This window comes from Hyaena hyaena, unplaced genomic scaffold (genome assembly GCF_003009895.1).
Source record: "Hyaena hyaena isolate Hyena2069 unplaced genomic scaffold, ASM300989v1 scaffold_338, whole genome shotgun sequence".
Classification (NCBI taxonomy): Eukaryota; Metazoa; Chordata; class Mammalia; order Carnivora; family Hyaenidae; genus Hyaena; species Hyaena hyaena.
This window is the reverse complement of record NW_024080970.1, coordinates 463316-535404: the sequence shown is the minus strand read 5'-3', so window position 1 is coordinate 535404 and position 72089 is coordinate 463316.

Here is a 72089-nt window from a genome sequence, read left to right as displayed (position 1 = left end):
CTGGGATGGTGTCTGTTTCTGACTCTGACTGGGGTATAACTCATAGACCTTTACGGCATTCAAACACAGGCTCTTTTAGTATTAAGGATGTAGGGTGAGAGATGTGGAAAAGCATTGCCCTGGGGTCTAAATACCATTTGTCTCAAGAACAGGTATTTATGGTGACAAGTTGTCCTGTGCCAGTGCTGCCTGTCGTGTTCCAAGTGACAGAGGGGGCCATAGCTCTAATAGGTTTATTGCTGGTGTGTCTGTGGTACACACAGTTTTCTAAATGGTGGGGCTCAAGGCAGTGGCTTTCTCTTGCCAGAGTCAAAGGGTAGTTCTGGCAAAAAAAAATAATCATCATCATCATCATCATCATCATCTTATAAAAACATACATCAGGCCATTATTCCCTGTTGCTTAACACTTTTCCTATAGGTTTCTGTTACATTTAAAATGAAGTCCATATTCCTTATCTTGGCAACAAGGCTCCCCATGTGATAGAGAACCACAAAGACACACTGCAAATTGTTCTAGTTTCACTTTCCCTCATCCCACCATCTTCCAGCCTTTGAAGAAATCAAAGGGAGAAAACCGACAAACTAAGCCTTTCAAGGAAAACTATTTCTGTCCCTTTGATTTTTGTACTGTTGGGCTCAGAACAGTGTCTGGTGAAGAGTAGGTGATCACCTAGCATTAGCATTTTAAACTAAGTGAGCGAGAAGGTTTAATATAGGCAAAACAAAGAAAGGAGTTATCCCTGTTGATGGAATGGTTTGAGCACATTCTTGGTGGCATGAAATTTACGGTTGTTTTTTTTAAGGAATGACTAGCAAGACTGCAGTAATGAGATCTGAAAGAAGCTTATTACATACTAAGGTAGTTAGTGATGACTTCACAGAAAAGACAGGAGAAACTATAATATTTACAGTAATGTTTATGCCTTAGGATTGTACAGTGTTCTGTGGTTTCCAAGTATCTTCACATCTGTAATCTCATTTACACAAGGTCTTTGCTTTTCTAGCTTAATGGAGGCCAGGGATGCATAAAAGCTTAATTAGAGACAGAAGGAAAACACTTTCTTCTCCCAATGATCCATATGTGTCTGTGAAAGAACAAAAAGACTCTCTTATTTTTTTTTTTAAAGAATCATCCTAGAACTTGCAATTTTGTTCATTTCTGACGATGGGAATTGGTTATAGCTGCCAAACCACCAGTCTTCCCAAGTAAGCAGTTGTGTAAGGAGCCAAATGTCTTGTCTGTGAAAAAAATAATGTATCCGCAGTTAGGCATCTGAATGCCACCTCCGGATAAGAAGGAAATGAGCATGTGTTCATTTGATCTCACACTTTAAATGTAATCTCTCACATTGCTCTCCCAAGACTCATTAGCTTGTGTTTAGAGAGCACCTCTGAGCATGAGGGCTCATGCCCATTTCCAATTAAATACATATAAGCACACTTAAATGTGAATTAAAAACAATTACTCAGTCCATATAGATAACTAGAGTTTTCTTTTTTTCTTAGAAGTATGTGTTCACTAATTTTAAACTGGCCAGAAGATTGCTTGAAAAGAACCAGGTGCAGTTTGCAAAATGCCTTTACTACCCTCAGGACAAACTAATAAGCAAAGAAAATGAGGATTTCATTAGTTAGGTGGAGAAGCATCACATGCTGTTATCAGAAAATATTCTTCCATATGCACAGAATGTCCCTTTCATGCATCTACTTTATTTAACAAAATATCTGTCTAACTCAACCTTACCAGTGCTCCCTCTTTTCCTCCCATGAGTAAATTTCCTCTAATCTTCCAGGAGAAAAAGTGGATGACACTGAATTTGTGAATAATGATTTTGTTGCTTATGATGTTATACAAGTTCTTTATTCTTCTGTGACTTCCTTCAGACCTTTCTCCTGTTGTCATGGGGATATTTTATTGTTTTGTTTCTGGAACTATAGTTTTCACTGGAACATTGTTTTTGGAATTCTCTGTGGTCAGGGAATTTACTTAAATCTTAAGGCTAGAAAGAAGTACAATGGCCATGTTTAGAAATTAAGTTAAAGTATTATTCATCTCTGCATTGTCCATAATCTTAGAAATGGAACAAAAATTTTCCCTTTCCATAAAGTACAGTATTTTCTGCCCTCATCATACACATGATGCTTTATTATTTATTATCTGTATCTGGGTACCCCTTTACATATGTACACACAGACAAAACTGTAAGACACCAGGGTTGATATGTCTTCATACTCTGTTCTTTTTTACATAGTTTGTATGAAAATATTATTAAACTAATAAGTATAATCATGTGTGACTACTATTGGTTTTGCATGGAATTCTAAGCTCTGAGAAGCTAGAGGATACACTAGTCTTACCACACCATGGTTTTCCCACGCATACCCCAGTGTTTGTCATATGTAAAGCTATTAGCTAGAAGTCTTGAAAAAGTATTGTATTCTGGGCACTAATCTAAGTATTTTGCCTCTATTTGCTCATTTAATATTTAGGATATCCCTTTGAGCCATTCTACAAATAAGAAAATAAACTGAAGGCAAGATAAAGTAAGTAATTTGTTCAAGATTTAGTAGTTATTAAGTGGCAGGTTCAGAAGACATAATGTGTTATTCATAAATAATTTAATGGTCAAATAAATTGTGAAAAATTACATGAGAAGCTGAAGCTACTTCCATAATTTTGAAATAAAGACATATATTTATACAATATATACATATATATTAAATTAATAAATATAAAAAATAAACCCTGAACACTGGAGACTTTCAAATAATGAATTAGGATGGCAATTTACGTTTTGTACAATGCTGATATTTTCTATTCAGTCTGCACGGAAGGATTTCACTTTCACCTCATCATCAAAATAGATCAATGTAAACAATGTATCTATGAATAAAAAATGAATTATTTTGTTCTCTGTATAAGGAGGAGTATCACAGAGACAGTTGGTATTAACTTGTGACCCATGATTGTGATTTGTAATTTGTAAGCTTTTCCTGGAAAGAGAAGGTGGCTGATTGCCACGTCTAAGAATTTTCTGGCCCCCGAACATTAGGAAGATTTGGCAAACCTGTTTCTTTTGGCTCTTTGGGCACACTAAGTTATGCTTAAATTTTAAGGCTCGAAAACAAAGCAAAACTAAAATTCAGATTCCATTATAAGAAGTGCAGGACAAAAGGAAGAAATGATGAGCTTGCACTGGAGCTGTAAAATATTATATAGAAGCTCTATTTTCTGTACCATGTAATTATACACCACCCCCTCTCTAAAGCAGAACAAATAACTGTTTTTCTTTGTAGAATTCTTGGCATCCTCACATCTATTCTGACAACAGAGGTATATACATTAGAGTTCAGTGATTTTGAGCATTTTGCCCAATGCCATTATCTCTTTAAGTCAAGTTTGGGTAACAAATGTCTTTCTCAACCTTATTTCACAATTTTTGCATACTTTTCCTATTTGCTATTGAAAAATTTCATTGATCAATTCTTCCATTATTACATTAGGGAATTTTTATTATTTACTTAAAAAAGTATTTTTTGATGTTTATTTATTTTTTGAGAGAGAAATAGGGCAGAAGCAGGGGAGGGGCAGGGAGAGAGGGAGACACAGAATCCGAAACAGGCTTCAGGCTCCAAGTTGTCGGCACAGAGCCCCATGCAGGGCTGGAGCCCATGAACCATGAGATCATGACCTAAGCCAAAGGTGGACAATTAAATGACTGAGCCACCTAGGCACCCCCATTTAAGAATTTTTCAATGTTGCATTTCTTTTCCTAGAGAGCACTTTAATTTCTTCCATCTTAGATAATGCAAAAATAATAACTAGGGAAAATATCAAAATAATATTTACTTAAATGATTTCATGGGTACTGTGTTGGAATAAACACTATAAATACACTGCTTTGGAGCTGCTGCCATGTGCCTAGGTGGTCACATGAGATGTTGGTAGAGATGTATGTTTGGAAGTGTTCTGTGTAGGAGGCTGGGGAGGGGAGGGGAGGCAAGATGTGGGTTTTGTTTCACTTTGCCCCCAGACTTCAAGTCTTTAGCAGTCCCTCTGCTAAACAGCAAGAACGAGCCCGCAAACCAGTACGTCAACAGAAAAAGCATCAGCTTAAAAACAAGCATGAGCTCCTGGAATGCTTTTCACTGCTTCTTACCTTCTGCTGTCATGGGAGGGAACCCACTCCACTCAGGCTGTAATAATCGGAACTTTTCTTGGAGAAGCAGATGGTGTTGATGGGCCCATTCACAAGGGTTAGGTACTCTTTCAAATTAAAACCACAGTCCTTTCTATCTGTTACACAGGTTTTAACTGTGTCTTCTCCATTATATTGATGACATGAAAGGCTACAGCAGTCAACGGTTTGTTCTTACGGAACATTAACGTGTTCTAGGTGTGAAATTCTGTGCCTTGTACAAAGGGGAGTTAACTACGAACAACGACACTTTTTACCCACTCTATTCAAGGGCTAAGCTTTTCCATAAAAACGATATTTTTTTCAGCTAACTGACATTTATTCAATAAATACAATTTTAAATCTGCTCTATTTTAAATAAAATCTTTCTAACTTGCTAGAGTGTCCCTAAAATTCTTAAATAAGATATAAAAATGTGTTTTTGATTTGGGGTTTAAGTCATGAACAGATTTTGTTTTTCTGGTTTGAACGTTAGGCCCTTCGGGCTCACATTCTTAATGTCTCTAGACTGGTACACTGGTTTAGCTGTTTAATTTGCTCTTTTGGGGTACTTTCTTAAAGTATAAACGACATACAACAAACTACACATATATAAAGGGGACAACTTAAATTACTGACACAGGCACAAACTTGTGAAATCATCAGTACAATCTCACAAGGACATGTCCATCGCGGGGCAGGCTCACCATGTCCTCCTCACTGCCTCTTCCCAGATTACCATCCATCCCCAGACAACTAGTGATTAACCTTCTGCAGTGTACATGTATTTAAGCTTGCGTCCTTTTGTTCAGCAGTTATTTCAAACTTCATCCTTGTTGTAGCACATACTCCTTTTAATTTTATTGCTGAGAAGCATTCCATCATATAAATATGCCACAGCTTATTTATCCATTCGCCAGACAATAGATACTTGCATGGTTTCCACTTCAGGCTTCTTACAAATAAAGCTGCTATGATCATTTGTGTATGTTTTTTTGTAAATTATTTATTTAAATTAAAGTTAGTTAACACACAATGTAGTCTTGGTTTCAGGAGTAGGATGTAGTGATTCATCACTTACATATGTCACCCAGTGCTCATCACAGCAAGTGCCCTCCTTACTGCCCATCCCCCATTTAGCTCATCCCCCACCCACGTCCCCTCCAACAACCCTCAATTTGTACTCTGTCATTTGTCTATGTATTTGTGTGAATATATGCTTTCATTTCTCTTGAGTCATACGTAGAAGTGGAATGGCTGGATCATATGGTAACTATATGCATAATATTTTAAGAATCTACCAAACGGCTTTTTAGAGATTGTGGAATTGTACACCGTCAAAAGCAGCATATGCACACTCCGGTTTTTCCACGTCTTTGTCAAAACTTGGTACGATCATTCTTCCAAATGTTCAACCTTTTCATAGATGTGAACTGGTATTTCATTGTGGTTTTATTTTCTTTTCCCTAAAAAGACAAATGATGTTAAACATTCTTAAGTACTCTATCTCCAAATTTTCTATTATGGACTGCTGTTTGTATATTTTTTTCATTTTTATTGAGTTACTTGTATTTGTTTGTTATTGTTTTGACATCTATAGATTCTGGATTCAAATCCTTTGTCAGACATGCTTTGGAAAGTTTCTCCAGTTTTGGTCAGTATTCTCACTCTCCGAACAATATCTTTTGAAGAGCAGTACTTAATCTTGATGAAGTCTACTTTATCAGATTGTTATTTTTTTCTTTTATCGTTAGTGCTTTTGGTGTTATATTCAAGAAAGCTTGTCCTAAGTGAGGGTCTCTGGATAGTTGCACTGGTGACTTTTCACCCACATAATTGTGTATGTCGTCCATGGCTGATTTGTGTGGTGGTGGATGTTTAACAGGATCCCACCTAATGCCAGTAGCACCTCTTCCCCCTTGTAGTGAGCAATGTCTCCAGATATTTCTAAAACTTCCCTGAATGACAAAATTGCGCCTGCTGGAGAACCACTGGCTGAACCCAAAATTACATAATTTTTCTCTTATTTTATTCAGGAAATTTTCTACTTTTCAGTTTTGAATTTATATAGATGATCCATTTTGAGGATTTTTGCATCTGGTGTGACAAATGAATCCAAGTTCCTGATTTTTTTGTTGCTTTTTGTTTTGTTTTGTTTTTTCTGGATGGATATCAATTGTTGCAGCACCATTTGATTAAAAAATTCTTCTATCACTGAGTTGTCTTTATACCTTTATAAAAAATAGCTCTCTTGATATTTGTCAGTTTATATCTGTACTCAGTTGTATTCCATGGTTCCATTTCTGTCAACATCAATGCCAAACTATCTTTATTCCTGTAGCTTTACAATAACCTGAAATTATCTCATTGCCAATGAGCTCCTTAAGGGGCATGAATCAACACTGTACCTAGGATTGGCTCATAAAGCTACACTATTATTTACTTTGTTTTTCATGTTAATGGGCTAATTTCAGGCACTTAAAGTAGACATTGGTAAGTTTAAAACTAGTAGGTTAGGGGGTTGATACAAAGAAGATATTTAAAGCTGGGCATGTTTGTCAGCACCCTTTCAAATACTTTTGCAACTACCTGTTGATGTCACAGATGACTGTCCATGAGAAGATGACCATCCAAGTGCCCATGTATGTACAGGGCAATTGTACTGATGGGTTATTGTCATCTCAGGAATTCTTCAGCATTGAAGAATATGGTATAGGTATAAGGCATACTGAAGCCAAAGCAACCTGGGGTTATGAAGATCCCAATTTTGTGTATGTGTTGCCATGGATAACTTAGTTCCTAGAGATATCATGAATCTACCTGATACATACGTGTACATTTATTTTATTTTTTTATTTATATAATTTTTTAAATTTTTTAATTTATTTTTGAGAATGAGAGAGACAGAGTGTGAGTTAGGGAAGGGTCAGAGAGAGAGGGAAATACAGAATCTGAAGCAGGCTCCAGGCTCAGATCCTGACATGGAGGTTAAACCCACAAACTGTGAGCTCATGACCTGAGCCGAAGTCAGATGCTTATCTGACTAAGACACTCAGGCACCCCAATCCACCTGATATTTTCAAAAGATGTTTCTGTATTCTGCTTAATCTAGAGGTAGGGTGACAAAATTATTTTGATTTCATCTTCATTGTGTTTTGGCTTCATGTTTAAGTCTTAATTAGAATTTAAGTTGTACTGAGGTATTGAAGGTTTTTCTCAAACCTACTGATACTTTCAAGACAAGCATGTGAAAAGCTTTGCTTTCATCAAAATTTCTATTCCTTTTAAATTCACTATAGAATCTACAGAATTCCCAATAAACATTTGATTATATTTTTAAATTGAAGACATTTATTTTAGAATGATGGACTCTAAGTCAATGTAGTTTAAATCTATGAGCACTCACATTTCATTTGAGAGGCAAACTCAATACTGGGTACTGAAATGATGGAATTTTAGATGTCATTTCCATATTAGTGTTGGATGCTTTGCTTGAGTAAATGTAATTTAAAAAAAATCTGACTCTCATGGAAATGAAAGAAGTACTATTGAACTTTCCCTTATTAGTTCACAAGCTCCTTGAGGTATTGTTCTTAAATACATTAAGATGGGTTTATTCAGAAATAGTTCAAAAAATAGTTCATGGTAGATGCACTAGAGAGTTGCTTAATACTTTTTTTTTTTTTTTAATGTAAAGCACTGGTAAAATTTATTAAGATTCTTCTCAAGATTTAGAGCCAGAGTTTTAAACAGAAAGAGACCTTAGGCTTTATCTAGTCCAATCTCTTCATTCTAGAGATGATTAAGGTTAAGGAGTTCAAAATTGAATGATGAATTGGTAGCAGTTTGCTTTAATGTATAGAGCATTGTGTTTGGCATTAGAAACCTGGGTTTTTAGGCACATAACCTCTTTGAAATCCATTTTTCTTACATGTAAAGAGGTAAAAGCTTTTGACATTCACATCTCTTTGGGATTTAAAATCTTTAAGACTCGAGAGGCCAAAGCACCTTATTAAATTTTGTTGTCTTCAATGAATTTTCATATATACAGAAGTTAGAATCCTTTTGTATAATTGTGATCTACCTTACTCATTATTTCCTAAATTCAACAGACACTTAGAATTTGAAAGGCATTATGTTATATACTGGGAATGATTTCATTACAGTTTAAAATTATATCAAATCAAATCATGTTTATCATATCATTGATATTCTTATAGTTTGTTTTAATTTAGCCAGCAGGACCTCCTTTATCCCACTAAGAGTTTATATAAAGCCTGATATACAATCTTTAAAAAATGGGGCTACTTTTCTGAATCAACTATAGGATTATTGCCCACTTACGTTCCCTTTTGCTTTATGGCTGTCTTTGAGCCTAAAGATTCCTGGAATATAGTTTGAAAACCACAACTGGGAGTCCTATTTTTGGGTTTTATGAACAAGCAATCTGTGGCCCAAACTGGATAAGCAAGTTCACCATAGAAAAGTATACCTGAAAAAAGGTATACTTCTTTTCAAAATCATAAAAGAATATAGATGAGTTAAAATTTAGGGGTGCCTGGGTGGCGCAGTCAGTTGAGCATCCAACTTCAGCTCAGGTCATGATCTCACAGTTCGTGGGTACGAGCCCTGTGTAGGGCTCTGTGCTGACAGCTTGGAGCCTGGAGCCTGCTTGGGATTCTGTGTCTCCCTCTCTCTCCTCCCTTCCCCTGCTCACACTCTGTCTCTCAAAAATAAATAAACATTAAAAAATATTTATAAAATAGATTTTCATTATATGAATTTGCTGTGTAGAATCCCTGCTTTGGTGTTAAATCTAAAAGATAAATAATACCTTTCAAAACAGTCACATTCAGCCCACTGGCAGATAACTTTGCATATAAAGCTGAAAAGGTAATACACATGTGAACTTTGATACAGATGATTTTCAACTGACTCTACCTTTTTCATCGACAATACAGCCATTTATCCTTGGGACTTGTTCAGAACTGAAGAAATTCAATTCTGTCTTTGGAGCAGAAGCCTTCCCACATGGCTTCTACCCATTTGTTTCATTAATGACACATTTTCTCCCAAATGATATTCTAATGGCCCACGTACAATAGAGATATTATAGTAGTTATTTGAGAGATGCTTATTTAAATTTATACCAAACACTTAAATTTTATAGTATCCAAGCAATTTAAATTTTTAAAAGACTCATATGGAACTGAGGCTCAAAAATAATTGAAAAAAACATATAATAGTCTGCAACAAGCATTTCTCTTCCTCTCTGAGGTAACACAGGATGACTCAGAAAGAAGTCTTGTTCTTAACAAAGGAAAATAAAAAAAAAAAAAAGACTATAACTCTGAAGTGTTTTACTTCTTCCTAAAAAAAGAAAAAAACCAAACATCATCTATTTTTTATAATGTGAAATATAATGCACATACACCAAATGGAACAAAACATGAAGTTGCAGCTCAAAAAGTTGTCACAATGTTAACATTCATGTACGTTTGCCAGCATCTTGAGAAGGTACCTTCCCTGTTCTGTCTTATTTGTATGTTCTCCTGTGCATTAAAAATATCACAATCTTGATGTTCATGGAAGCTATGTCACTGTCCCTCTGCCCCCTATGCCTACCACAAGTTTTTAGTTTACCCACATAATATGTATCTCTTCACAGTACAGTTGAATATTGTATATATGCGTGCATTTATATGTATTGTACATAGATATTTATTGTTGTATACATAGAATCATTCAGTGTATTACTTTTTCTCTTCTTCAAATCAATATTATCTTTGTGGAACCAAACATGTTGTTGGATGTAGATAGAGTTTATTCATTTTTCCAATCTCTATATTATTACACTGCTGAATTAAACATAGTATGTTTGGCGGGGGATTTTCTTTTTTTCTTTCCATTTTAAGTCATTGCAAACAATAGTCTGATAAACATTCTTGTTTCAGGACACATTCTACATTCAGGATGCATCCTGATGTACCTCTGTTATTTATGTACCTGGAGTAAAAGTGATGAGTCTTAGCAAATTTGTATTTTAACATATGTAGATGATGCCAAAGGATTTTCCAGATGTGATGCACCAGGGTATGAGGGTTTCCATTTATGCACATATTGGCTAAAATTTCACATTGTCAGTCTTTTAGGCTTAAGTATCCTCTTGTGTGTTTTCTTGTGGATTAAATTTGCGACTATGCAATGTCTAAAAATATCAGTTCAACATTCTCAACATAATATATTTTTTAGTTTTATTTATTTTGAGGGGAGGGCAAATTTTATGGTTTCTGAAGTATATCTCAGTTTTAAAATAAGCAAAAGTCTTCATGATGTTACAGAAGGAAAATTGGCTTTTTAACAATACACATAGAGCACTATTCATAAAGATAAAGATTGGTAAAATGGACTAAATAAAATTAAGAACTTCTATTCATCAAAAACACACATAAACCTTCAGTATGGCTATCCTACCTGATTTATACTTAGTACTCATCTGCTCCAGGTTTAGTTCATTGCTCTTCCTGCTAAAGTGTGAGCTCCCTGAGGTCAGGTTTAATTTTGTTCATCACTTTCTACAACCAACGTTGTGCACAGTTTGCTCCACAACTTTTGTGTAACTTACATTTTACTTTTTGTTTTGCTATCTTGAGTCTCAGTTACAAGTAGTTAAAAGCTTGTGAAACAATATAATTTTTAAATTTATCTGTTCTGTTCTTTTGTTTTTAATGTTTTATTTATTTCTGAGAGAAGAGAGAGAGAGAGAGAGGGAGGGAGACACAGAATCCGAAACAGGCTCCAGGCTCTGAGCTGTAAGCACGGGGCCTGACATAGGCCTCGAACCCATGAACTGGGAGATCATGACCGGAGCCGAAACTAGATGCTTAACCAACTGAGCCACCCAGGCGCCCCTTGTCTGTTCTTTTAACTTCTTTGCCAAAATGTGATAGTAGGGTTCCATATTTTATAGTTAAACAGGGAAAACTAAATCAAGTCTTACGACTTTTTCTCAGATTTTCTATGCTAGTAGATTTAACTCCCTATGTATACACACCTGTGAATGTAGGCATATACAGATACAGAAATGGAAGTTCTGTTTTTACTGTTTATCTTCTGCTCTTTCATTTCCTTTCTAATATCCTATTTCTTATAAAAATCAGGTAAAACACTGGCAATATGCAGTATAGCTTAGTATAGGCAATTAGAAATGTATTGGTAAAAAGGAGCAGATCAATATTCACACACTAAATAATTGTTTCCAATTCATATTCAACAATACTGACCATAGTCTGGTCCTCTCTAAAACATTTTGAACACATATAAGTGCATTCCTATTTACATGCTATGAAAAGACTACCTGTTATGACAAACCATTAGGTGTTAGTTTTTTCTTTTTTATGTTTATTTGTTTATTTTGAGAGAGAGTACCTGAGAGGGAAGAGTGCAGAGAGAAAGAGACAGAGACAGAGAATCCCAAGCAGGTTCCACACTCAGCGCTGATCAGGGCTCCATCTCACTACCATGAGATCAGGACCTGAGCAGTTATCAAGAGTCAGAAGCTTAACTGAATGAGCCCCCCAGGCGCCCAGGTGTTGGGTTTCTTAAGTGAAATACTTTATGTTTGAATTTAAGACAAAGTTAGACAGTTCCAATATCAGGGTAAGGAAAATGCATACTGAATGTGCCATTTCCTTTAAAGACTTGTATCAGCTTTTAAAGAGCTTCAGTTATTTTTGGTTTGTCAGATGAATAGAATCGTGCAAATTAAAATAAGACTAGCACTGAAATTTTTTATTTACTTTCATTATTTACTTTTAACTTTGAAATTCCACAATATTCTGTGTTACTTGAATATAGGCAACCTTGTAGAAAAATCACTATCAAGGGCTCAACACTGATTATCACTAATGGTACAGAAATCATCATGTATTGAAAAACCAAAGAAACTAATACTCTCAGTCATTCTTTGCTTTCTCAAACTTCTACCCCCAGGACAAAGTGCCAGCTGTATTTCCAGCTCAGGGTTATTAATGATTCATAAGATTTCCATTTACTCTTTTAACCAGAGACTGATAGTATCACTAATGAAATGTCCTGCCCAGCTGTGCCTGAACTACTCAATATTGCTTCTGTTTTTCTAGCCAACTTCCCAAAGAACTCTAGAACTTATCATAATTCCAGTGGTTCCCTTTAGGCCTCTGTACTCTGTTTCTAAGATAGGATGGCCAATGTGTTCAACAGAGACCTGGTGATTTAAGAAGGGGATATTAACTTTAAATATGTGTTGACTTTTTTTTTCTCTTTGAATCAAGCTCTTAATGTTTATATACACTGTAGTGTGTTAGATAATTAAATTTTCCAAACTTTGACTTACTATGTATGAAGAATATAAGTCAGATTTATTATCTGTTTCTTAGATTTCTATGAGGCTTGTTAGCAGAACTCTATTATATCTGACTGACTCCCTGATGTCAAGAAGCCATTGTTGTTGAAATATTTCACATAAAAATTAGCCAACAAATCATCAAATAGCTTTTCTATGCAGGAAAAATAGAGTGAGATATAAAATATTTTTAGGATACAATTAAAAATATTATAGACATTTTAAAACGACCATTCAAGTCCCATACAAAGAAATCGTTTATGAAGAAAACAACTGTTTCCAAGTTCTCATTGTCCCATTTGAGCTAATTTTTCTTCTCCTTATTTCCCCCAGTGCTTAGTGAACTAGTTCATTAGATTAAGGAATGGATATTGCCAGTTTAAGAGCACACAAAAATTCCAAGGAACGATCTTATGTGATTTCTGTCTAAAGTGCCCTTTAGCCAAAAAATTAAAGTCCTGAAATGAGGTCTTGCCAACCACTGGTATTTATGCAAGCTTCAGTACATGACTTGGTAACTGAACGTTTCTAGAATGAGAAGGCTTCAAGCAGACTTCCACATTTTTATTTTTGTTTCCATATTTTCTGAGATAACCTACCATCGTATTATGCAACATAATGAGAAATGTAACAATGGCAATAAGAACAATACTGATGCATGTTCTGAAGATGCAGAAAGCATGGGAGAAAATATGTTTGGAATTAGCATAATATTCTTGTACTTTTCTGAAAATACTTGCATTAAAACCACAGCTTAGTATCTCCTATAACTTTTTAATACAAATGCTTATCTATATTTTTGTTTTTATTAGTGTGATTCATCTCAGATAATCTTGGCTAAGGGCCTACTTTGTTCATAGTGGCTTTTATATTAACAATATGAGTAAAACAGAAGAAGAGTGAAAATTCACAAGTGAATAATCCAGGGAAAAAAACCTGTTGCTTTTTCCCCCACAACGGAAACAGGCTATTTGAAGACAAAAGGCTTTATGGTAAAAAGCAATAACAAAGAAATAAAGTATCCTAAAAAAAGAAAAATAAGTTTCTTGGATGTTTAAAGTTTAAATCCTCTAGAAATACATATTCTTAGCCTAGCAGTTTCAATACACAGAAGATGCAGAATTCCTTTTTTGGGATAAGCAGGTACTGCATTTTCAGAGCTTCCACTTCTTTGTATTTTCCCAAAATACAATGCAACAGCTCCTTTTACAGCTGATGACTTTAATTCATTATCTGAGATATGACAAGTGAGAAAACCTAATGAAAAATGCTGTGCATATATATTTTAAGGTATGAGTCACATCTGAAATATAATGTGAGAGTTTTGTTTTTTTAATTGCTCCTGATTAAGAATGCAAATTTCAAAGAATATACTATGACTCACCAACCACTGAACTACAGATATCAGCACCAACCGCAATCTCTCTTGAACTATTTTAAATTAGAAAAAAAGGAGAAACTTTTTGTAGAATTATATCTGTATGGATCTAGCTTTATATGTGAACTATCAGGATTTTGAAAATGGAAATTCTGATGTAAAAATGATAGTGTCATTCATATTATATATGCTTTATGACAAGAACTTGGAGCAGGGGTTTGTAAACGTTATAATGTAGTCATGTTCGAGAAGCACAATGAAAATCATGGGTGACCATTATGGCTAGAATTTAGATCAAATATCACTTGGGGGAAAGGTTTTCAAAACTGTTGTCAAAGGATATGAATAGGAAATCTCCTTTACCCTCGTTTAACAGATAAGAGCATGGAAAGAATCCAAGGTGTGTGTTCTTCAATGTTAGAGCAGAAATGGTAGCAGTACTGTCCAAGTGCAGGCATTTGGCTCTGTCCTCTAAAGAAAATTTAAATCTGTGGTCCTTGTTCATAAAAGGTACATAATAAATATTTTATTCATCTTTAGCTTCATACTAGAAAAATACCTATTTGCCAAAAATTATCCCTAGATTTTGAAATAGCTTGTATCTGTGATAATAAACAACTAATGGAAAAGAGGCATTGAAAATTAAAGTCTGCTTGTGATTTTATGACTTCAGACTGAAAAATATAGAAGTATTGTTGTTGTTATCTATGTGTAAAGCAAAGTGCTTGATTGTACAATACAGAAAGGCAAAAGGGATAAGTGTTGAGACACTCCAGAATAGGCTGGCTTTTTAAATCGATGTTCTGTTAGAGAATATCTTAATCTCAAGATGTCCTTTATTATTTTCTGCCTACATTTCCCATCTTAGTGCATTTTAGCAATTCGTGTATTGTGGGATAACTATTATGAAGTAAGCAATTCTAAGTTTTCACATCATTTGAAATATACCCTTTCACAAGGTATATATTTTATAAATATGTCATTGTAGAACAACATTGGAGACACATAGATTTTTTTCCCCAATATTCATTACTGTGCCCTTCCTCCTTTGCAAGGGAACTCCTGAAGCCATCTGCCCAATTGGCAGATCTCAAGCCAGCATGGTGATCACATTCCCCTTGGATGTGACTGACCTACCTTGGAAATGTGACCATATCAAGCAGTAAATCATGGGACAAGTGTATGGCTGGCTCTGGAAAAGGTATCCTCCCCAATGAAAAGAGATCCAGAAGAAGAGAAAGGAAGGTTCCTTTCTTTTGTTGGATATTAATAGACCTCCATATGCCACCTACAACTCTGCAGTGTTCCTTCCAGCAGAAGGGCGTTCACAAAAGACAAAAGTCAACAGCACTGATCCTAAGAGACTGTAAAATGAAGAATTTGTATTCTTGGTAATGACATTGGGTGACTGAATTAACCAACTCTATAGGCACTCTGCCTTAGGTCTTCCTAAATGTAAAAATAAATCTGGGGTGCCTGGATGGCTCAGTTGGTTAAGCATCAGACTTTGGCTCAGGTCATGAAATCATATTTTGTGAGTTGAAGCCCTGTATCATGCTCTGTGATGACAGTTGAGAGCCTGGAGCCTGCTTCAGATTCTGCATCTCCTCTCTCTCTCTCTGTCCCACGAACTGTGAGATTATGACCTGAGCCGAAGTCGATGCCCACCTGACTGAGCCACTCAGGTGCCCCAAAATAAATAAACATTTAAAAAAATAAGTCTTCTCCTTGTGTATGCAATTTAAGTCTAGAATTTTTGTTACTTGAACTTAAGGCATCTGAAGCGACAGACAGTGACTTTAGCAAGTTAGCAATCAACGAGTGATAAAATAATACTGTTTCTGCTTGGTTTTTCCACTTGGTATTTTAGGGACAAATATTCCCAGCATACTGATTGCAAGGATTGTGGCTTTTAAATGGCTATGGTGGTAAAATTCCCATTTTCCCTTTTATGTTGATTTTCCTTGTACACATTGAAACATATATAAAATGTTCCTATAACTAAACCCAGCTTTGCTGAGTGCAGTGTTTCTTAAAGTGCATATATTGTAGATCTAGAATGATGTGTATCTGTTACTTTTATGATATATGGTAGTAAAAATTATTGACCCATAAAATAATTAAAAATGGCTTACATTATGTAAGTTGTCTGACAATATGATACTTTCTAGAAAACAGCATCATGACACATCAGTTTTTTATGTTTCTAGTGGCTGTTTAGGTAATATATTGATGACTGAGGAGCAACTATATATACAGTTTTATAGAATTTGGGGGATTCTAAGAAGTAACCAGCACATTATGTTCTGAGAAAGTTTGAAAATGGCCTGTGTGTAATCAAAGACGTCTAGATAGAGGAGAATAGAGAGTTTCTGCTTAAGAGAACAGAGTGAAAACATTTTCTTTTATAGAAAGTAGTTAAGAGACATGCACTAATCATTTAAGTGTAAATTCCACTCAAATGTTCACTTGATCAACTCACCTCTATTTTAATATTTTAAGCCGTTACTTTTGTGAACTGTAAAGAGACTATTAAATGACTTCAATCACAGTATATCGGAGATAATTAAAGGATGGCATATTGCAGATAACTCAACATGTGGTTGCAATCAGAACACTCAAAAGGAAACAACAAACAAAACACACCGTACTCATGAGAATCTGAACATCCAATCTATATTTATATAGAGCTGTATATACAAGCTGTTCAAATGCTTGTAAGTTTAATAATGCCTTAGAAAAAGGAAATGCACAAAAACATTTAAATAGGTCACTGATTCTAATGGTTTAAAAGAGATAATTGTCACATAATATATTCTTGTACCTACTTTGGTTTGAGTATTGGCCGTAGGTCTCACCCTCCCCATTCCCTCTTCAGCCCCCTTTCCCACCCTCCCCATTCCCTCTTCAGCCCCCTTTCCCAGACTTTTTTCTCTCCTTGAATCTCACCAAAGGAAGTCACCCTATTATAAGTCTTTTTCTCATAATGACATATGGAAATTATTTTTCTGTACTTAATTAGATAACAAGGAAAGTTTTTATTTTTAATTCACAGATGTCAGAGTATATAAAACACACACCAACCCCACCCCACCCCATTACACCATCTAGACAAGGCTATACATTTGGACTATACTAATTCGGGAAATATGTAACCCTCTAAATTCTAACATTTACACCATTTAAAAGGCATCCTTGCATTTGAATTCAATTATGACTAAAATCTAAAACACCTAGAAATCCCAGGCATAAACCCAGGTAATTTAGTTGGCAGGTCTAAGTCAAATCACTCCTACGCAGCATGTAGGATGTAATCATCTTCCTTGGAGCACTTTGACTTGAAAGGTTTTACTCCTACGTCAAGCCCAATTGATTCTCTGTCCTAATTGTGTTTAAGGCAGAGCGCCTAGATTGCAGCTGCATCAATCAAAGCTGATTGTGTTTTTTCTTCTTTTAAAATATCTGGACAGGTTTTAATAGAATCTTTAGATAATGTATATCTTAAATAAAGCTCTCTTGTGAGCCTTTGTTGTGTTCAAACAACTTGGAAATTATTGGTTCTCTCACGTGTCTGTTGAGCACCAATAAGATAGGATCTCGGGTCCCAGGCTGGGGCATGAAACACACATGCAAGTAACTGATATAATAAAATATGGCCTGTATAGCATGGTAGGTAAAAGTAATGCTTTGATGTTGACAGTCATGGACTGAGTCAGCATTGTGTTGCTAATTTGATAGCTTAACTTTGATTATTTTATTTCATTTCTATTTAAAGACAAAAAACCAACAAACGTGTTTGAACTTAAGATTCTGAGTGTGAGATGCTTCACACAGTGTCTGTCATAGAGTAGGACTCAGTGATTAGCCAGTTTCTGATATTAGTATCAGTTCTATCATTGAGGGAGGTAACAAAGGCAAAGAGCAAAGACAGTAGGACATACATCTCCCCCATCTGGACTACAGCCGTGGTAGAGATGAAGGGAGGCTCTTCAGAGGAGGGAACAGACTTCTGAGCAGCTCTTTTGTTCTGCAACTGGAACAGCTCTAGAATCTGCTAATTGTTCTGCTTCCTCTGTAACATTTTTTGTTATTTATAGACAAAACATTACAAGCTTTTATCTACCCATCAATTATCTTTACTAAGACAGGAATCAAAGTTTGGCCATTATAGGATTTGGAGGCAATTTGCTTATAGAGGTTACTTCCATGCTGTTTTATATTTCCTAATAACCATGTATGATTCCACACGTGGTTTAGAAAACTGTATATAGGAATAAAAATATAATAATTTTCTGGAATCAGATGGCCCTTAATACTTCTTTTTTCAGTTGGCAAAGGCTTCCAACCACATTTTAAAGAGCATGGAACTTATGTCCTAAATTATTTGGCTACATTTATGATTATGTGTAATCTTTCTCAGTGGAATTATGAAGCAATAACTTCTTCCATGTAACTTGTATTCTCTACCATTTCCTAAATATGACTGACTTTTTTTAATGCAAGCACAGAGTTACTTTTGTAAAATAAAGGACACTACAAATTAGATTAAGGCACAGGTAATTTTTTTATTATTTTAATTTTTAGAATAGTTTTAAAATCACAGTATAATTAAACAGAAGGCAAAGACACCCCCTCCCTCATGCATACACAGCTTCTCCATTATCAACACCTCAAACCAGTACAGTACATTTGTCGCAACTGATGAACCTGCCTGGACCCATGACAGTCACCCAGAGTCTACAGTTTACATTAAGGGTCACTCCTGCTGCTGGACACTGTATGGGTTCAGACACATTTATCATGACATTTATCCACCACTGAAGTGTCACATAGGGTGGTTTCACTGCCCTAAAAGTCCTTTATGCAATGCCTATTTACCTCTCCTTCCCTTCTTACTAGAGACAACCTCTGACTCCATATTTTAGATATATAGATATATGGACAGTGTCTCCATATTTTACTGTCTTTATATTTTTGCATTTTTTAAGAAAGTCATAGAGTTGGAATCATATAGTACATAGTTTCAGATTGGCTTCTTTCACTTAGTAATAGGCATTTAAGTTTCTTCCATGTCTTTTCATGCCTTAATAGCTCATTTATTTTTAGCATTGAAAACTAGTCCATTGTCTAGATGGACCATTGTTTACCCACTCACCTACTGAAGAACATTTGGGTTGCTTCCAAGTTTTGGCAATTATGAATTAAGTTGCTATAAACATCCATTTGCAGGTTTTCCTGTAGACCTAAGTTTTCCACTTCTTTGGGTAAGCCAAAGGGTGTGATTGCTAGATCATATAGGAAACGTGCATTTAGTTTTGTAAGAAACCATGGAACTGTCTTCCAAAATGGCTGTATCACTTTGTATTCCCACCAGGGGCAAATGAGTGTTCCTGTTGCCCAGATGCTCATCAACATTTGCTGTTGTCAGTGTTTAGGATTTTGGCTGTTCTAATAGGTATATAGTAGTATCTCATTGTTATTTTAATTCACATCTTTCTGATGTAAGGCATCCTTTCATATGCTTATTTGCCATCTGTAGATCTTCTTTTTGTCAAAGACCAAAAAGGGCTTTGGCCCAGTTTTGATTGGTTGTTTATTTTCCTATTGTTGAGTTTTAAGAGTTCTTTGTACACTTTGGATAAAGGTCCTTTATCAGATGTGTCTTCTGCAAATGTTTCCTTCCAGTCTGTAGCTTGACTTTTCATTCTCTTGTCATTTATAGAGCAGACGTTTTTAATTTTAATGAATTCCTGCTTATTAATGCTTTCTCTCATGGGTCATGGCTTTGATGTTTTATCTAAAATCTCTTCACCAGCTCAAGGTCATCTAGATTTTCTCTTATGTTATCTTCTAGGACTTTCACAGTTCAGTGCTATGATACATTTTGAGCATTAATTTGTGTGAAGGGTATAAAACCTAGGACTACAGTTTTTGTTTTTGTTTTTCTTTTGCTTGTAGATGTCCAGTTGTCCAAGCCTCATTTGTTGAAAAGACTGTCTTTACTCTGTTTGCTTTGCTCTTTGTCAATGATCAGCTGGTCATATTAATGTGGGTGTATTTTGGGGCTCTCTATTCTATTCAAATGAAATATATATTATATCACCAATACCAGTGTTGTGATTACTATGGCTTTAAAGAAAACTTTGAAATCAGGAAGTGTCAGTCCTCTTTTTTTATTTCCTTATTATCCTTTTTAAAATTTTTAAAAATGATATTAGTTCATTCTCTCTCTCTCTGTTTCTCTCTTTTTCTGGCTACTGGTTTATTGATTTTATTGGTCTTTTCAAAGAACCAGCTGCTGATTTCACTGATTTTCTGTGGATTTTCTGTTTTCAATTTCATTGGTTTCAGCTCTAATTTTTGTTTATTTTCTTGTTGTTTTGGAATGAACTCACTCGTTTTTCTAGTTTCCTAAAGTAGATGCTTACAGTTTTGTTAGTTTTAGATCTTTCTTTTTTATCTAAAATAGTCATTCAATGCTTCAAAACTTCCTCTTAGCACTGCTTTCACGCATCCCACAAATTTATATTTTTATTTAAATTTAAATTAAGTTTAAATTTATATTTAAGTTTACATACTTCATATTTTCCTTGGATATTTTTTTCTTGACCCATGTGCTGTTTAGGAGTATGGTGTTTAATTTCTTAAAGCATTTGGGATACTCCAGTTTTCTTTCTGTTATTATCTTATTTAATTACATTGTGGTCTAAAGAGTAGACACTGTAGGATTTCTATTATTAGAAATTTATTAAGGTGTGCTTTATGGCACAGAATATTCCATACAAGCTTGAGAAGAATTTTTAATCAGTTATTGGATGCAGTAGTCTACAGATATCCATTTTATCCAGTTGATTGATGGTGTTCCTGAAAGTGGATCCTGACTGTTGCATCACAAGTAAACAATCTACTTTTTTGTATCTATATGATATGATGAATAATAAAAGCTTATTGCACTAATCATTCTATAATATATGTAAGTCAAATATGTACTTACACAGTGCTGCATGCCAATTTTATCTCAATGCAATTGGAAAACAAACAAAATGCTCATGATTGTCAATTAGGTTAAACTGGTTAATGACACTGTTCAAGTTTTCTTTTTCTGTGCCTTTCTGAATTTCTGAGAATTACTGGTGAAGACAGAGTGGATCTGCAAAATATTTACTGTGAATGACACTAATGAAAGATAAAGCAGAGGGTGGGCTGGGAGCAGATGGGAAGATTCCCTAGAATGCTGTTAAGCTAAGGAGAGAAAGAAGAAAAACAAGGCAGATTGTGACTTGGCCCATCTTACAATTCTGGGGAAACTGAGTCATGGAGAGTGATTGTCCACACCTGTGCTCTGGTCTATACTGTACCTCTGGCAGAAAGCCAGGGGGGGCTTTCATGGCTCACTTTGCTCCATTCCCTTCTATCAGGGATGACACACCTGTCCTTGCTGTTGTCCAATGTCTGAAAAAGTGGTTTCACGTATTTTCTTCTGGTTTCTAGTTTTATTAAGGTGAGAGGTTACATCTTTCTGTTATTCTGTCATGGCCAGAAAATGAATTCTGATTTTTTTTTGGGGGGGATCAGGTAAATATTGGATCAAGTTAAATGTCTATAAATAGTGAAATAGTTTTAAACTTTTATGGTGCAAACTGTGGAATTACAGACAACACTTACAATAATAAAATAAAGCTTAAATATAATTGCATTTATTTGTTCCCAAGGATTTTATGTGAAAGAAGCAGTTGTATAATGGAAATAAAATGCACATATACTAATATATAAACTATAAGCACCACACATTCACAAGTATAAATATATGCATGTATATATTTGAACACTTTTCTGGAAGGAGATACAAGATTGTAGAGAGTGCTGGGATTGGTTGGAAAAAGTCATAGATGTTTATAAAAAAGAATTTTTAAGGCTTGCTTTATATACACTGATATTTTATAATGTAAGAATTCCTGTGTTCTTTGTGAGATTTTAAAAGTAAAAGGGATTAACTATTCATTAGAACAACCTTGGGGTTAAAACTGACCAGGCCATTTGTTACAGTTATAATTTGAAAGGTATGACTGAGGCACAGTACAACAATCATTTCTACAGTTAATAATAGTTCTGTGTAACTGCCACACTACTGAAATCCCTAAGTCTTAGCCAAGCATGAAACCCCTTATTAACCTTTTTAAAGACCCTTTTAATTATATCCCATTGTTTTTTTTTTTAATTCCTAAATGAAATGGGTGTCTCCCATCAGAGGACTGTTTAGCTGATATCAGTGTTCACAATTAGTACCTAAGTGGTATAAGTATTTTTTATAAATTATGAGGGGTGAAAATTCTTCTGTGATTAAAGTTTATATTGTTACTCCATAGTTCACTATCTTTAAAATTATGTAACCTAAAGGTCTGATGCTAAATACCCATATGTCTACTTATAGTAAACTCTGTATTTCTAGTAGGCATGTAAATATGTGGGAGGAGAATGAGTTTCAAATTGTTATAACTAAATGTTGCACATGAAGATATATTTATGTTTTGAATAAGAAAGTGATTGCAATGCTGCTCTTATTGAACATGGTGTGCATGTTAGAAGATGCTCTCACCTACAAAGTGCTCAGGAATAAAAAGGAAATGTTCAAGTTGTCTCTTTATAAATTCTTCAATAACTATAAACAATTTATGAGGTTTTACACAATCTTCTAACCCTACTTGTTTTTATCCCTCAAAATTATGTTGCTTAAAATGCTTCGGGAAGAATATAGTCAGGAACATGACCCTTGGATAAAACACATACTTATAGCCACAATCATGTTCCTTGTAAAAGAAAGAGCCTGCACTACCATCATAAACAAAAACTCAAAATAATGAGATGAAGTTAAAATCCCCTTTATATCTATTAATTCTTTCATTCTGTTAAAAAATGGACTCACTGAAGATTTACAATGTGTCAGGCTGTAAGCTTGGTTCTGAGCCCACAGAAATTAATAGCTTCACATTTTTGTTGGAGGAGATTATAGTCCAATGGGGGACATAAATGTACAAGCATGAAATGAAGATATAATATTAAGTTATAAAAAAAAACAAAACCAGGAAATGTGCTATAGAAATGTGGAGAAGGGAAAGTTGAGTCTATATTCATGAATCACAGGAACAAAATGCTTATGCTGAAGCCAGAACAGTCAGAATTTTCCCAGGGGACAGAACCAGACTATATGGGGAAGGGATGGGTATGAGACACAACTAGAAGACTTATCTTTGTGATGATTCCATGTATCCACAAACACACACAGAAGTGAGGCATTTTAAGAGACTATGGATGAATCTCTGCTCCTCTGCCAACCTCTGTCTTCAAACAGTCATTCCACCTTTTATGCTTTGAGATAGGACGAAAGAGTGGTCACTGCCTACTACGTCTATTTTCGGAAATCCCACTCATTCCCATAGCCAACTTCATTTCAAATCTCCTACAGATACTTTCTTGATATTTGAAGAAAATACACTGTTTCTCCTCGAGTTTTCATTTTATTTGTATCTATTATCATGTGGTAGCATGTATTCTGCTTCTCGTTATAATTATTATTTTTTAAAATAATTTATATCTCTTACAAAAATATTTTTCTCCCAATTTCCTTCTTTTTCAGTTTCTAACTTGTCTTTTACAGCTATTTGCATAGATAACGTGTTTCCTTCCACTCACTGACTCTCAGGATATGAGATAATTTTGTGCAATTATAGATTTTTGGCAGGTAAATTAAGGATAGTTACTTTAAAGGCCAAACAGACAATATATATTATGTAACAGAATAAGAACACCAAAAAGTAAATAATAAGATCTCCAGGTATTTTAGAAATGTATTTATTGTTCTTCAAAAATTTTCTCGAGGGACATCTGAGTGGCTCAGGTGGTTAAGTATCCAACTCTTGATTTTGGCTGAGATCATGATCTCATGGTTTGTGAGCTTGAGTCCCATGTCAGGCTTGGTACTGGCAGTATACAGCCTGCTTGTATATACCTCTCTCTCCCTCTCTCTTTGTGTCTCCCCTGTGTGCTCTCTCACTCTCTCTCAACAAATAAGTAAACTTAAAAAAAAAAAAAAGGTTTTTCAAAAGTGAGAACCTTCTATAAAATCCACATATATTCCCAGGATCAGAAAATAATGTCATTCTACTGTGTTTTTTTCTCAAATCATTGAATTGCATGGGGACCTTTTGAAAGTCTCATGTTTTGCTCTGATATCAATAGTCTGCTATGATTTTCTTATTAGTCTCATGCCAGTGAGTATACAGAAACATTATCAGTCATGTCAGAAGGGAAAGGATGATACATGTCAACTGAGCTCCCTATCTAGAAAGTCTTTCTATTCACTGAAAACAACAGTGTTTCCTGAAATTTGACAAGACTCATCCTTTAAGGTGTGAAAAAGTAATCAGAAGATCAATACAAATATAACCAGATGACATTTTTCTGATTTAAAATAGCATTTTAGTGTCAATCAATCTTCTGTTTTGGGGTATGTCACGTCTCCAACATAGACAAAACACAGAGCTCTTGGCTCCATGCAGTGTATGTTAGCAGGCTGATGAAGATGTGGGCCACAGTCTTCTAGGGATTATACTCATTTTGAAATGTTTCAAATATCAAATTTAACTGGAGTTTATTACTCCCTGTGTGGAGCTGGCTTTTAATCTTTAATCTGAGGAAGACTAACAGTGATGCCTATATTCATATAACCCTTTATCACTCAAACTAAGGTCCAGAAAATTCATTTGTGTAAAATGGAAAATCACATTAGCATATGGTAAATGAGATAACTGAATAAAACTAGTGGCAGAGGTCAGGATCTGATGGCCAAACCAATTCTATTAGAAGTTGCTTTATTGTGAGGCACATTATCACAGAATTTCTCTGTTTATAACCCGGACAAACAGGAGAAACGTTAAAACCACTGATGAAGAACTAACTTTTTCTCTCATGAGGGATACAGTTCAGACTGACGTTCATTATTAATTTTTCTCATCCTATCCCTGGAGTTCACATGAAAAGCTAAGCTTACCATTCTTTCATAAAATGAACAATGAAATATATTATTGTAATTTTGAAATAAGTAAAAACTTTTATTGATTTAACTCCTATTCAGCTTTGATAATTATCATTAGATGATGAGCTTTCACCTACAATTCTTCTGATATCTCAATACTGAGGGTGATTTGGGTCTTGCACTGATATCCTTATAGGCTCCATAGCCCTTAGCCCAATTTTGGGTACAAAGAAATTACATAACAAAAGCTCCTTGATCACAGCCAAGCTATTTTGTGTTCACTGATATTGTGATTCAAGATATATTGGCAAGTGAAACGCCCAGAGTTCGAGAGACCCCAAAAACAGACCACCAGAGACCAGAGTCAAAGCCAATCGGCAAGGGTCGTTTATTTGCAGGTTCGAACCTGGACCTCCGCGCACTCGTCGCCGGTGACGCTGAGAGGCCCCGAAAAAAGTCTTTGCAGCCTTTTTATAGACAGGAGTAAACAAGTTGTGGGGAGGGACAGGGGATCTCTATGGTTACAGGTTTGTCATTGGTTGATATTTAAATGTGAACATATACCACATTTGATTGGTTCCCGCCATCAGGTTTTTGGCGGGATCCAGTTACAACATTCAGGATACCTTTGAATTCAACCAATCACAGAGCGAGCCTAGGGTCTTGTTCGGCTACTAACAGGTTAATTTTAACATTAGGTTACAGGGTCCTATCTATATTTTCTATCTCCAGGTCTCTCCCTCAGTAATGTGGAGGGTGGTCGCTGGACTTTCCTGATGGGGTGTTGCAAGGGTGGTTTCTCCTGCCTTGGGCAATGTGTAACTGCCTGATAGTTTCGGGAAAGCTGAAACTCAGCCTTAAGCAATGGTACAGAAGCGGAAGGAGCTAGTTAGGTTTTAGTTTCCTGTAGTGCAAGCACTTGTACAGAAGCAGAAAAGCTGGTTGAGTTTTTGGTTTAGTTTGTCTAGGCCCCTCACTCCAAGGAGCCGGCACCAATGCAAGTACAAAAGGGTCTTTATTACAAGCTTGAGCAGGGGCTCACCCAGCCTGCTGGCATCATGGCAGCAAGGTGAAGCCAAGAATAGCGAACAGGGTTTGTAAGGAGTAAGGGATGGGGGGGTGTTACAGTACATGTAGCATCATCACATAAGCACCAATTACAATTACAGCTTCGACCATTCAGTGTCTGTGAGGTGTTCATTACTTTTGGTGGGACCCAATCATGACCTTTGAGAATCCTTTGAAAATGACCAATTGTGAGGTGAGTTCAAAGGGCCCACATGGGGTTCAGACAAGCAGTGAGAAATTGGAGAGTTTGTATCTGCAGTTTCCAGCCTTGACTCAGACCATAGGAATGTTTCTATTTTTTTCTTTTTGATTAGCTGAACTGAGGGCGGTCTGAGGATGGCTTTAGACTTGAACAGTCTGAGGCTTTTCCTGGGACTGGGACTGGGGCTACGTGCAGCCCGAGGTTTCTCTTAATGGAGGGCTTAATTTTTGGCTCTTCACAAGAATCCAGAAACTAAGTTATTGCTCCATGTACACCCATAGCTGTCTATGGGATCTTGGACAAATTATATTGGTTTCACCAGTCAAATGAAATAATGGGGTGGGGAGGGAGAGCAAGATGGGGAGGAGAGGGAGGAAGAGTGAGAGAGAGGAAGTGGGAGAGAGAGAGGGAGGAAGGAAAGAAGGATGGGGAGAAGGAAGGAAAGAAGAAGTCAGGGAGGAAAGTAGGAAGAGAAGGAGGCAGAGATAGAAGAGAGGGAAAGAGAGAAGGAAGAAGAGACTGAACTTCAAGGTCCCTTTACATTACTAATCTTTTACAAATACTCATATTTCTTAGATTCAGAAAAGTCCTTAAAAAATGTAGACAGGTTGGTGACTGGCTCTGGCTCAGTTAGTTAGACTTTGGCTCCAGTCATGATCTCGCAGTTTGTGGGTGTGGGCCCACATCTAGGGTGGCACAGAGCCCGATTTTGTTCCTTCATCTCCCTCTCTGCCCCTCCTCCACTCCCTCTTTCTCTCCTTCTCAAAAACAAATAAACATATAAAAATGCAGATAACTCATTTATTGTCATTAAAAGACTGCTGATTTCCCTTGAACTTCTCCTACCTACTGTAAAACTTTGATCTCCAGACCCATTTCCAAGCCTTGTAAAAGAGAAATGGTAGATTTCAGAGCAGTTATAGAACATTGGTTTGTAGGGGCGCCTGGGTGGCTTAGTCGGTTGGGCGTCCGACTTTCACTTAGGTCATGATCTCACGGTTCGTGGGTTTGAGCCCCGCATCGGGCTCTGTGCTGACTGCCAGCTCAGAGCCTGGAGCCTATTTCAGAGTCTGTATCTCCCTCTCTCTCTGACCCTCCCCTGCTTACTCTCTCTCTCTCTCTCCTAGAAATGAATAAAACATTAAAAAAAAAAAAAAGAACACTGGTTTGTTAAGTAGAGCTTTAACTACAGCAAAATTCATACCTATAATGTAGGTATTCAGGGAATTTTGGGGGGATTTAGGGAATTTATGTTTTATAGTTTACTTAATAAAGGTGAACGTCCAGTAGGAAAACCCAGTCTTGTACTGGGCTCCCCTTGTCATGACTTTTCAGAAGTTATATATTCTCATTTTCTAAATTGTAACCTCTCCTCCAGCAGAGGACTTCTTATGTTGAGTTCCATGTTCTTCTTCTCCCCTTCTTCCCCTTCCTCTCCCTCCTCCTCCTCTTTTCTTCTTCTCCTCCTTCTTCTCTGAAAGTCTATTTCCTAATGTGCTCTAAGGACTTCTTCAGATTTCCTCTTTAATAAAAATTTCATTGCTTTTCCCCCTTTCATTTAGTTAGTTATTTTATTCTTAAAATCTAACACAAAAGGATTGCTCATCTTTCCTTCATTCCTTTGGCAATGTACCAGACCTGTGGTAGAGCCTGGCAAGAATCTATCTCATTAACTTGGTTTTCTCACATGTCTCTTTTGGAACAAATTATAATTTCTCACTTGTTTTTCTCACTTTTTTATTTTGGAAAAGAAAATTAAGTTTCCACAAACAAATCTATGAGAGGAAAAATAGCTTTTGCATCAGCAAAACTTAGGAGGAAATAAAATGTTATTCTATCTAAAGAGTATCTATGTGTGAAGGATATGTGTGTGTGCGTGCATGTGTGTGTGTGTGTGCATGCACACTTATAGGAATTCAGTCTACTTGGATTTCCTGTGATGCAAGGATTTTGAATGTAAGGTATAAAATATACATGATAATAAAATAAAGCAAATTCCCTTTCATCATAAGTTCAAAAACTTGCTAAGTGGTCAAGACAAACATATATGAAACATTTCATAACCAAGTTTGGGCATTAAGAGGAATCCACTTTTCTCACTTACTACGTTATCACATATCTTTGTTAATAATGGCATATCATTATGTTAATGGCTGTGTAGTAGTCTTACATTGTATGGATACATTGTATACGTGTGTGCATGTGTAATTATTTTAGGTTTTTGTTGTTCTTGTTGCAGAACAAATAAGCAATTTAATAACATTTGCTGCTACTAACAACTCTGTAATGTAGTGTACATGTACTTAGATCCTATAAATGCACTTGTATGCTTTTCTACAGTGCAATTTTCCTAGGACCATTTCCTGTTTCTAAAACATAACAATTTTCTCTTTTTAAAAATAATGATGTTTTTAAGGCTTAGGCTTATCAGTGGCCATTTTAAAACACTCTCAATAGTGATAGTATTTCTCATCATATAAGTTACAGAGAACGACTTTTGCTTGCAATTGGTTTTTCTTTCTAGTGAAGAAAATCAACAATTTTTATATATATACTACCTTCATAACCTTGCATTTGTGAATAGCCTATTTATTTTACATTTCATTTTTTCCTGCTGTTTATTAAATTGTAAAAAGTCTTTACGTATTAGCAATGTAACCTTTTAATTGCTGTATATATTACACTTAAATTTTAGTTTCTGTTGGTTTCTGCCTTTTGATTTTTTTCAGTGTGTCTGTGTGACACATACTGTTACAATTTCACATAGACAAATACATCTACCTTTTCCTCTTTGGACTGACTGCATCAGTCTTTTGAATCAAGTTAAAATTACTCAGTTGCTATTCTTACTTTTTTATTTTGGAAAAAAAATAGTCTCCCCTGAATTAATTCTAAAAGGGAAATAATGGAAACCTTTATTCAGAACGACAGTTTAGCAAGTAAAAAACAAAAATCCTACAACAATAAAGGTAGGGTAATGAGGAAAAGGTCAAAAGCTCAGTGTACTGCTTTTTAGTTTAGAGACAACATCCTACAGGGTAGGATCTTCCAAGATGTGGTGTGTCTTTTCAACCAGCCATCGTTACATGTTTTAGAGTCCCAGATTGCTAGAAGACATGAATCCAGAAAGGAAAAAATGGAGACAGAAGTAGCTCATCCAATCATCACTCCTGTTGACCATCTGGGGGAACTTGTACTTTTCAACCCTACAGTTTTTGTTTGGATATCTTGATTGACTACCAAAAGTGGGAAACCCTTCCAACAAGGGTCATAGTTAGAGAACATAGTAAAGGTAAATATCTTCTTGTCTCGATCAAGGATGTCAGGCAAAGAAAGGAACTGCTATTATACTAGAAGTGATCATTGATGTTAAATATCAAAAGGAAATACGGTTGCTGTTACACTCTGGAGAGAAGGCACACATCTGAAATTCAGGAGATTCACTGGGGTATCTGTCTATATTTTCTTATCCAGTGATAGACATGGGTGGAAAGTTGTAGCAAGTATGGCCTAATAAGGTCATACTAACAAGGCTCTCACATCTCTCAGAGAAGGCTGGGGTTAAACCACTGAGCAAGGAACCTAGACCAGTGTAAATGCTGAATGGATGTGAGGGAAATCTAGAATAAATGGTAGAGAACAGAGCTGATGAATATTAGTTATGGTCTTGGCACTGACTGCAAAAACATAGACTTAATTTGTCTCCCTAATACCTGTTTTTCTTTGAAAACTGCAATTAGCTGCCAAATAGAAGAAACAATGGCATGGGGGTAGAATAAAATTAACATGGGGTATGAATGGATGAGCAGTATACACGATGAAATGTCGCAGACATTATCAGCACTTTATCTGTATCTCACAGAGACTTTCCAGGCAGACTAGCCTAACTTCCAGCTGCCAGAACTTGTGATATTTTGGCTGAAGCTCTCGAAGCTGCACTGCACATGCTGGAAGTGGCAGTGCTAACACCTTTCCAGAGCTATTCTCCACCAATGGGTCCAGGTTCTCATGAATAAATGTGTCAGTCCTCCACTCCTGAGAAGGGATGATGCTGGGATGCATGCACTTACACTCTAGAAGCTTTAGCAAACCACAATAACAAATTGACTTCCTATTCAATCTCATGCCTATCCCACTAACAAATTTTCCTGGGATCACATCCCTAATAAACCATTTTCACTAAGATGCTTGAGTTGCCACCTACTTTTAAGGAGATCCAGAACTCAAACCAAATTTATTCAACTCCTGGTTGCCTTCCCTGACTATAGTGGCCTGTGTCTCTGCCTCTGAAGGTCTACAGGATAAACTATCTCTGCCAAAGGCACAGAATTATGAATTGATTATTAATAACAAAAACTATTTTTGATGAACCATATCCTCTCTCCTATTTTTTCTTGTGTGAAATTTTGTGTTTTAAGGATAGCAAAAAAGTAGAAAAGAGGAATGTTTAATTTTCATACAAATTAGATTTAGATTATTTGATCACAGTCACATTTATATTTGGGTGGGAGCACCATAGTGTAAAAGGAATGAAGATACACCAGGCAATTCCTCATTTTATCCTCTCCTCTTTGATTTTTCCTTTCTCTTTCCTTTTTTCCTTCCTTTTTTCCTTCCTTCCTTTTTTCCTTCCTTCCTTCCTTCCTTCCTTCCTTCCTTCCTTCCTTCCTTCCTTCCTTCCTTCCTTCCTTCTTTCTTTCTTTCTTTCTTTCTTTCTTTCTTTCTTTCTTTCTTTCTTTCTTTCTGGCTTATTCAAAAGTGCTTGTACTATAATAGCAATAGTCAATAGAAATATTAGCAAGCTACATATATAATTTTAAATTTGCTAGTAGCCATATTTTATAAAGTAAAATGAGACAGTTGAAATTAATTTTAAGGATATATGCAACCAAATATATACAAAAGATGATCATATCACGATTATATCAATATAAATTAAGACATTTCATATTCTCTTTTTTAAAATTTTTGTTTAACATTTATTTATTTTTGAGAGACAGACAGAGACAGCACAGGCAGGAGAGAGGCAGAGGGAGACCAAGACACAGAATCCAAAACAGGCTCCAGGCTTTGAGCTCTCGGCACAGAGCCCAAAGCGGGGCTTGAACTCACAAACCATGAGATCACGACCTGAGCAGATGTCAGATACTTAACTGACTGAGCCACCCAGGCACCCCTATTGTCTTTTCTTATTGAGCCTTTGAAATCTGGTGTGCACTTTACACTTCACAGTGCACCCATTTGAGAGTTGTCATATTTTAAGTGCTCCAAAACCACTTCTGGCTAATTGCTACTCTCTTGGACAAAGAAGATCTAGAATTTTTCTGTTAAACCACCCACGCCTTCTTTGTAACTTTTTAATGTCCTTAATTTTTTTTTTTTTTTTTGGTAAGCATCTGTTATCTCTCTAGAGATGTGACAAGGGCAGTAAATATGACACCTCACCTGTGTAGAAAGTTTGTTAACAATGCTCAAATGAATTACATGAGAGGTACCATAACTTCCATTTTTAATTCTCCAATGAACTATACAATTAGAGGATGTTCATGAAATACTTGATGAAAAAATACAGTAATGAATTCCTAGAGAGAGACTGGCATGCACTGAAACAAGTGAAATGATCACAACACACATTGGGGACAGTAAGAGAATATCTTCCCTTGAACAGGGTTGTGGAAAATCACTTTTTATTTGACACACCCGATGGAGAGTGATGGCTTCTATTTCTTCAGTGACCTCTGTTTTCTTTGGTAGGTTTAATATGTATCATTTGACAAATTTAGGCCAATATTTATTTTTCCATGCTGATAATTAAAGATAAGTTTTAGAGAATCACTTATTCAAGAGCACACAGCTGGTGACTTGTGTGCACAAAACTGAAATCTAACCTCGTAGCTCCTCTGGCAACCATTTTCTTTGCACACCTGCTCTGAAAACAAAGAAGACATTTGAAATAGTACATCATAATTATGTTGTTTTAACAAGGCTGCATATGCCTGGTAATTTAAAGTACCCGTGTCCCCTTTTTTGAGAAAAGCAGCGTGGACAGTAGTAAGAAGAGAAACCCTCTATGGGTCTTCTTTCAAAACCAAGGAGCTAAGATCTGTAGAACTGTTCTTTTTGTATTTGAACACAACTGACAAGATATTAAAAGAAAATTAACATCGAAGCCCTTGCTTCTGTCATCTAACAGCTTCTCGTAAAATCAAGGAAACACTACCACCACCACCACCACACACACACACACACACACACATCCCATACACAAACATTACAATTGCCTGTTGGCCTTATTTATTTGTCTTAGCTAAAAAGCTGGGTTTGCTTAATTGCTATTCTGAAGCGAAACATGGAGACCTTTATGGTACTGTGATTACTTCAGCCATTGTTTTAGAAGCATGGAAATTGTTACCCTGAATCTTCATTTCCACATTTTTCTATGTTGTAATTTTGGAGTCATTTAAATTCTCTGAGGATGTGATGATGTGGTATGGTTCGCATATAAACACCAGGTTGCCAGAGCAAAACTCGTTGTTGAAAGATTATACACCAAGAGAACGCGATTATGCTCTTACAAAGGAAAAGTCCACATTTTATTTCTAAATCAGTCTTGCAACATTTCTTAAAGATGATCTGATAAGTAAGTAGGGCACATTATGATAACACCCATGCATATGTTCAAATAAACATTTTACTCGTGCCATAGTTGGGCACAAAAGTAAACCTTCAACTCTATGTTGACAAAATTAGCCTCCATATAATATTGCATCCATTTAATCATAGATCTTTTAATCTACAAACTGTAATAATTTGCTGGTATTAGATTTATTTAAAATTATCTTGCAAAAAAAAGAAAGTAAGTGAGAGGTATATATAATCTATGTATATATGTATTTTCACTAATTCCTGCTATGGCTTGGTGCAAATATTTACATAATTTATTTCTTCTTAGATTTTTTTTAAAGTTTTTATTTAAATTTCAGTTACTTAACATACAGTGTACTATTAGTTGCAGGTGTACAAAGTAATCATTCAATGCTTCTATACAACAGCGTGTGCTCATCACGACAGATGTACTCCTTCATCCCTTCACCTATTTAACCCATTCCCTTCACCCACCTCTCCTCTGGTAACCATCAGTTTGTTCTCTATAGCTAAGAGTCTATTTCTTAGAGCTAGATAGCATTATGCTAAGTGAAGTACATCAGTCAGAGAAAGACAAATACCATGTGATTTTACTCATAGGTGGAATTTAAGAAACAAAACAAATGATCGTAGAAAAAAAAAAGGTAAACCAAGAAACAAATATTTCCTCTTAGATTCAGAAGAATGGAGGGGCACTGGGGTGGCTCAGTCGGTTGGGCATCCAGCTTCAGCTCAGGTCATGATCTCATAGTTCGTGGGTTAGAGCCCCGTGTTGGGCTCTGTGCTGACAGCTAGCTCAGAACCTGGAGCCTCCTTCAGATTCTGTGTCTCCCTCTCTCTCTGACCCTCCTGCTCATGCTGTCTCTCTCTCTCTCAGAAATACATTAAAAAAAAAAAAACATTAAAAAAGAATCTTATAAAAAAAAGAGGAAAGGAGACAGAGAAAAAGAAAAAGATACACCATGAGAGAATTAGAAAGAAATAATTTCCCCTGTATCACATAAGCTGTCTATTGAGAAATTGGTAGTGATGTACCAACATAGTTTACTTGGTTTTTATGAAGAAGTGAGAGTAATGGTATTCTTTACCTCAGTTATTCGGTCTTCTTTTTCTTTTTTTTTTTTTTCCCTTTTACTATCATATCTTTACTCAGAAAATTAATTGGCTGAAAGCTTACGAACTTTGCAGTAGAGTTATAATGAAGACATGGACGCCATCGCAATTGCTCTCAGCAAATGGACTTGACCATGTTCTTGCCATTATCTTGTACTTAAAAAATAAAAATTCCATCCTTATATTTTATTCACAATTGTGGAATGGCAGTAGCAGAAACTCTATTTATTGGTCTTGCACACAGTTTCTGATATCTCTGCGAACAAGCAAGAAGAATGTGCAGATAGAGCCCTACTATTTACATATGGGTGCCATTCTTTTCCTATACATATTATCAGGATGGTAGAATGTTCTTTACCCTGTTGGTTCTGAAAATAATTAAATCACACTTTCTATGTCAAATGGAAAAGATGAGGCCATACATTGGGTGAGTCACAAAATCCTAGAAATTTCTCAGCTGAGAAACCAGGTATATGATAGTAGAGGACTCATCATTAGACTGTTGCCCTGAATAAGAATGTTGTCATTCACAATTCAGTCATTTTACAAATATTTATGGAGATGTTGTATGCTAAAAAGTTATCTGTACTTGAGCCTGAACCTTAAAGACAGCTATTTGAGGGGGAAATGGGCTATTGGTGATTTTAACTAGAACAGAAAAACTCAAGATGAGGATCAATTGAAAAGAAAAGAATTCTGAACCATGGGGCTTTGTCTCTTCCCAGCCTAGAGTCCTCTTGAGTCTTGAAGACTTACTCTGCACTTCTGTTTAATCTTTTAATTTTAAGAGAAAATGCTTTCTCTCACAAGAACAAATGGAAGGATGGAGGTAGTACTGGCACCCACTAAAAAGAAGATAATAAACTCCCAACTATTCTTGGAATCAGTGTAATTTATTTATGGTCATATCCTCCAGGAAATTTTCAACAGCCCTTATGGTGGTATCAAGATTTCTGGAAAACAAACAAAACAAAACAAAAACAAAAAAATAAAGTCACAAAGAAAGAACAACAACAAAACTTAACCTCTGCATTTATCTTTAAAGAGAAGGGAAATTTATGTTTTCTCTCTAAGTTTGATGATTTCCTCATGGATATATTTCTCATTACAGCTACAGAGCCAAACTAGCAGAGATTCCTGATTGGGTCATGTACATCTACAGGAATTCCTTAAGGACAAGGGTTCCTTTAAGATAAGTTCCCTATGTTGTGTATCACTAACATCTCCACTTCCTAAATGTCCTTCCAGGTGGGTTGATTTTTATTGAGAGCTATCAGATCAGTTTTCTAGAGGTAGCACGTAAGTGATTTGGAATATTTCTACCCTCATGTTTGTTTTTAAACTGCAGGATTTCACTCCCTTGGCTAATAGAAAAAAATGATCTAATACTCATGAGGTAATTTGAATTTTTTGTTTTTAAATTTTTTTTTCCTTCACATTCATGTGTGGACTCTGTGGAGGAACTGAAGACTCATGGTCAAATGTCAGCACTAGTTCAATGCATAAGAGTTTTTAGTGTGACTATTCCAAACAGTCTATTTCTTTGCCAACCCAGTAAAGCCTCAGAAAGACCTCTGGTAGCTATAGTAACATAACCACAAGCTGCTCAATTTTAGACACTCGTTTTGTATATCTGATTCCCTCTCTATTTTGCAGAAAATCAGAAGCTAATGGGACACAGCTGCTTTCACATTGGTTTGCTTATTAAGCTAAATTCAAATTGTGTCTTGCTTTATTCATTTAATTAATAGGGTGTCAGTTTTCAGCATACCAGTGTATGTTATTTGAATCCCCAAGATTTATGAAAAAGATGTAAAAGAAGAATTTTACTAGAAGACATACAGAGAAAAATATCTAGGCAGCACTTTTAATTATTTCATTAAAATTCATTCTCTAATACAGTATCTTAATATGTAATAGATGAATTTGACTTTAGTTGAATGAGAAGTCATTAAGATCTAACTAGAGAATGGTAATAAAAGAAAAGTCTATTAACAAAAGAGGTATTTGGGAATGTAGTTTTTGAAATAGATGTCTGGTCCACTATGATAATATGTTAACTAACTAACGTTCTTTACACCAGAGTAACAGAACAAATGGTGTTATGCTACCACTGATATATAACATATATAACATATAATGTATATTACATGCAATATATGTTATTATAAACATATATAACATATATAATATATAATGCATACAACATATATATTATTATATTAACATTATAACATTAACATTATATGTTAACATATATATATATATATGTATGTATGTATGTATGTTAGAGCTATACACCAAGTAAACATTCATGTTCCTGAATCATCCAATCATTCTTTTGTCTACTCATTTGCCCATTCAACCATTCATATATTTATTGACATCAAGCTAGATATTTCAAATATGGGCATGAAACAAAATGTAGTTTCCAGATGCAGACACAAAAATAACTGAAATATAGTTTGACATGCGTGCCAAAAGAAATATACAAGTTTATGATGCAAATGGACCATATTTTGAGGACTGCATGTTTGGCAAAATACCAGGGAGGAAATTAGCAACATACTCTGGGGAAGAAAGGGCAGATTAGGGAAGTACCACAGAGGATTTGATGATCAAACTGAACCTTGATTCATGAGTAACAGCAGCTCTTTGCTTGTATTGCAGATGCAAAACCACAGTGGCATAAACATGGTAAGTGTGAAAAATTGCAGATTGTGCCTTTTAGATTGTCCCAAACCCCTATTAATGTCAAAGGATGCTCTATTGTCTTAACTCCTGGGAGGGGGTTTGGTCTGAACAGCACTTCCAAGAATTGGTTGCACATCTGTTCAACAGCTCTAATTTGAAAAAAAGAAACTGATAATTACTATGTATCCTGTATATCCAAGAGCATGTTCTGTACTTTAGATGCCTCTTCTCATAAATATTATTATTGCCTTCACTTGAAATGTGGGGAAGCTGAGGATTAAAAAGTGGGGGAACTATTTAAGCTTAGTAAAGGACAGAGATAAGGTTGAAATCTATGTCTGCCTGCCTTCAAATCTAATGATCTCCAAAGCATTATTCCAATGCCAGTAGCCCAAGGACCAAAGCTTCGACACAAAGGAAGGCCAATAGATGAGAAAAAGTTAAGTAGGACTGAGTAAAGATTAACAGTCACACCTTGACGTCATTCAGGCAAGAGATCACTACTTTCTGATGCGTCAGGTAAGAAGCACGTAAGAAGGCTGTGAGGCAAAGACCTCTTTATTAATAGACTGATAAGTTTTAGCTCTCTTTTCCCTCTTGGCCAAGTTAACTGGTTTATTGTAGTTCGCTTCTGCAATAGATTCTCCCTTTGAGCCCACTTCCAGTCACATTTAAAATGTTCTAGTAGTTCATTTTTGCTTTTGTTTCCCTTGCCTCTGGAGACATGTCTAGTAGGAAGTTGCTACAGCCAAGGTCAAAGAGATTGCTGCTTGTGTTCTCCTCTAGGATTTTGATGGTTTTCTGTCTTACATTTAGAATTGTTTTTTGTATAAGGTGTGAGAAGCGATCCAGTTTCATTCTTCTACATGTAGCTGTCCAGTTTTTCCAACACCATTTGTTGAAGAGGGTGTCTTTTTTCCATTGGATATTCGTTCCTGCTTTGTCAAAGATTAGCTGGCCATACATTTATGGGTCTATTTCTGGGTTCTCTATGCTGTTTCATTGAGCGATGTATCTGTTTTTGTACCAGTACGATACCGTCTTCATGACTACAGCTTTGCAATTGAGCTTCAAGTCCAGAATTGTGATGCCTTCAGTGTTGGTTTTCTTTTTCAGGATTGCTTTGGCTATTTGGGGTCTTTTCTGGTTCCATGCAAATTTTAGAGTTGTTTGCTCTAGCTCTGTGAAGAATGCTGGTGTTATTTTCATAGGGATTGAACTCAATGTAGAGACTGCTTTGGGTAGTATAGACATTTGAAAAATAATTGTTTTTCCAATCCATGAGCATGGATTTTCCATTTCTTTGTGTCCTTTTCAATTTATTTCATAAGAATTCTATATAGAACCTAGCTTCTTTCATTAGGTTTCTTCCTAGGTATCTTATGGTTTTTGGTGCAATTATAAATGCAATTCCTTGATTTCTCTTCCTGTTGCTTCATTATTGCTGTATAGAAATGAAACAGATTACTGTATGTTGATTTTATATCCTGCAACTTTGCTGAATTAATGTATCAGGTCTAGCAATTTTTTGGTGGAATCTTTCTGGTATCTCACAGAGCATATCATGATGTCTGCAAGTAGTGAAAAGTTTGATTTCTTCTTGCCAATGTAAAAGCGTTTTATTTATTTTTGTTGTCTGATTGCTGAGGCTAGAAATCCCAGTACTATGCTGAGCAACAGTGATGAGAGTGAACATCCCTGTCATGTTTCTGACTTTAGTTTTTCCCCACTGAGGATGGGGTATTAGCTATGGGTCTTTTATATATAGTATTTATGATGTTGAGGTATTCCTTCTAGCCCTACTTTCTTGACGATTTTTATCAAGAAAGGATGCTATATTTTGTCAGATGCTTTTTCTGCATCTATTGAAAGGCTCATAAGGTTACTTTTATTAATGTGGTGTATCATGTGGATTGATTTATGGATATTGAGCCACATCTGCAGCCCAGGAATAAATCCCACTTGATCATAATGAATAATTCTTTTAATGTACAGTTGGATTCAATTTGCTAGTATCTTGTTGAGAATTTTTGTATTCATGTTCATCAGGGAAATGGGTCTGTAATTCTTCTTTGTAGTGAGGTCTTTGTCTGGTTCTGGACTCAAGGTAATGCTGGCCTCATAGAATGAGTTTGGAAGTTTTCCTTCCATTTCTATGTTTTGGAACAGTTTTAAAGGAAAAGCAAAAATTTACTGGGATCTCGTCAAGGTAAAAAATTCCTGCACTGCGAAGGAAACAATCACCAAAACTAAAAGGCAGCTGACAGAATGGGAGAAGACATTTGCAAATTACATATTAAACAAAGGATTATTATCCAAAATCTATAAAGAACTTGTCAAACTCAATAAACTGCCCAAAAACAAATAATCCAGGTAAGAAATGGCAGAAGAAATGAATAGACACTTTTCTGAAGAAGAGATCCAGATGGCCAACAGACACATGAATAGATTCTCAATGTCACTCATCATAATGGAAATACAAACCAAAACCATAATGATATATCACCTCATAACTGTCAGAATGGCTAAAATTAACAATTCAGGAAATAGCAGATGTTGGCAAGGATGCACAGAAAGGGGAACATGCTTGCACTGTTGGTGGGAATACAAACTCAGTCAGTCACTACAGAAAACAGCATGGAGGTTCTTCCAAAAGTTAAAAACAGAACCACCCTATGATCTAGCAATTGATGATGCAAATGGATAAATAAGTATTTATCCATAGGATATAAAAATGTTGATAAAGGGGCACATGCACCTTAATGTTTATAGCAGCACTATCAACAATAGCCAATATATGGAAAGAACCCAAATGTCCATCAACTGATGAATGGATAAAGAAAATGTAGTGTGTGTGTGTGTGTGTGTGTGTGTGTGTATGTGTGTATGTGTGTGTGTGTCCATATACAAATACATGTATATTTATTTTATATTTATTTATTATATATTTATTACATATATTATAAATATATATAAATTTCACTCTTTGATCAATGAGCAATATTCCATCATATATATTTATATGTATACATATACAATACATATTTAATATATTTAAATATATATAATGGAATATTACTCTGATCAAAAAGACCAAAATTTTGCAATTTGCAACAATGTAGATGGAACTAGAGAGTATTATGCTAAGTGAAATAAGTCAATCTGAGAAGGACAAATATATGATTTCACTAATGTATAGAATGTAAGAAATAAACAGACAAAGGGGAAGGAAAGAAAATAAAACGAGACAAAATCAGAGGAGGCAAACCATAAGAGACTTTTAAATATGAAGAACAAACTGAGGGTTTCTGGAGGGGCGTGGGGTGGGGGGATGGACTAAGTGGGTGATCCCATTTGTTGGGATGAGAACTGGGTATTATATGTAAGTGACTGATCAGTAACTTCTACTCCTGAAATAAATACTACACTATGTGTTAACGAACATAAATTTAAATAAAGGTTTCAAAAAAAAAAAAGAATAATACAATAAAATGTTCTAGTAACCTCCTAGCAAAGGCCCTAGTGCCCTAACTCCTGTAGCAAGTATAATTGTAACTATTCTGTCTTGCAGTGCCTACTGCTTACCCGTCTCTCCAACTAGAAGAAAACATCTTAAAAGTTAGGGCCATATTTCATTTATTGTTATACCCACAATACCTAACAGTATCTAGAACATAGAAAGCTCCAATATGACTTTTAATAACATGAAAAATGAGGGAATAAATTATATAAGCTCACTGTGAATATGAAGTGGTGCATTCAGATACTGGGGAATAGCAAAATTCAAATACCAGGCAGAACTTTATATAGAGATCTGGAATGGTGGGATCCAGGTGAGTTTCCTGCATCAGGGCTTAGAAATTGGTCTTCCTCTAATACTCATTTTAGGCACCATTTGCAGTCTGAAAACAAGCAGCTGGTTTGCATCAAACAACAGGCAAAAGAACCACAGCACAAATTTGGGTTTTATGAATGAGATGTCCATTCCCAGTGGTGAGGAAGGGAGAAAGAACTGACAACACCGAGTGACATTCCTAAAAGTATGATGATAGTAAGCTAGTTGCTGACAAAGCAGTTCAGGCTTGGGATAACAGAATAGGAATGTAGCTGACTTTAGGTAAAGAGTGGAAATTTTGTCTCAGAGACAAGGCAGACAACAAATCTCAAGTGTGGTAGACTTGTGCAGGCCTACTATAAATCCAGCACTATTAAATAATAGTTTTGGTAGTATGAGGCTTAAGTAAACCTTATATATACCTTTCTGACTATGGGGAGAACATGCTACAGCCTCCAAATAAGGCTCCTTGGTGGCATAAATGGCAGCAAGCTAATGGTTTACATATTCTTGTTACTTAATACATCCCTACCTACACATAGAATCTGTTGATAGGTAAAATTAAAGACTGACTTCTAAAAGGGCTAGGAAAGGAATGGGGGTGAGGAGCATGTCTATCTTCAAGAATCTTTTATCTGACCCACATCATTTAGGCACTTAGGTCCTAAGAAAGTCAGACTTCACCATGCCTGGATTGTTGTTCTCATGGGTACTTGATCTCCAACTGGGCATGGCTCTGTCCTAACTCACAGAGCTTTTGTATGTAATCAAATTTCAGTTGTTATCATCTTAAAATACACTGTCGTATATATAAAATGTTTTATGTACGCCTCATGGTAACCACAAAATTAAAACCTACAGCAGATACATAAAAGATAAGAAGAAGGGAATCAAGCCTCTCACTAGGGAAAATCATTACATTACAAAGGAAGATGGCAATAGAGGAAGAAAGGAACAAAGAAACTACACAGAAGCCAGAAAACAGTTAATAAGATGGCACTAGAAGTCCTTCTAATCAATAATTACTTTAAATGTAAATAGGTTAAATTCTCCAAAAGACATAGAGTGGCTGGATGATACACAATACTTAACTATGCTATCTTCAAGAAACTAACTTCAGCTTTAATGACACACACAGGCTTAAAGTGAAGGGATGGAAAAAAATATTCCATGCAAATGGAATCAAAAGAGAGCAGGATTAATTATATTTATATCAGACAAAATACACTTTAAGTCCAAAAGGGACATAAGAGGTAAATAAGGTAATTATACAATGATAAAAAGGTGAATTATCAAGTAATATAAGAATTATAAATAATGTGCACCAACACTGGAACACATAATTAAACTATTCTGAAGGGAGAAATGAGAGAAATGCCTTAACAGTAGTGGTTTTCAATACTCACTTTGAACAATGAATAGATCCTTCAGAAAAATATCAATAATGAAACACTGGATTTGATCTATACCTTAGATCAAATAAATCTACCAGATATCTACATAATATTCTATGCAACAGCAGCAGAATACACAGTATTCTCAAGTGAACATTAAACATTCTCCAGGATAGATCATATGTTAGGTCACAAAACAAGTCTCAGCAAATTAAAAAGGACTCAAATCTTACCAGGTATACTTTCATACCATAGTGACATGAAACTAGCTCAATAATGGAAGAAGAAATTGGAAAATTCACAAGTATGTGGAAATTAATGCATTTATGAAAAACCAATGGGTCAAAGAAAAAACCAAAGGAAAATTAAAAAGTATATCTTTGAATAAATGAAGAAATACAACATACCAACAAAAATGAGATTCATCTAAAGCAGTTCTGAGAGAGAAGTGTATAGCCATAAATGCCCATACTAAGAAAAATGGCATCTTAAATAAACAACCTACCTTTTACCCTCAAGAAACAGGGAAAAAAGAAAAAACTAAGGCCAGAGTTAGAAGAAAGAAGGAGATAAGAAATTTCAGGGCAGAAATAAATGAAACAAAATAAATGAAATAAAATAAAAATAAATAAACAAGTTAATATATATGTATATATATATATATAGAGAGAGAGAGAGAGAGAGAGAGAGATGAAACTAGGAGTTGCTTTTTGAAACTATAAACAAAATTTATAAACCCTTAGCTAAACTTATGAATTAAAGAGAAAGAAGACTCAAATAAATAAAATTAGAAACAAAAGAGGAGACATTACAACTGATACCAAAGAAATGTAAAGGAGCATAAAAGACTATTATGAATAATTATATGCCAACAGTTTGTAAAACCTAGAAGAAATAGGAAAGTTTCTAGAAACTACAGCCTGTCAAGACTGAATCACATTCACACAAAAAAATGGAAAATCTGAGCAGAACAATAACAAGTGAGAAGAGTACATTAATACAAAATCTCCCAACAAAGAAAAGCTCAGGAACAGATGGTTTTGTGGATAAACTACTAAACCCTTGAAGACTTAGTGCCAATTCTTCTCATACATTAAACAAAATAAAATAAAATAAAAAAAGAAGGAGAAGTAAAACACTCCCAAACTCATTCATGAAGCTATTATTATCCTGATATCAAAGCCAAATAGGACACTATAAGAAAAGTGATTACATACAGGCCAATATTACTGATGAATATTAATGCAAATATTCTCAACAAAATACTAGCAAACCAAATTCAACAACATCATAAAAAGATTATATACCGTGATCAAGTAGGATTTATCCTTGGGATCCAGAGATTGTTCCACACACATAAATTAATAAATGTGATATACCACATCAATAAAAAGAGAACAATCATATAATCCTTTCAACCCAATATTCTTTCATGATAAAAACTCTTAGCAATGTAGGTATGGAAGGAACATATATCAAAATAACAAAGACCATATACAAAAAGCCTACATACTCAATGGTGAAACGCTGAAAACTTACCCTCTAAGATAAAGAACACAACAGGGGCACCTGGGTGGCTCAGCCAGTTAAATGTCCAACTTTAGCTCAGGTCATGATCTCATGGTTCGTGAGTTCAAGCCTCCATCTGGCTCTGACAGCTGACAACTCAGAACTTGAAGCCTGCTTCAAATTCTGTGTCTCCCTCTTTCTCTGTACCTCCCCCACTCATGTTCTGTGTCTCTCATTCAAAAATAAGTAAACATTAGGGGCTCCTGGGTGGCTCAGTAGGTTAAGCGACTGACTTCAGCTCAGGTCACGATCTCACAGTTTGTGGTTTGAGCCCCGTGTCAGGCTCTGTGCTGACAGCTAGCTCAGAGCCTGGAGGCTGTCTTAGGATTCTGTGTCTCCCTCTCTCTCTCTGACCCTCCCTTGCTCATGCTGTCTCTCTCTCTCGCTCTCAGAAATAAAAAAAAAAAAATTAATTTTTTTAAAAAAATAAATAAACATTTAAAAAAAGAAAGAACAAAACAAAGGCACCCACTATCACCACTCCTATTCAATACTCCTAGGAAGACCTGGGCAGAGCAATTACAAAAGAGGGAAAATTATCCAAATTGAAAAGGAAGAGGTAAATGATCTCTGTTTGCTGATGACATAACCTAGTCTGTAGAGAATTTTAAAGACTCTATAAAAAAAAAGTCAGAGGTGGAGCCTGGGTGGCTCAGTTGGTTAAGTGTCAACTCTTGATTTCGGCTTAGGTCAAGATCTTTCACTTCATGAGATTGAGCCCCACTACCAGCACAGAGCCTGCTTGGGATTCTCTCTTTGCTACTCTCTCTGTCTTTCCCCAGCTTGCACTGTTTCTCTATCTCTCAAATAAATGAATAACTTTAAAATGTTAGAAATAATAAATAAGTTCAGTAAATTTGCAGGATAAAAAGTGATATACAAAAGTTGGTTGCATTTCTATACCCTAACAATGAGATATCTGAGAAAGAAATACAAAGAGCAATCACATTTTCAATACCCCCAAAAACAGTAAAATACTTAGGAATAAATTTAACCAAGAAATCTAAAGATCTATACACCACAAACTATAGGACATTAAAGGCAACCAAGCTATAGAACAGTAAAGGAAATTAAAGATAATGCAATCAAATGGAAGTCTATATCACGTTCATAGATCAGAAAAGTTAATATTGTTCAAATGTCCATACTACCCTAAACCATCTATAGGTTCAGTATAATCCCTATAAAAATTTGAATACCATTTTACACAGAAATAATTTAAAAATCCTAAAATTTGTATGAATCCACAAAAGACAATGAATAGGTACAGATATCTTGAGAAAAAAGAACAAAGCTGGAGTCATCACTCTTCCTGATTTCACACTATTATAAAGCTACAGTAATACAGACAGTATAGTACTGGCATAAAAACATAGACCATGGAGCAGAACTGAGAACCCAGAAATAAACCCTCACATGTACGGTCAAGTAATGTTTTACAAGGGAGTAAAAAATAATGCTTAATGAATAAAGGACAGTCTCTTCAATAAATGGTGCTGGGAAAATTGGATGTCCACATGCAAAGAATGATATTGACCCTATCTAACATCACTCACAAAAATTAACTCAAAATGGATTAAAGATATAAAGATTAACACATAAAACTGTAAAATCCTTAGAAGAAAACAGAGGGGAAAGCTGCTTGACCTTGCTCTTGGCAATGAGTTTTTATGATAGGACAAGCACAAGAACAAAAGTGTAAGTCCACAAGTGAAACTATGTCAAGCTTAAAAAAACTTCTACACAAATAAAGGAAACAATTAACAAACAAAAAGGGAATCTAGGGAATGGGAGAAAAATTTTGCAAACCATCTCTCTGAGAAGAGGTTAATATCCAAAATATGTAAGGAAATCATATAACCCAATAGCAAAATACAAAAAAAAATATATAAAACTGGGAAGAAAGCATAAACAGATACTTTCCCAAAGAAATAGCCAACTCGTACATGAAAAGATGCTCAACATCACTAATCATCATGGAAATGCAAATCAAAACCATGATGAGGCATCATGCTCCACCTGTTAGAATGACTATGAATAAGAAGACTAGAGAGAACAAATGCTGGTGAGGATGTGATAAAAGGGAACCCTGGTGCATTGTTGATGTGACTGTGAATTGATACACTTATTACAGAAAATAGTATGGCGATATCTTGAGAACTTACACATAGAGCTATCCATGTGATCCAGTAATCCCACTTCTGGGTATACACCTGAAGGAAATGAAATCACTGTCTCAAAGAGAAATCTGCAGTTCCATGTTCCCTGCAACAGGATTCACAGTAGCCAAAATATGTAGACAACTCGAATGCCCATTGCCATGGGTAATGGTGAAATAACGTGTGTGTGTGTATGTGTGTGTGTGTGTGCATGCGCCCATGCATGTGTAATGCAGTAACATTCTGCCATATTAAAGAAGGAAACCACATCATTTGTGACAACAGATAAACCCTGAAAGCATTTCACTAAGTGAAACAACCCAGAGAAAAACAAATACTATATGATTGCACTTCTATGTGATCTAAAAAACCTGAACTTACAGAAACAGAATGGATTGGTAGCTCTCAGGGGTTAGATGTAGGTATAAATAAGGAGATGTTTAAAAGATACAATCTTCCAGTGTAAGAAGAATAAGGCTAGATTTAATGTACATCATAGTGACCACAGTTAGCAATACCATATTGTATGCTTACAAATTGCTAATAGATCTAGAATGTTCCTTCTCACCATAACAATAACAAAATAGCAATTATGTGATTTGTGGTGGTACTGACTAACCTTACTATGATTATCATTTAACAATTTATATGTGTATCATATCACATTGTGCAGCTTAATTACATAATGTTATATATTATCTCAATAAATCTAGGAAATGAAATAATTTAGCTACTTATTATTTTTTAGAAAGAGAGAGAGTGCATGAACAGGGGAGCAGGGTAGGGTCAGAGAGACAGAAAGAGAGAGAGGGGAGGGGAGGAGGGAGAGGGAAAGAGATAGAGAGAGAGAGAGAATGAATGAATGAATGAATGAATGAATGAATATCCCAAGCAGGCTCCACATTCAGTGTGCAGCCCGACGCAGGGCTCGATTCCATGACCGTGAGATCATGACCTGAGCCAAAACTAAGACCAGATGCTCAACTGACTGAGCCACCCAGGTGCCCCTAAAATAATTTAGAAGGAGGAATTCAGGGATGTCATTTGCCAAGCATACAAGAATGAAGGAGAATGTAGGAACAAGCAGATTATATCACCTTCCTCAGGATAAAATAAATGTTCTTGATATTTTTAACATGTTTCCTTCACCAAGGTTATGAAATCATATGTGGTTGAGATTTTGTTTTGTTGTGGTTTTTTTCTTTCTTCTTTAGTTTTCCCTAGGGTTTGAACGTTCAATGAAAACAAGACTTTCAACATTATCAGCTTCACAAAGCATCCGTCTTAGATGTGCTAATGGGAATAAGATGATTTCTCTAAAGTTATTTAATTATTTAGTCACACACATTGGCAACTTACCATCAAGTAATTTATATGTTGCTAAGTGAAAGAGAGCCCACATGATTCTCATATTTAGGGCTTTCAGTATTTGAAACGAATTATATAATGACAGAGATAATCTAATTATGTGGATTGTCTTTAAAATATCAGTGAAAATTATAGTGCAATGAATATTTCTAAAATGATCATTGATGTCTTTCCCATCCTGTTTTTAATGGAGCCTGGAGAGGTGTAGCCAGAAGATGATTCAAATAGACTGATACCTGAAAGGGGGTGGCAATGAGGCTTTTTCAAGTAGGTGGCTACTCAGAAAACCTAGGAAAAAACAGATGGAAAGAAGAAAGCCAAGACCAGAGTAGACATGTCTGTTATCAGGGATATGGAAAGAACTCCCAAAAACAGAAGATGAAGGCGAAAGACCTTAAGCTGGGTTAACAGTAGACTGGAGTAGTACGCAAGAAAACAAAAGCAAGAATCTAGTGAGTGTCTAATGTGCTCAAAGATCCACTTCCAAGGGGGATATGTGCATAGTGCTCGGATCCCTGCTCTTAAAACCAATTAAATTTTTTTCCTCAAATTTATATAGTTATAATGTTTTATTTTTTCCACATGAGGACTAGATTAAATTAGGTTTCATGTAAACATTATAAGGTACTCATGTGTTAGTTTCTTTCCTCTTTTCCTAACAAGATGAATCTCTCACTATTGATTTTACCAAATTAGGTTTTCCCAACTTAGCAAAACTGAGGTACTTTCAGTTAAGATTTCACTATTTTTTTCATTTCATACAATCATCAGAGCAATTTCCAAGAAGTATAGTCTGATTTAATTATATTATAATAGTTAGTAAAGTATCTAGATACTAGGCCCAGAAAGAAGACTCATTGAATTAAACAAATGAACTTGTGACTATATCAGGTCTTTTTAAATGCTTATTTATTTTTGATAAAGAGAGAGACAGAGCATGATCAGGGCAGAGGCAGAGAGGGAGACACAGAATCTGAAGCAGGCTTCAGGCTCTGAGCTGTCAGCACAGAGCCTGACACAGGCTTGAACCACGGACTGTGATATCATGACCTGAGGCAGAGTCGGATGCTTAACTGACTGAGCCATCCAGATGCCTCAACTATACCAGGTTTTTAAAAAGTGACTTAAATAGTATACAGAAATTGGGTTCATTGGTTAGAGATAGCATTTCTTTGCTTTATAACTTTGTATTTTTATGAATAAATCTGTCATAACAACAAGTGTTCTTAAAAAGAGAACACATATTTTGGGAGAGATTTATACCTAGAGTCAAATAACTTTTTCTTTCAAAAGCATGCAAACTAAAAATAGATACAACATCTGTTGCCCGTTCACTATGTGTCGGTGTCTTTTTGGCTGTAAGTGTTGTATTCAACCCTCACAACTCTCAGGTCACTATGATTATTGTCTTCATGTCATAGAAGAGAAAAGTAAAATAGATACAGAGGGGCTAAGCCACCTGCCTTATCAGCATTCAAGTGTCAGGACCAGTTTAGGGTTCTGACTCCTGGATCTTCAGTGTTGGGTACCGTATGCTCCCAGATATGGGGTTAGCCTGGGCCGCAGTCTTTCCATCCAGTGCCAATACCCAAAGCAGATTTCAGTGCTGGAATTCATGGTTCCAAGATGGCCCTAAAAAATCTTATGGACAAGGGAGAATTTGCTGAAGATTGAGAAGGCAGGCTAGAGGAGAGACTTTTAAAAGATACCGCGGCAAGTTACCTCAGATTCCTCACTGGTTGTGTTTCTCCTCCCAAGACTCTGGCCACATTGCCGAGGGAGTGGATGCAGGCAGGGAGCCCAGGGACCTTCCTTTCCCCTCGGAGCTCCTGCTTCCCTGCACCAGCCTGTGTAGCTCCGAGACGTAAACCTTTCTCTCATTGTCCCAATGTATTATTTTCTCAGACAGGGGGTTTCATTCTATTCCAGATCCCCCAAACATGCATACACATGCTTAGACCTTAGAATGGGTCTCTAGTGAGTAGAGCCCTCTGTTGTTTGATATAGTAGTAGGTTATTAAAACAAAAAGGAATGAAGGGAGGGAGAAAAGGAGAGAGAAGGAAGGAAGGAAGGGAGGGAGGGAGGGAGGAAGAAAAATGAAGTAAAGAAGGGAGGGAGAGAGAGAGTAAGAGAGAGAGGGAGGAAGGAGGGAAGGAAAGAGAGAGGGATGCAAGGAAGGAATTTGGGGTTATGATATGATAGGTAATATTTATGCCAGTATGTGAAGGGACTCAGTTATTTAGTATAAATTCAGGGGCTGGAATTGGGGTAGAGGAGAGGGACACAGATTGTATTTTCTGTATGATCTAAATGCAAACTGTTCGAAATTCAGAAATTACCTCCTTTGTAAACCCCATTAAATCAGAGATGAAGGTAGTGGTTAAACTGGCAAGCCAGCAGGCAGCAGAGGACTCATGGAGTTCTCCCTTAATTGAGTTGGCCAAGAAGCAACCTCGTAACACAGAGCAGGGTCAGACATAATCACAAAGGAGTGGAGTTATTTTACAGTAATTTCATCAGGGAAGAAAATCCTAGCATCCTGATTTCTGAGAGAGCCATACGCTGGTTCTAATTCTTAAATGATTTTCGGAGCAATCAGTAAGGCAAACAGGACATGGGATTTCGAATTTCTCAACAGTCATCGCATTTAGAAATTCATTTTGTGGTGACTGGCCATGATGTTGAATTTACTTAGGCTCCAGAGCAAAGATTAAAGGATTCTAGGTCAAGTAGACCACGGCAATGACTTCATCAGGGAATGATTAGGTATCTTCCAATATGTGGTTTAATCTAGTCTCAGGAAAGGTAGATAGATATAAATTATATATGAACCTAAGTCTGAAGGTGTAGCTTAAAGCCAAGCCACTTAGAGTAACTAGGTTGGATATCAAAATGGGAGCAAAGTAAAGGCTCATTTCCATACACTAAATTGTTATAAAGGAAAGGGAGATTTGGGTCTGTTCATCTCTGTATCTCCTACATCAAGCAGGTCCTGTCAGCCCGCAGAGACTACACAGGAATTTGTATGGAAAAGATTTAATATATAAGGAGTTATTCTTTAGAGGAAATCAATTAGAGAATAGGAATAAAAGAGAATAGTAAAGAATAATCTATAGTTAAGGGTGAGTGGCTGTAATGGACTGAATTTTGTCCCTCCCCCCCACCCGGCTCCAAATTTATATGTTGAATCCTCAAACCCCATAGTGATTGTATTTGGAGATATGACCTTTGTGGAGTTGATTATGGCTTAGTAAGCTCATAAGTGTGAGACGTTAATGCAATATAACTGATGTCCTTATAAGAAGAAGAAGAGAGGGGAACCTGGATGGCTCACTTGGTTGAGTGTCTGACTTTTGATTTCGGCTCAGGTCATGATCGTGAATTTGAGCCCCATGTTGGGCTCTGAGGTGACAGCTAGGAGCCTGCTTGGGATTCTGTTTCCCCTTCTCTCTGCTTCTCTCATTCTCTTTCTCTCTCTCCCAAAAATAAATAAATAAACATTTTTTTAAAGAGAAGGAGAAACCATGGATGCTGTTGCACAAAGGCAAGGCCATGTGAAGACCCAGCGAGAAGGTGGCCATTTGTGAGACAGGGAGAGAGCCCTTAACAGAAAGTGGATTTGCAGGAACCTACCCCCTAGACATGCAGCCTGCAGAGTTGTGCAAAAATAAGTTTATTTTTTAAAGCACCAGTCTGTGGTATTTATTACTGCAGCCCAAGCAAATTAATACGGGGAAGAAAAAACATAGAAAGGGATGTCTGGGACTCAGACCTTGTTGAGACAGTAGGTGCAGCCCACTAGCTGGCCGCAGAGTTTGCTGGCTTGCTCCAGACCAGAGCTCATCCACGTTTGGTGACTAAGGTGGTCTGGGAACAGCCTGCCAGAATGCCAATGACATTAACCAGGGAGTTGCCTATGGGGCTAGAAGGAAGGTTTTGTGTTGAACTTTCTGGGAAACTGGGTGGGCCACTTCCATAACTAACTACAAAGTCATCACCCAGAAGTCACTGGAAGCCATTTGGGTTTGTCCATGGACCTCATGAAGCCACCCGTGGTGCTTCTGAAACATTAAGACAAAGCTCTCTTGGACATATGTGCACCAGCTCATTGCCATGAGAAAAAAGGGGGAAGGAAATCACAAGGAGACCAGATGCTCCTTTCTCCTCCAATCTCCCTCCAGAACCTTCTACTGACACAGTGCTGGCTGTCAGGGAGAAATATTCCAGTATCACCAGGACAAGGAAGGGTGGAGAGGAAGCTGAGAGGCAATAAATTCATAATTGGTACACATCCTGTGAGCCACAGGGTTTTCTTGAACTCAGGTTCAAGAATACTTGAACTCAGGTAATATGTCCTCAATTTGAACAGACTACAAATAGATGAAATAGTCTTTGTCCCCTTAGTCCATTGACCTCTCCCAGCAGGTATATCAGAATATGAGCTCTGCAGCGCCTACAATTAAGTGGACTGTCTTCATCTTTGCCCACAGATGTGTCGCCCACTGCCACGCCGGAGGCGCCACTCCATGACAATCCCAGGTATTTATTCTGTTTCTCAAACTTCTTGAAAATTTCCTCAGCCTTGATCTGCCTTATGTCTGTCTCAGTGGATGATGTTTTAGTTCAGCCAAGAATATATATACCAGGGCCCTCAGCATCACTTGTTTCTCTTCTTTGAAAAGATCAATGCTTAAAGCCATGTTTTCCTTACAAATTTATAATAAATGTACCAGAAATTAAATATTCCTAATAATTATTCATAAAAGAAAAGGAATTTTGGTACTCTTCTCCATGAATATATCTTCTTTGTTTTCTACCATTCATGAGGTGTAAACATAATTAATGATACAGATGCTGCTAACACTATGTGTGTATTCTTTCTACTCATATTTTTCTACTCATTCAATCCATATTTTTATGCTTACTTAAGTCTTTGGTGGTCAAAGATACAGCCACAATATATGGATGGAAAACATTAAATCTTAAAAAGTGTAAATTCCCTCTTATTAGCTAATGGATTACAGAAAAAAAGAATTAAGAGATTAGGTTGGGAAAGGTATTCTTCAAGGATGTCTGGCAATTCTGTCACAGACATTTTTATGGTTTGAGTTTTATGGTTAAGGATTTGATACATTTTACACCACAGCTATCTAATTGTTTTTGTATACATAGTTGCCCCAAATGCCTGCATTTTGCACTAAAGACTCAGCATGAAACAATACCTGTTGTTTAATTTCCCTTAAAATATTTAGAAAACACTTGGCTCTGACTCTCATCTGCTCATAAAACAGATGTGCATACATACATCCTTTTATCTCTTTGAACTGGGTTCTTCAGGGATCTTGTTAAAGCTACATGAGACCAAGTAAAGCTCAAAGGGGTAAAAAGAAGCCTTATTTGGAGCTTGCTACTATGCACGAATGGCCAGAAAACAGCAGATTTGGAAACTGTACTAAACACTGGGTTTATAGGTCAGGATGCTCCTGCTGAGAAAGGAACATTTTTCAGGTTGCCTCTGATGAGACCAGCATAATTTTCAAGCCATTTTTACTGCAAAAGCACCTGACCTAATAAAGAACCACAGTTTATAGTAAACACTTAGTCTCCCTTCTGAGTACGTCAGCATTTTCTTTGATTTAAAAATGTACAAGTTTCCTCCCAGAAGACCCATCACTTCCAGGTAGGGGGAGAGATCTGGAAGGTGCAGGCAGCGTCCAAGGGACCACAATAACTGAACAATGACATGTCTTTCAGCTGTCTCAAATGAGGTAGGAGACATGAATACTGGCTACGTACAAATTAAGGCTCTTCCTTTGGATTTTCTATTACCGTTATGCCTCTGAGCAGTGCTCCCTCATGTGTTCTCAACCTGTTTTTCATTAGCAGCAATAAAAATAATTGCCTCAAAACATCAAATATAAGTGATGTCTTGGCCTGTCAAAACAACAGTAGACAATGTAGCCATGGATGTTAAATCTTTTTTAAAGCATTTGGATAAAATGTTCCCTACTCTGTGTGTGTGTGTGTGTGTGTGTGTGTGTGTGTGTGTGTGTCTGTTAAATATAAATGAACTGTGATTCACTTCAATTCCAGACTACATTTGCCCTATGCCAGCTATCCAGACATGTGCTTTTGGATGAACCAGGATTCAGAGTTTCTGAGTGAGGCTAGATTACCAATAGAAAAACTCATGTCCATTATTCTAGTGTGAATGATACCTTTTTTGCAACCCAGGGTTTTACAGGTAGTTAACTAAGTTCTGCCAGTTGATTTATCTTTTCCAGATAAACAATGCATATTCATAGAGATAGCAAAAATGCTTTGCCTGCAGATGGAGAGTGTTTACCCACATATCTGTGCCTTTAAACTATATGAATTTGAAACTTTGGAAAAATCCCTTTGAAATCATGAATTTTGTGGTTTGAAATATCCAAGATGTTGACCATACTGAGTGATTCTGGTTCTATAATGTACGATATTTATTTTTGTGTCAAGTTAGGGTTTATAGAGCTTGTCTTATTTACTGGATGGCATATACACTTGATACTCAGTGTAAACATGAAGCTTAAGTTAAAGTGTAAACACACTGAGGGGTAGTAGGTAATAGATCATTCTAAATCTAGAAATTGCCTACAGATAGAAAACAAATTGTACATAAACATTTTCCCAAACGATAGGTCTAAAACAAAAATAATTACTTATAAACCTGTGGCCACTTGAAGTAGGCAATTCAGCAATAGAACAGACTTACATGGAAATACAATGTATTATATATAAATGGCTTCTTGTATCAACATCTATATTGTATCCCTAAAAATTTTTCAGCATCATTTATTGGAAGGAAGATAAAACAATTTTTAGCTAAGTCTTCCAAAATAGGAGATTAAAGACATACCTTTTATTTAAAGATATATCCTTTACTTAGGAAGAACTATGCTATATTTTTAGTACTCAGAATTACCTAAAAGATCATTTATGTCCCTAGGAAGCCAAGACTAGCTTCATATTTGTTTCACCATGGGTTTTATTCTATCTTGTTCAGCAATCACCATGGTTCGGAGCATAAGTACATAATAAAATCTGTCCAATGTATCTGAAAGGTAAGACTAACAAATAGAAATACAATGCAAAATAAGTTCCCCTCACTATAGCTCCTGACAGAGAACTTGAGGAATCAGTTGTTCTGGTTGAATGGTTGTTAAATGATTAAAACAAGGTAGATGAGATCATCTTAACACAAATGTGGACTAATGGAGAGACATGGTTGCTCTGTCCATGTGAAGTTTCTTCAGCCTAAGAGTCCTTAGTCCATTTATTACTGGCAATTCTTTGGACAACTCAGACTCACAAAGTGTTGGATAGGTCTACAGTCATCATTTGAATTTGGAATGAAGTGGTGAGCTTAGTATCACAGTATTTCCAAATATCCATTTTGTTCCCCAACTAAAATCAAACTTTAACAATAATATTAATAGTGGGCATTCACAGCTAATATCAAAGTACTTCCACTTGGAAATGAGAGAACTTTAGTAACATTTTTTAAACCACCCCTTTACTGTTCCACACTACTTCTCAGCTGAACTAAATTCAAATACCAGTGATATAAATAACATCATCTGTTTAGGTGCAAATAAAAACAGTGAGAAAAGGCTATGTATCTTTGCAAAGATTACTTTATCTGTAAGGAGTGGAGTCAATTAAAGTAAGAACAAATGATATGTCAAAGCATAAATACCTTTAGAAATTAATGATGAAAGGGCCTGGACCGGGCATAACTCAAATTTCACCTGCATCATAAAGAGGGCATTCATGAGTCCAGGTGTAAATGATTTCTTTCTCTTTTTGAGCTTCTGACATTTTCAATACATCTCATGTTATAGCTGTTTGTGGAGGTCTGCTTATTCCTATGAATCTTTTTTTCCATATTATGCTTTATATATTCAGTCATTCAGCCCATGTCTGTTGAATGCTTACTTTATATACAGTGCCAGGGGAGACCATCAGGTTCGTGAGGTCTTGCCCGTAGTGACTATATAAATCATTACAAACCATTATCTGGAGAGTAATACTTTTTATTATTCTCTTAAAAATATAGCATAAATAGATGTTCAATAAACACTTTCTGAATGATCAAAACAATATAATATATGTCTATTTTCATATAAATAGTATTATTCCAGACTGGAATTTATATCACTGGCTCTCTGGCTCTTAGGCCCTTGAACTACACCACTGGCTCTAGCTCACAGGCGGTGGACCATGGGGGGCTTTTCAGTCTCTGTAATTGTGTGAACCATTACTATATAATAAATATTCTTAATACATGTGTGTATACACACATGTGATCTATATGCATATATACATATATGATCTAAAGGGTGTGTGTGTGTGTGTATGTGTGTGTGTGTATCCAATCGGTTATGGTTCTTTGGAGAGCCCTAACTAATACAATCTTCATTTTACAGGTGAGGGAAACTTTAAATATTAATTAAATGAAGCATTGGGAAGGAATTCAGGCACCCTGGCCCTCACCTCTTTTTCCCTAAGCACATGTGGAGGATTAGCACCAATATGAGCATGTCCTCCACTTGATATACTTTGCAAACCTCAGAGGTAACTATGCTCCATGCCTATATATGACTTTCTCTATGTCATTTTGAATGTTGCTTTTCACAAGACTTTGAAGTTCTAAAAAACCTACTAGTACACATTAAACCGTTAGTTACATGTTAAATACATACCATCTGCTGCTGTGATTGTTTAAGCATAAAACACATTTATATCTGTTCCTCCTTTAGGGAAATTAATGCCTTATTCCAGATGGGAATTGATTTCAAATTCAATCCAGAGAGGAAAAAAAAGAATAGTAACATTAAAAATGTTCCTGGGGTGCTTGGGTGGCTCAGTGGGTTAAGCATCCAACTCGATTTCAGCTGAGGTCATGATCTCATGGTTCCTAAGGTTGAGTCCTGCTTGGGGCTCTGGGCCTGCTTGGGATTCTCTCTCTCTCTCTCTCTCTCTCTCTCTCCCTCTCTCTTTCTGCCCCTTCCTGGCTCGCTAGCTTGATCTCTCTCTCAAAATAAATAAATTAACTTTACAAAAGTTCCCCAAAACGTTGTACCAAGTTACACTTAGTATTGTTATTTCCTTAAGGCTATTGTGACATATAGGAAAAAATATATATACATATATGGCTTGGGTTTCCTCACTGCATGGCGACCCCAGAGCAGTTAATCTTCTTGTGTTGTGGATCTGGGCTCTTAGTGGAGTGCTTTCAACATTGAATAAGGCAGAAGCTTCAAGGTCTTTTGTGACATAGACTCAAAAGCCTCATAGATCATTTCTATGAGGCTCCATTGATCATCTCTGGCATATTCTATTGGTAAGAGTAGTTCAAGGCTGTCTAGATTTAAAGGAGAGAAAACTGGCCTCATATCTTAATGGCAGAAGTGTCAAGATTGCAGTCATGTTCTCACTGGTACCATGCTGCCAACAGTAAAACCTTTGGCCACAAATTATTTCATTTCTCCATTGTGCAAAACATGCTTACTCCCCTCATAAGACACCTGAAGTTCTCATCCTGTTATGGCATCATGCTGGGAGCCACACTGGCCTCACTGGATGACAGTCACAGCAAGGATATGGTAGCGTTTGCACAGCTCCTGCCATGAGAAATGTTAGTTCTTATCTGCCCATTAGCTTTTGATCATAGACAGTGAACAGAAGCCAGATGGTCCTTTCAATGTTCTTCCTGGAAGCCCCTTTAGCTACATTACCAAGTTCATGAGCTACATTCCCTATTTTCCGCATTACCACAGGTGGGGCTGTGGCGTCTTGTTAAAGATCACAGAGCTAGTACTTTGTCCTGGACCTATAATGCAGTTTTTTCCGGAACTATAACCTCAGTGTCAATGCTCACCAAGTGAACTTCTGGCACTTTTTTTCCTCTCATTACTATAGAATCACATATGGAAGCCAGGCATATGTAAAGATCAAATCCAGATAACAGAGACTGAGAACACTAAATTTCCCAAGGAATTAAAGATGACTTTTAATTTCTGTTTGAATTCAGAATCATAAAATAATTAACCCTTTAGTTGGTCATCTGGTTAAGAAAGGATGCCCTAGGGTAACAGTGGTGACAATGGATTTTACTGTGACTTCTATGTACAACTGCATAAAGAGCTTGGATCCGACCACTGAACGGAGAACTGTTCTTTGCCCTCCAGTTTAGTTTCTAATTGTTATTGTTGGGTTTAAGCAGTTTTTCAAGTGATGCTAGAATCTGATAAAAATACTGCCCCCCAATTTCTTCTGTATTTTATCCAAAATAAACATCTTTACAATATTCTTATAATCAGTCTTATGTCATTTCTCTTGGGCTCCTGGCTTCACTATAATTCTGTTTTTGAACAAAAACATTTGACTTTTGTTCTTCATAGCTGCCCTTGGAAAGCCTCCAATTTAAAAATGTCAGTCTTTTATGTTCATCACTTAAAATGCAATATCAAAAAGAAACTGAGTCTAAAAGTGCAAAACACTTTTGGTTCCTTTTAATATGGCATGTGCTTCTGGTTAGTCTCCAGGACTGATTTTTATAACCATGCAACTGTACCTTTAAATACTCTTTTGAAGAGATTAAACCATACGGATGACAAATTTCTTGCTCTCCAAATATAAGTGCGAATCTACTTCACGGGAAAGATAAAGGAGAAATGAGACTAAGAGGCGAGCATAAGATAAATGAGGAAGGAACTATGGTCACCCACAGTCACCAGTTTAGTAGATGATCACACAGCACTATGAATGAAAAGTCATTTTTAGGAGATTCTTGTTTGCCTATAAAATGGCGCTGGCCTGGGTCAAAATGAATATTTTGTGGGAGGTCAGTCTTTGAAAAGAACAGATCCTTGTTAGCAGCCTGACACCTCCATTTCTGAGTCCTACAGTTCCACGATATTTGATGCTAGTGTGATCCTTGTTACGTAATTTATATCAAGCCATTCCTCTGGTAAGACTATGTTGATAACTCCCCAGCTGTCCTCAAGAAAACATCCAAACTGCTTATCGGGACTTTGGGGGGCTGCATAATCTACTCCCCAGCACCCGTGCTGCCTCACGCCTCTTCAGTTCTGTCTTGACCCTTCCTTCTACCTCCACAACCCCTCACCCTGCGCCACTAATGAGAAAGGGGCTGGTGCTCAACTGAGTTAACACCTCCAGTCAGTTTATGAGTTACCTCCACTCATGAATTTTGACTTTGTTAACTGCCAACTCATAAGAGGCCGCATTTCCCCCCTAGGAAATCTGGATTAGGTGCTTCTCCCATATGTCCACTCTGTGACCACACTTCTATCCTATCACATTATACACACTGTTACTGTCATTTAATTGTCTACAGCCACACTAATTAGCTTGTTCAGCTTCAAGAGGACTAAGATCTTGAGTATTAGCCACTCTATAGTACCAGGCACAGAAAAATGTTCTCAATACATATTTTCAGAATGAATGGATAGAAAAATGAAAAAAATATATATATTATCAAGGAAAGAATAAAAGCATTTGGAATGAATATACTATTGGTAAGAATTATAATTACAAACAAAGGTGAAGTTAAAAAGAATAATCCTTATTGAAAAACTATTTTCTAAGATTATCTTCTTTTTTTAATAACTATGACATTCACATGATTTGTAATTTATAGCCAAATAGTATAAAATGTATTTTTGTCAAATTCTATATAAATGTGGTCTACCTTACCGAATGTATTTCAAGGGCTGAAACTGTGAGTAGGTGATTTTGCAATTGCCAAAGATACCACCTGATACACTGACAAAGCCACACAGAGTAAGTACTCAATACTTGTTTCAAAGTCTAAAAATAATTTATAGTTGTTATGTGTGGATCTAGAGACTTTGATTTTTGTTTGTATACACAGAATAGAGGTCTTTGTGGTTCCATTGATGTTTATGTTTGATGATCTCTTAGATTTATAAGGTACATATTGTATTTTCTCAGGAGTCAGAAAAAGAAATACACACCATCAGACTATGGTTGCAGAACATGTTACCTCAAGACTTCTATTAGGTCACTAGAGTTCTAGCAGCTGTTTATTGTAGTTGTGATGGCAGCGAGGTAGCTTACCTATGTACCGCAATAGCTAGCAGAGTGCCTGGCACTGAGCATCTGTTCAATGCTCCCATCTTAAATGCTGGAAAATTGCAAGCATTCCCTAAGGGTAAGGGTGTTTTATTTTATTTCATTTTTTAATTAATGTTTATTTATTTTTGAGACAGAGAAAGAGAGAGAGACAGAGCACGAGCAGAGTTGGAACAGAGAGAGAGGGAAACACAGAATCCAAAGCAGGCTCCAGGCTATGAGCTGTCAGCACAGAACCTGATGTGAGGCTCAAACCAACACACTGTGAGATCATGACCTGAGCTGAAGTTGGATGCTTAACCAACAGCCACCCAGGCACCCCAGTGTAAGGGCATATTAATAAAATGGATATTTTTAACAAAAATAGCACAATAACAAAAATTATGATATAGTCTTAAATTGCCCTAAAAGTCCAGTCTAAAAACCTCCTGATTTTGTCCCTGATTCTACCCTTATTGTTTAACTCACATCCAAACTCTCATCTGTTCATAGAGTGGTAAGGAACCTTTGAAAAAGATTTATTAGATCCTAGCCCCTTGCCGTGAAAAACTTTACAGAAAATTCTGTCACACTCCATTGTGCTCTGTGGTGGCTGCATAATTCATGATGCACTCCTGTCCACCACTCTGAGCTCAATTCATCTGCATACTTCAATCTCTCTCTTTTCTTCATAGGACATTATATTTACTGAACTATAGTTATTTTTTTATCTCATTTATTGTGTATCTCCTTTACTACTAAGTATACTCCATGACAAAAACAAACAAAAACAAAACAAAACAAATAAACAAATAAAAAACTCCACCTTGTCTGTTTGGTTACTTCCATGTCTTTAGTGCCCAGAAGTGACTAGCCCATAGTAGGCACTAAAGAAATCTATATTAAATCAGTGACTTAATAATTTAAAATATATAATTGAAATGCAGACATTTCAAGTAAAAATATAAATTCTTATGCTCATTACAAATTAGGAAATTAGTAAGGATGATTTCTGGGGGAGACAGTGGAATATGAGGATCCTGGCCTCACCTCATTCCACAGATTCACCTAGATAATACTCACATCAGTGATAATAACCCAGATAATGACCCAAAGTTCATAAAAGACTCTCCACAGCTAAATGTAGAAAAGAGGCCACATTAAAGTGGGGAAGAAGGACACAATAACAGTCAGGAGCCAAAGTGACCCATGGATTTGTCCATGAGAGGGGGGTGACACCACAAGCATGGAAGAGGGGAGTAGCAGACCCCACACACCAGGCAGCCCAGAAATGGGGGATCCACACTGGGAAGACTGATCCCCATAATGTTTGGCTTTGAAAACTAGAGGGGGTTAACTTCATGAGTTCTTCAGTGGTGCTCGAAACCTGGATCTTTAAAAATCAGTGGCTTGGCTGTGGGAGAGCCAGGGGGCAATAGGAAATTGAGTTCCCACCCTTAAAAAAGACAGTGTAATAATAAGCATCTGAATGAGATGCAGCACAGAAGTAGTAGTTTGAAAAATGCCTGGGGTATTCAGGAAGGAGACTTCTTTACTAATCTCAGAGAGTGTGCTGGGGGTGGGGGGACCTGTAGGAGATTTCTCCAAAAGCAAATGTGCTAGAAGACATCATTTTCCTCCCCTGCCCCCTTAACTGAGATACACAGATACTTGTGGGAAGTAGTGCAGCCTGGACACTCTCCCCCAGTCTTGCTAACAGCATGCCCCGCCCCCATGTTTTTCTGCATACCTGACAGGTCCAAAGCAGAAGTCCAGGGCAAACCTTGCTAGCACCACGTGCCACACTCTCACATACAGAGGTAAGACGTATGGCTGATAGAAATTTAAAGTAATAGTCTTAAAGATATTCACTGAATTTGAGAAAACAATGGAGGACCCCAATGAGACCCTCAACAATGAGATAGAAAACAAAAAAAAGATCAGAAATTAAGAACTCATTAACTAAAATTAAAAACAACACCAGACAGAATAAATAGTAGACTAAAGGAATAAGAAGAATTGATCAGTGACCTGGTGGACAGAGTAATGGAAAGTAATCAAACAGAACAGGAGAGAGAAAAATAATAATAAAGATGAAAACAGATTTAGGGAACTCAGTGGCACCATGAAGCATAATAATAGTTACATTATAGGGCTCCCAGAGAGAGAAAAGGGGGAAGAATATTTATTTGAAGAAATAATAGCTGAAAACTTCCCTAATCTGGGGAAGGAAACTGAAATCTAGATCCAGGAGGCACAGAGAGGCCCCAATAAAATCAACCCAAAGAGGTCCATACCAAGACACACAGTATTTAAAATGGCAAAAAGGAATGATAAAGAATTTTAAAAGCAGCAAGAGAAAAAATGCAAATTAAAGAAAAAATAAAAACACTTGCATACAAGGGAAACTGTATAAGGCTATGGGCTGTTTTTCAGCAGAAACACTACAGGCCAGAGGGAGTGGCATGTTATATTCAAAGTGCTCCAACAAACAAACAAACAGGAAAACCAGAGCCAGGAACACTATCAGTTAATGTTCAGCTAGGCTATTATTCAGAATAGAAGCTGAGATACAGAGTTTCTCAGACAAAAGTCAAAGGAATACATTTAGGAATACCACTAAACAAGTCCTACGAGAAATGTTAAAGTGGACTCTGAGTGGAAAGACATTAAGTAGGAGTAAGAAAAGTAAGAAGAGCAAAAGCAGTAAACACAAGTATATGTATAAAAATCAGTCATGGGTTTCACAAAATAAAAGGATGTATATAATATGACAAGATATGCCTAAAATTTGGGGGAGAGGGGAGTAAACAAGGGGTTTAAACTTAAGAAACAAACTTAATATAGACTACTATATGCAGAAGTTATATATTAGCATAATGGTAACCACAAATAAAAAACTAGTAATGTATATACAAAATAAATAAATAGAAAGAAATCCAAGTATATCACTAAAGAAAGCCAGCAAACTGTGAGAGGAGAGAGCAAGAGAAGAAAGGGCAGAAAACTGTAAGTACACACCTATCAATAATTACTTTGAATATGAATGGACTAATCAAAAGACAGAGGGTTACAGGATGGATAAAAAAGCAAGCCTCATCTATATGCTGCCTACAAGATACTCATTTCAGAACTAAAGACACATGCCAATTGCAAGTAAAAGGATGGAAAGACAATTATCATGCAAATGAAAGTGGAAAGAAAGCCAGGGTAGCAATACTTTTATCAGACAAAATAGATTAAAAAAATAAAAAAGACTGTAAGAAGAGACAAAGAAGGACACTGTATAAAGGGAACAATCCAACAAGAAGATATAACAATTGTAAATAATTATGATCCAACATGAGAACATCCAAATACATAAAGCAGATATAACAAACATAAAGAAAATAATTGATAGTAATACAAGAAAAATAGGTGACATTCGCATCCCAGTTACATAACTGGGTAGATCATCCAAACAGAAGAGCAACAAGGAAACAGTGGCTTTAAATGACTCATTAGACCAGATGGATTTAACAGATATATTCCAAGCATTCTATCTTGAAAGATACACAGGGAACATTCTCCAGATGAGATCACATATTTGGCCACAAAACAAATCTCAGCAAATTAAAAAAGACTGAAGTTATACCATGGATCTTTTCCAAACAAAATGATATGAAACTGAAAACCAACTACAAAAAAAAAAAAAAAAAAAAGATATGGAAAGAACATAAATGCATGAAAGATAAATCATATGCTACAAAACAATGAATGAGTCAATGAAGAAATCAAAGTGGAAATCAGAAAATACATGGAGACAAATGAAAATGAAAATATAGTGGATCTAAATATTTGGGATGCAGTAAAAGCTGTTCTAAGAGGGAAGTTTATAGCAATACAGGTGTCCTTAGAGAATAAAAATCTCAAATAAACAACCTAACCTTAAACTTAAAGGAGTTATAAAAAGGAGAACAACAAGAAAATCCAAAAGCAGAAGAAAAATAATTTAATAATAAGATTAGAGTTGAACTAAACAAAATAGAAACTAAAAAAAGAAGAAAAAAGAGGGGAGAGAGAGAGAGAGAGAGAGAACCAGAGAGAGATGACTCAAACACACAAAATCATAAATAAAAGAGAACAACTGAAACCACAGAAGCACCAAAACATTCTAAAAGAATATTATGAAAAAATTATATACCAACACATTAGACAGCCTAGAAGAAATGGGTAAATTCCTAGACACATATAACCTCCCAAAACTGAACCAGGAAGATATAGAAAATGTGAACAGACTGATTACCAGTTTTAAATTGAATCAGTAAACAGAGAAAACAACCAAACAAAAACCCCAACTCCCAACAAGTCTAGGACCAGATGGCTTCATAGGTAAGTTCTATCAAATATTTATTTTTTTAAGTTTATTTATTTATTTTGAGAGAGAGAATGAGTGAGCATGGAGGAGGAGCAGAGAGAGAGGGAGAGAGAGAATCTCAAGTAGGCTCCATATTGTCATCACAGAGCCCTATGTGGGGCTTTCTCATGAACCATGAGATCATGACCTAAGCTAAAATCAAGAGTTGGATGCTAAACTGGCTGAGTCACCCAGATGACCCTCTCCAAAATATTTAATGAAAAGTTAATACAAATTCTTCTCAAACTATTAAAAAAAAATTTAATTTTCAAATTCAAATTCAATTTATGAGGCCAGCATAACCCTGATACCCAAATCAGATAAAGATACAACAAAAAATATGATGAACCCTAAATATTCTATCAAAAACACTACTAGAACTGATAAAGGAATTCAGTAAGGTTGCAGGATACAAATATATAAATAGTGGTTATCAGAGGGGACTTGGGGAGTATGCGTGGAATAGGTGAAGGGGATTAAGACCACACTTATGATGATGAGCACTTAGTAATGTACAGTGTAATTGTTGAATCACTGTACTGTGCACCCAAAAACTAATATAACACCATATGTGAACTATACTGGAATAAAAATTTAAAAAAAATAAATATATGAAGAAGTGGATGTTACTGTAAGTTACACCTTCATAAACCTGACTTTTCAAAGGGATGTTCAGGGAAAAAAAAAGAGAGAAAATCAGTAAAAGTGTGAATATTATTATCTAGATCAACTAGATAAATGCAATGTAATCTCCATTTAGTACTAAAAATTACGTCAAAATTTTATTTTTAATTTTGAAAACAGTGAAAGACTTAATCTCTTTAGGGTGTTTGGGCTGATGTTTTCTATTTATTTTAGTATATCGTTTTGCAAAGACTTTTGTTAGATCAATAATTATAAAATTGGTTTTGCTGAGACTCAGATCATACATTTTATTTCCTTGAATATATACATTTATTGTCTGGAAAACTTACATAAAAATAGTTTCTCCAAATGTAACATCTGTGTGGTTAGATATTTAAGCACATTAATGTGTGTAACAAATATAAACCTATAAAGAAGGTATGAAAAATATTCCATATGCTTCAGGAATATTATGTAGTAACTTAGGAAACTCTGCAGGAGAAAAGCACAATTTCTATAGTAGTCATTAAAACTAATTTAACACCCATATTAATATTTATACTAATATTAATAGCAGTTATTAAAACTAGTCTAAACCTCCATGATTTTGGGCCAGTCTAGTTTGGATACATGAATCAATAGAAAGTAATAGAAAGCTCAGAAGTAGAAACAAGTGTGTGGTAAATGGGAAAGTAAAAAATATTCAGTAAATAGTATTAGGCAACTAGTTATTCATTTGGAAAAACAAAAATAAAATAAAATGCTCCTTCCCTGTTAACATTTACATCAAAATTAAATCTAGAAAAATTATTATAAGATGAATTTGAAATCACACGTCTGCCAGTATGTATTTGTGAGGCCGACAGAGACTATTCATGCTCACAATATATACGTGTTGCTCTCTTGCTATTCCTTGGATACTCTAGCAGTTCCGTAGTCCATGTGAATGCACATTCTTGCTCCAAAAATGTGAATGGAAAAGACTCATACAACTTCCAGGTAAAATTGGTTAAGGGCATTGTAAAAGGTCCTGAATGATGATCCTTCCTTCTTTTTGCTGGTCTAATAACTCTGGGTGACCTCAAGCCCACAAGACAGTGGGACCACAAATGATAAAGGAGCCTAATCTGGGTCACCATTTAAAGATGAATTGTCTAACCCACATTTTGATCATAAAATGAGTAATAAATCAATCATCATTATAGTAATCCCTGAAATTTCAAGCTTATTTTTTAACAGCAGCCTAACCTAATCAAAAATCAGTATAAGTACTAAGTTCTGGGTCATATTATGTGCCTCCTGAGCTAGCAGTTCTAAGGGAAGGGAGTGGAAATGAAGACATTTGTGTGTGTTGTTCTCTGAATTTAATAAGGTATGAATAAAGAAATGTGAGTTCTTGAAAGAATTGGCCAGGATGTCAGTAGAAATACAAAGAAATAAAGAGAGTTCCAGAATTCAGGCCTTAGGGAATTGAAAATTTCTCAGTGATTGGATTTTCAAATCATTCGAAAAACAGAGGCTGAGAAAGCTTCTTAACTTAATAATGTGATTGAAGTCAATAGCTAGATTAAAAGAGGCTTTTCCATTCAGAGCTTTAGTCTCAAAGTAGCTTTCTTTCATCTGAAACAGATGAAAAAGTGGTAATAGAAAGGTAAAGTAACATAGAAGGACACTTGTCACAAATCAGAGTTCTAAATGTGACTCTGGAATATGAAACCAATTGAAAGTAAATAGAATAAAAACTATCCATATTTTTAAGGGAACTTTTTTGCCAATGAACTCAAAGGCTCAGATTAAAAATTGCTTTGACATTTTAACACTTAAACATACCTTTATGGCATTACTTCACACCAGATACAAAAAGTAAGTACAAACTGATCAAGTCCTAAACTAGTTAAAACAATAAAACTCTTATTTAAATAAAAAACAAAAAAAACAAAAAACCTCAAATGTAAATCTTCATGACCTTGAACTAGGCAATGATTTCTTAGAAATAACACCAGGGGTTGCTGGGTGGCTCAGTAGGTTAAGCATCCACCTCCTGAGATGGAGCCTGGTGTTGGGCTCTGAGCTGACAGCTCAGAGCATGCTTGGGATTCTTTCACTTCCTCTCTCTTTCTGCTCCTCCCTTGCTTGCTCTCTCTCTCAAAATAAATAAACATTAATTAATAAAATGAAACAACACCAAAAGCACAAGAAAGAAATATCAAATAATTTAGACTTAATAAAAATTTTTACTTTTGTGCTTCAAAAGATACAGACAATAAAATTAAAATACCACACAAGGATTGGGGGAAATTATTTACAAATCATCTATGTAATAAAGGACTAGTATGCAGGATATATAAAGAAAACTTGGAACTCAACAAACAAAATGAAAACTGGCCCAACTGAAAAACAGCCAGATGATTTCAATAGCCATTTCTCCAAAGGAAATATACAAGTAGCCAACAAGCATATGAAAAAATGCTCAATATCACTAGTTATTAGGGAAATACAAATTAAAACCACAATGAGATAACACTTCATACACAATAGGATGGCTAGAATTTAAAAAGATGGATAACAATAAATGCTGACAAGGAAGCAGAAAACTTAAAACCCTCATACATTGCTGTTGGGAATGTAAAATTATGCAGCTGCTGAAAAAAATAGATTTTGCCCATTCCTCAAAAAGTCAAAGATAGAATTACCATATGACTGATCAATTCCACTCCTATGTATATATCCAAGATAATTTAAAATACATATTACTATAAAGTCATGTACATGAATTTTCATAGCAGGATTAATAGAAAAAAATGGAAATAATCAAAATATCCAGTAGTTTATGGATGGATAAAAAAAAGTGATATATTCATATAATGGATCATAATTTAGTCATAAAACTAATGAAGTACTGATATAGCCTACAATATGGATGGACCTTGAAAGATTAAACAAGATGAAAGAAAACAAACACAAAAGAACGCATATTATATAATTCCATTAATATAGAATATTAGAATATGCAAATATAAAGAGAGCAGAAGTAGATGAGTGGTTATTAGGGGCCAGGGGAGGGGATAATAGGGAAGAGCCTGTAATGAATATGGGTTTTAATTTGGGGTAATGTAATATTCTGAAATGAGACAGTGCAGATGATTGCGCAAGCCTATGAATAGAATCCACTAAATTATATACTATGAAATAGTAGACATTTTATGTATCATATGACATCACGATATTTTTTATGAATAGAAGGTAGCTAGTGGGCCTTTATAAGCTGTTTCATCTTGAGAAGAATAAAAAAAGGCTGAAATTTAATAATCATGCTGTACGATTTCTCTACTATCATCGTCTGAGCCTTCCTAAAACGTGAGTACTCATAGTGAGTGGGGCCATAAGGGAAAGCTGTAGAAGTACAGCTCTGGATAAAGGATGCAGCAGAAGAGGGAAGAGGGAGCTCCAATGCAAACCAGTGCTCACTCACCAACTGTAGACCCTGGCACACAGTTTCATCTGCCTAGAGTAAAGGGTGCATTTCCTAATTAGTACAAAGGTGTTATATGGCTGAGCTTTAACTAACAAGAACAGTGGGGAAAAAGGAGGTATCTGCTATTTCAATATCATGGTAATGTATATTTCAGTGTAAGGACAACTATTATAATTATGAAAATTGAATGATAGCAATTTCAGGCAAGTCATCATTCAAATATTTGATACAGATATGTATGTATCTTCCTAAATGACTTATTTAACCCTAATTCATTACAATTAATTACCAAAATGAAATAGGTCAGCAAAGATGGCAAAGAGAGTGGGGGTTGGAGGGGCTCAGTTGGTGAAGCATCCAGCTCTTGGTTTCAGTTTAGGTCATGAACTCACTGTGAGTCTTAGCCCTGCTCTGGCCTCTGCACTGACAATGTGGAGCCTGCTTGGGATTCTCTCTTTCTCTCCCTCTCTCCCTGCTCCTCCCGTGCTCATGCTCTCTCTGTCTTTCTCTCAAAATAAATAAACTAAAAAAAAAAAAAAAAAAAAAAAAAAAAGGCAAAGGGAACTAAATGGATATATTAATAAACATTAAAAACAATCTGCTTTCAATTTTCTTGGGATATTTGTTACAAGTAACATCCATTTCTGTATAAAGCTTTCCCATAAATATATGTAAACATTAAATATGTAACAATTTATAAATAGTGAGTTGGGCATATGCACAAAAGTAATAGGATATCCCAAGAGACAAAATATATTGCAAAATATAAGATAATTAAGTATATTTTAGGTACAATTGTTGGTTAAATAGGTCTGATATTTCTTATAAAAGCTTCAGATTAGACTAAAATTTACCACTTTAACCATATATAATGAATTTCATCTTTATACAAAATGTGTTGAGTAAATAAACAGTATGAGTATTCTCATTTTTAAAATTTTCTACACTTTATTTTTTAAATAAAATCGGGGTGAAATGTGAAAACAAATTATTCAACAATTTTACTAGCATGTCAACAATTTGCCTAAAAAGATGTCAACTTAAAACTAAACTACCAGCTATCTGTCTTTAAGACTGGCAAAAACATCTCGCATATCTTCCACAGGAGTCATCTTGGGTTATAAGACAATATTTTGGGTGTCAATCTACAATGTATGAAAGTGAATTCTCAAAATATCAAAGCAAATTGTACCTCTAAATATTTTCTGGTTGATATAGAATGAAAAAAAAATAACACAACTTTGCATACATACCTCTGGGTGAAACTGGGTTAGGGACACAATTTGTTTGTTACATACTGATGAGTACTTGAGAAAGCTGAAAAAAGTTGATTGAATATTAAAATTATAATGATTGATTCAGGGTGGTAAAGAAAATGAGTTTTATAGTAGCTAAAAATAGGTTTATATTAGTTAACTGAACAAGCTCCCACAAAACCATTATGAAGGTAATTGCCAAATATAGCTGGTAAAATCATTGCTACATAAAGGTGTTCTGACACACTGGCTGTAGGATATTTGTATAGCAGACACTGTGTTTAAAAAATAGAGGTAATTAATAGGAAACTTATTTTCCTAAAACATAATTTTAATTAATCATTCTATGTGCAAATTAAAAATCCAATACATTGCCATATTCTCTAGTTGATTTTGCGCCAAGATATAACTGGTAATGACCAAAGGAGAAAGTTACCATGGCATCCTCACACAACTCTAACAGAAGGGCTATCAGTGTTAAAAGGGAAAAGATTCTTAACTTCTAGTTGGGTGTTCGGATAGTAACATATGCCAAATAAGTGATCTTGGCATGGCTGCTTTGGTTTCCATAGAGAATAAAAATGTGCTCATCTGGGACAATATTTTTCCTACTTTCCCTCAATTTCTATTGCCAATGAAAGAATGTCACCAATCACCATTTTTCTGGCGCTTAATAATGGTGACTAACTAATACAATGAGAGCTTTCTGAAACTAAGATGTTATTTGAAAAGAAATATTTTTAGTATAGCAATATTAATAGCCTGTGAATTCTTTCTCATCCTGTTTCCAGCCTTTGAACACATCACATTACCAACAATGAGGACAAAAAAACAGAGTGTCTAGTGAGACACTGTGATAACTAATGGAACCATCTAGAAATATGAATGCAGTTTTAGCATACTTATGGTCAAATGCAAGGCAACATTTCAATATCAATTTATTAAAAAACAGCTTATAGATTTCTAAGTGATTTGTATCAGAGTCAACTTAGAAGTATTACTGAAAGAAAGAACCATAAGAAAATAATTTCAAGAGAGGAATAAGCATGGACACAAAAGGAGCAATGTACTGATACACGTTACATACAATTACGGGACCTGATGACAAACGGCAAATGCCTATGAACAATGATTTCAAAGTGTTGTCCTATGTCAACAGAACATGATCATAAAAATGTTTCCAGAGATTTTTATTTATTTCTGAAAAAAATATTTTCATATTCAAATAAGATAGGCAAGGATTGCATTTAAGAAATTAAACACATTTCAGTTTACCAGAGTAATTCACAATTGCTATAATGTGTTTTTAATGTGTCAATATGCACTGTAAATCTTCTAGAAGGAGATAGAGTAAGTACCATTTCCCAAATACATTAAACATCAATTTAGGAGACTAGTGTTCTACAAGCTTTTTAAATTTTTAAGTAAATTCTCTTTAAAAAATGTCCATTTTTAAAAATGATGGCAGTTCTCATTTTACGGAAGAAAAACTAACTTATGAAGGACAATTATTCTATACATGAGTATGCAAATGAAAAAAAATCAGAACTTTGAAATTTAAAGTTTTATCATGTTCTTCTAAGATATGTGAAACACTTATCCATATTAAGCAATATGCATTTCTTGAATATTGTGGAATTTTTACTTTCCAATTTCTATAATCAAAATAAGAAATAAGTCCATATAGTACGTCCAGAAGAATTTGAACCCTCAGAATGTACACAAAAGTCACAAAAGCTACAAATCGAAAACAAATATCAATATAAAGTAGAAGCTTTATATTTTCCATCAAAAAATAAATATTTTTTATTAAGTTTGTTTATTTGAAAGAGAGAGATAGCATGAACAGTGAAGGGGCAGAGAGAGAGAGGGAGAGAGACAGAATCCCAAGCAGGCTGATGATTGTCAGTGCGGAACCCCAATGTGGGACTCGAACTCATGGACCATGAGATCATGGCCTGAGCTGAAACCAAGATTCTGATGCTTAATAGACTGAGCCACCCAGGTGCCCCTAAAAATATAAATATATTATTAAGCAAAGTTTAACCACTCCAGATGTCTTCTGAGGTTCTTTAGGATGTAAAATGTGTTAGTTAACTTCAATACCTTATCTAAGAGTTTTACAAATTCTCAAGAGCTTTAACTCCTCTGTTCATTTCTTACTATAATCTTATGATGATAGTACATTGCACCCATCTCCTGCCTTGAGGGTATTCTTTTTCTGTCATCTGTTAACACTGGTAAGAAGCATAAAGCCCAATGAAGAACTTGCAGCTTCACAAGGCACTCCTACATCTACGGACTTGAAGATACAAAAGAAAGCTATATTATGGTGTCACCCTGCAAACAACTTAAAATGGGTTAAGGGACATACCTACTTTTAAAGGATCTTGGGCCATACCCACCACTACAGATACTTCACTGCATTATCTCTGTGGGAACACAGTCTAACACTTTCTTCCTATGACCCACTTCTATTTTTCCCCTCAACTCCTGCCAACTTCCAAGGCAGAGTTGGTCCTTGAAAGTTAACAACACAGTCTCATTTTTAAAGGTTTCATTTTTTTTAAATAGTAGCTTTAGGTTTGCAGAGAAGTGGTGATGAAAATACAAAGATTGCCATGTATTTCCTGTCCCTACTCATGCAGAACCTCTCCAATTATCAACATCCCCCATTAGAGTGGTACATTGGTACAATCGATGAAGCTACACTGAGACATCATTATCACTCAAATTCATAGTTTATGAGGGTTCACTCTTGGTGCTGTGCATTGTCTACATTTTGACAAATATATAATGATATGCATCTGCCATTATAGTATCATACGGAGTAATTTCACTTCCATCAAAATCCTCTTTTCTTTGACTGTTCATCCCCTCATCCCTAGATCCAAGGCCTTCACTTTTACAATCAAACAGACCCATGATATATATTCCTAAATAAAGACAATTTTCTCCTCATATCAATGCACTGTTAATCTTACTAGAGTAAATCCTAAAGTAGATAACACACTAAGTATACCATCAGATAAAACATAAGATAATAAAACACGAGATACTGTGTTTTTAAAAGAACAGTGATAACTAATAGGGTAATTATTCTATCTGCAAATTAAAAGAATCCAATACATTGCCATCTTCTGCACTCCAAGTATATAATAACTATAGATAAAATATCA